General features: G+C 39.4%; 1 long non-coding RNA gene and 4 pseudogenes across 1 annotated transcript in view; all 5 read right to left on the bottom strand.

The window, feature by feature from the left end:
• Nucleotides 1–13,029: 13,029 nt before the first annotated feature.
• LOC109024077 (putative zinc finger protein 66) lies at nt 13,030–33,644 on the bottom strand (annotated as a pseudogene).
• A 1,333-nt stretch (nt 33,645–34,977) lies between these two features.
• LOC129528944 (endogenous retrovirus group K member 19 Rec protein-like) lies at nt 34,978–37,338 on the bottom strand (annotated as a pseudogene).
• LOC134757720 (endogenous retrovirus group K member 5 Env polyprotein-like) lies at nt 35,917–36,987 on the bottom strand (annotated as a pseudogene).
• Nucleotides 37,339–60,097: 22,759 nt separating the features above from the next.
• On the bottom strand, nt 60,098–62,143 carry LOC101135299 (actin-related protein 2-like; annotated as a pseudogene).
• Nucleotides 62,144–69,560: 7,417 nt separating this feature from the next.
• The window catches only part of LOC129528946 (uncharacterized), a 2,923-nt gene continuing 861 nt past the window's right edge, over nt 69,561–71,622 (bottom strand). Inside the window, exons 2-3 of the long non-coding RNA XR_008674279.1 lie at nt 71,320–71,483; nt 69,561–69,633 (exon numbers count right to left, since the gene is read on the bottom strand). This is a non-coding gene — a long non-coding RNA (uncharacterized lncRNA). The remainder of the gene's footprint in view (nt 69,634–71,319; nt 71,484–71,622) is intronic.

Here is a 71,622-nt window from a genome sequence, read left to right as displayed (position 1 = left end):
TTAAAATGATTACTTAAGGAAATGATGTTATTACCAGTTATATTAATATTGTTTTGTGTGTTTCTAGTAGTTATATTTTCTCTTTTCCTTATTTACTTTCTTAACTTTCATTTAATTTTGTACTGTCATGATTTGATTATTTTTTATTTTCTTTTGCATACTTTCTATAAATATTATCTTTGTAATCATCTTGACAACTGGAAATTACATACATCTTAAAGTTAAAACAATATTTTTAAATTTCATAACAACTTCAATTGAATACAAAAACTATGCCTCTATTTTCCAGTTTGTTATTGATATTAAAATTATTTTATGTGGTGTATCTCTCAGGTGTATGTGAATTTACATATTTTTTATGTTCTATAAAAGAACTTTAAAGGTTTTTCATATCATCATTTTGGGGTTTTTTTGTTTGCTCTTTTGAGATTGAATCTTGCTCTATTGCTTATGTTGGAGTGTAGTTGTTCAATCTCGGCTCACTGTAACCTCCGCCTCCTGGGTTCAAGCAATTCTCCTGCCTCAGACTCCCAAGTAGCTGGAAATATAGATACCTGCCACCAAGCCTGGCTAATTTTTTTTTTAGAAGAGATGGCTTTTCACCATGTTGGCCATGCTGGTCTTGAACTCCTGACCTCAGGCGATCTACACGTCTCAGCCTCTCAAAGTGCTGGGCTTACAGGTGTGAGCCCCAGTGCCCAGCCAGAAGTTACTTTTTATCTTACTATTCATAGCAATGCATATCGATACAAAGATTGACACATCTAGATATAAATGTACATAGGAAGACAAACACTCACATAGAGAATTAAATAAATATTTCTATATAAATATTTATACAAAACAAATTTCCCAAAAAACATTTTTAATCTTTTAGCATGTACTAAAGATGCTGATGTAGAATTACTTCTTTTTTCTTTTGCTAAATAACATGTCAGAATGGAACATATTCATACAATGTTGTTTATGTAAATATCAACAAAGCTTTATCTTCAAGGGCAAGACCACAGAAGCTGAAAATAAAGCCATGTACAACACATCTGTCAATGTTAGTATTTCAGCGCCCTGCATTTCTCCTCAATGTGTGCATGTTCTGTACACATCCACCATTTGGGTCCTGCCTTGACAAAGCCAGTCATCATTTAGATAATTGGATGATTGTATCCACCTGGGCTGAGCTACTTCGCTAGTTGGAATCATCTGAGCTGTGCAAATTGACTGATTGCAATCACCCGACTTCTGCTAATTTGCTTATTTAATTTACCTCAGCTTCAGGGTAGCTTACCGAGATGTCATCTGACTTTATTCCTGAGGCTTTTTTTTTTAGGGTCGTATGCAGAAATAAACATTACGTAGACATACACGTGTGACTCATTTCGTGTGTATATGTTTATCTAGCCACCTATTTTATATCTACATGTACAGAAAGAAGCCTATAAAATAAACTTGGTCAGAGGTTTTTCCAATTCCTTTACCTACAGGTTAGGCAAATTCAATCAGCTACTGAGCTGAGTGAAGATTTATTCAAACCAAGCCACACACCATGCCACTTTTTTTAATGCAAATTTAACAACGTCTTTAATAACCTGGAACCCAGGTGTTTTTAAATCTGGTCTCATTAATCCAGCCCAGTGAAATATTGTTCATCTATCTAGAAATTGCCAGAAATGCTTGACAACAGTGGGCTGAGCCTTCCTCACAAGAAGATTTGACCTGGGAAATAAAAGCCACCTGTGGCACTTCGGCGAATATTCAATATCACCCATTTGAAATGTGGCCAAGTACCATGTACCATTATATTTGCTTCCATCACCATCTGTCTTCTAAAAAGAGACCTAGACTTCTTTTTCATTACCATAAATACCCAACTTCTGCCACAAAGACCAAAAGACAACAGTGTGATTTTACATCACACACTTTTGGAAATAAATACAGTTCTTGTTCGATGGAAGTTCTAAAGAGAAAGAATAAGTATTCTCATATTTAGGTTAGACCTTTGGACAGGGGCTGGTTCATCTCTGACCCTATGTACAACAATAAAAGAAAAGTCAACCCTGACATGGCAGTAAATAACTCCAATGGTCTTAGTAAGTTTTCATCTTCCAGAAGTGCACAACAGAGCCCAGTGCTCCCTTTGAATATATTAACTGCAGCAGGATGTATATTAGAGCATTCCTCTATTTCTGTACTATTCTAGATATAGTAGTCTATAGAGAAAATATTTTTATACAGGTATGGAAGGTTCTGTATTACTGTTTGTAGCAATAGCTATCAATACTTCCACATTCAACATCTTTATTTTGTATGAATATAAATACGAAAATAGTTACAGCTTCATATATATATTTATATACACTTAGATATGTGTATGAATATATGTACACATATGGTAGCTACATAAACACTCACAAACTTATATGAATGTATCTATGTAAATATTAATGTATACATACAATATTTTCCTACTTTTTAAAATATAGAGCATATACTAAGGATGCAGATGCAGAATTAATTGCCTTCTGTTTTGCTCAATAGCATGTCAGAATGAAACATAGCCATACAATGTTGTTTATATAAATGTAAAGCTTCAGCTTCAGGTTTCAGGCCTTGTAAATAAGGTGACAGTAAAGCTGTGTTATACATACAGTCCAGGTTAGCATATAGGGCCCTGCATTTCTTCTTGGTGTTCATGGGCTATTTACATTTACAATTTTGGGCATACCTTAATGAATCTGTAGCCGCTAGATAATTAGGTGATTGGGATCACCTAGACTGAGCTAATTGGCTAATTGAATTCACCTGGGTTGATAAAGTGGCTGATTGAAATCACCTGGGCTGAGCTAATTCGCTGATTGAAATCACCTGAGCTGAGTTAATCGGTGGTTTAAAATCACCTGTGCTAAACTAATCGGGTTATAAGATTCACATCAGCTGACCTAACTGGCTGATTGGTGTCACCTAGAAAAAGCTAGTTGGCTGTTAGAAGTCATCTGGGCTAGTGCTGTGATGCAGGCTTTCTCCCTCGTCATCCTCCCTCATCGTTCTGTGTGCATTTTTCTCTATGTCCTGATCTTTCTTCTTGCACCTAGAAGTGGTGTCTGGGTGCAAATGTAAGCAGTGGTGGATCCAGAAATAGGAGCTTTGTGTAATAAGGTTCTTAAAACAGTCCTTTCTTACACGTGCCCGGTGCCAGACCCTTGGTCTTGGCCTTGTTCAGGAGCTGGGATATCTGCGCCTGGTGAAAATGAAATGAATTCCTGACCTAGGAATTCAGTATTTCCTCCTCACTCCAGCTAAGCACTCACTTTTTTTTTTTTTTTTTTTTTTTTTGGTACGGAGTCTTGCTCTGTCACCCAGGCTGGAGTGCAGCGGTGCGATCTCGGCTCACTGCAACCTCCACCTCCCGGGTTCAAGCGATTCTTCCGCCTCGGCCTCCTGAGTAATTGGGATTACAGGCATGCGCCACCATGCCCAGCTAATTTTTTTTTTTTTTTTTTTTGAGACAGAGTCTCACTCTGTCGTCCAGGCTAGAGTGCAATGGAGCAATCTCGGCTTACTGCAAGCTCCGCCTCCTGGGCTCACGCCATTCTCCTGCCTCAGCCTCCCAAGTAGCCGGGACCACAGGCGCCCATGGCCACACATAGCTAATTTTTTTTGTATTTTTATTAGAGACGGTGTTTCACCGTGTTAGCCAGAATGGTCTCGATCTCCTGACCTCGTGATCCGCTCACCTAGGCCTCCCAAAGTGCTGGGATTACGGGCAAGTTTTTATTAGAGACGGGGTTTCATCATGTTGGTCAGGCTGGTCTTGAACTCCTGACCTCAGGCGAGCCACCCGCCTCAGCTTCCCAAAGTACTGGCATTACAGGCGTGAGCCACCGTGCCCAGCCTAAACTCTCAGTTCTAACGTAGGGATTCAGGAATTGGGCATATGGCTTTCAGACTCCTTTTGCAATGTCACAATCCAGACATTTTTTTAATGAAGGACACCCCGCAGTGGCTCGCAGTGGGTCCCGGTGTTGGCAGGAGCTTGCTGGCGAGCCGGCTCTGTCTTTATGCATCCTTCAGGGGTCCTAGGGCTGACTCCACCGGACAGCCCGTCCTGGGCCGTGTTAAGCACCTTTTGCAGAAATCGTATTTTTTTTTTATTAAAACATAAAATCTGTGTTCCTGTAAAAAAAAAAAGAAAAAGAAAAAAAGAAAAGAAACGAAATTACCTGGGCTAATCAGCTGGGCTAAGCTAATTTGTTGATTGGATTCTCCTGGGGAGTGCTAATGGGCTGCTTGGAATCCCCTGAGGTAAGCTAACTGGCTGATTTAAATTTTCTGAGCTGAGATAATTGATGCAGAAAAGTTGAACACTTGGCCGGGCAGTGGCTCACGCCTGTAATCCCAGCACTTTGGGGAGGCTGAGGCAAGCAGATCACTTGATTTCAGGAGTTCGAGACCACTGTGGCCAACATAGTGAAACCCCATCTCTACTGAAAATACAAAAATTAACCAGGCATGGTGAGTGCCTGTAATCCCAGGTATTGAGGCTGAGGCAAAAGAATCACTTGAACCCGGGAGGTGGAGGTTGCAGTGAGCAGAGATTCTGCCATTGCACTTCAGCCTGGGTAGGAGTGAAACTCTGTCTCAAAAAAACAAAAACAAAAACAAAAAATATACATGCATATATGTATATATATATGTATATATGTGTGTGTGTATATATATACACACATATATATACATACATATATACACATATATATATACATATATATACACACATATATACACATATATATATATACTCTCAGAGGATAACTTGAAGTATTTTAGAGATGTTCTCTAAGAATCTAAAATTATTTTTACTTTTAGTTTCTATAAATATGTTTCTTAAGCATTTTTAATTTCCAAAAAACTTTTTTTTTTTTTTTTTTTTGAGATGGAGTCTCGCTCTGTAACCCGGGCTGGAGTGTAGTGGCACAAGCTCACTGCAAGCTCCGCCTCCCGAGTTTGAGCCATTCTCCTGCCTCAGCCTCCCGAGTACCTGGCACTACAGGCGCCCACCACCACTCCCGTCTAATTTTTTGTATTTTCAGTAGAGACGGGGTTTCACTGTGTTAGCCAGGGTGGTCTCAATCTCCTGACCTCGAGATCCGCCCACCTTGGCCTCCCAAAGTGCTGGGATTACAGGCATGAGCCACCGCACCCAGCCCTCAAAAAACTTTTAAATATATGTTGTCAGTTTAATTTTTCTGCAGAATTTAAATAGAGTCAAATTATACATATCAAAAAATCTACTTTTCTGGTAATAGATAAGCTTAATTTTCAGAACAAATGTGTTAAACTTCACAAAATTTTATGCTGACCAATTTGATCAGTAGCCTCTTTCATACGACTGGGAGAGATGACACCAAGATGTAGCATTCATGTTGGGTGAGAGACTAAATCACTACCAGTAGCTAGATAATTTCTGTTTTACTAACAAATGTTGGTTTTCCTTTCTATATTTTCTCGTTATGTTAATAATGAAATAATAACTTTATCCAGGAAATTTCAAAAAACTTATTTTTAATCAGCCATAATAGTAAGCAAAGACAGAGAAATGAAGGTTTTTAACAGTCATAATTTATATTTTAAAAGTAAAATACTTCTAGAAATAAAGAAGGAAAGGGAGAAAGAAATATACAAACAAATGAAAGGCAGCCTGGTCAACATAAAGAAAGCCTGCCTCTATTAAAAATACAAAAATTAGCCTGGTGTGGTGGCACACACCTGTAATCTCAGCTACTCGGGAAGCTTAGGCATGAGAGTCACTTGAACCTGGGAGGCAGAGTTTACAGTGAGCAGACATCATGCCACTACACTCCAGCTTGGATGACAGAAAGAGACGCCGTCTCACACAAAACGAAACAAAAACAAAAGAGAAGGAAGGAAGTGGATTACTCGCAATAGCTAAGGTATTAAATCAATTAAGTGTCCATCAAGAAGTGAATGAAGAGAGAAAATATGGTGTATGTAAACAATGAAACGCTATTCAGCCCCTAAAATAAGACAATCTTGTTATTTGCAACATTCATGAACCTGAAAGATATTATGCTAAGTAAAGTAAGTCAGCACAGAAAAAAAAAAAAAAAATCCTTTTTTTTTTTTTTTGAGATGGAGTTTTTGTTCTTGTCATCCAGGCTGGAGTGCAGTGGCACCATCTCCATGCACTGTAACCTCCACCTCCCAGGTTTAGGCGATTCTCCTGCCTCAGCCTCCTCAATACCCGCGATTACAGGCATGTGCCACAACGCCCAACAAGTTTTTATATTTTTAGTAGAGATGGGATTTCCACCCACCTCAGCCTCCCAAAGTGGTGAGATTACAGGTGTGAGCCACCACATTTGGCCTGGTTTTCTATTTTTTTTTTCTAAATTTACCAGTAATATAAAATTATTTGCTAAGAAGACATCTTATTCAAATGTTTTATGGGATTTCATTGACATTTAACTGTCTGAATTATTTGGAATATTGAAATTTTCCATGAACTCAAATTGAGTACTATAGATAATGTTTTAGTAAAAGTTTTTCTGAGGCAGAGTAAGATTTATAACATTTTATTATCATATGGAAGAAGTGTATTAGCCATGTTTTCGGTAATCACTCTGAACACAGCATTCTCAGTTCCCAGTATAAAAAGTAAAGTAGAGGTTCCTCTTCAAAGACTTTCCTCCCTGTCTAATTAGGAATAAATAGTAACTTCTCATAGAAGCAAAGTTTATTCAAAGACCTGTGCTAACATTCTTAAATATCTGCTAGCCATAATAAAAAAAAATGGACTTTATGTTCTTAGCTCCCATAATTTAGCCTAAATATTTGCCTTGGCATGCTTATACTGGTCCAAGCAAGCATTAGGTCACAGCCTGTTACTCTTCCTTATTTGAAGGTGTTTTTACCTTTCTCAGCATTCCACAAGTTACTTCCTCCTTCCTTTGTTCTCCTCTGCCTTTGCCTCCTTTAAAAAGTTCTAAGTTGCTAAACAATCGGGAAAAATACAGAATGTGAAGTCTCTTTTCAGCCAATAAAAACCAAACATAAAAGTAGGGTGGACACATCAGATTATAAATGACCCTGTCTCTTTTGTTCAGTGTACTCTGGTAGCAAAACTGCTGGTGAGTGTGCCCTTTTTGCAAAAAGAATGGCCTTGCTAAGAAAATTAAATTTATTTTCAAGTACTACTTCTTTATGGCACCAGAGAACAAGCATTTCTAACACCAGTATGGACCCTGAGTAACTCAGGGGGAATTGGTATCTCTGTGAAGAGGCAGAAGAAAATGCTGAGTCTGGGTGCACCACACTGCACAGCAATGCTTTCCACATGCACCCATTAGGGTGTTAATTTAATTAGGCTGTTATTTGCATAGCTAGATACTTACTAAATTTAGTCATACTATTTTTTTTAGCAGCTAATGACATCTGATACCCATTAATTTTATACATTTGCTTTTTTGAAAAATAAATATTTTGTTAATTTACTCTAAATTGAGACTACATTTACAATCTTCAATTTTTCAGCGTTGAAGCAAATCAGAGTAGAGCAATGAGTGTATATAATCTGCATTTTTCTGCCTATCAAAATTCTTCCGGCTGGGCATGGTGGCTCACGCCTGTAATCCTAGCACTCTGGGAGACCAAGGTGGGTGAATGACCTGAGGTCAGGAGTTCAAGACAAGCCTGGCTAACATGGTGAAACCCCATGTCTACTAAAAATACAAAAATTATCTGGGCATAATGGTGGATGCCTGTTATCCCAGCTACTTGGGAGGCTGAGGTGGAAGATTTGCTTGAATCAGGGAGGTGGAGGTTGCAGTGAGATGAGAATGCACCATTGCATTGCAGCCGGGGTGACAGAGAGAGAATCCCTCCTTCATTTACTTGGAAACCCTGGGAAGCCACCTACAAAATATTCCCTTTGAATACTTTAGCCAGGATTTTAGATTTCAAAAGGTCAAAAACAATCATTGAGCAAAGCCAAAATCTTTTTGTTTCTTGTTAGTCATCTGGCCATTTCCATAAATATGGCAATTATGCCAAGCCTTTGAAAAGATGTGGTTTTGGTTAATTTTTGTCTCATTTCAAACGTTTTCTCTAATTGTTACTTTGGTCATGTGACTCTAAAAGAAACTATCTACATAACTAATCATGCTTTCAAAAAATATTCATATTAAGGTGTTTAGAGTTTAATCATGTAACAGTACAGTAGAATCTTCTGTAATTAGAAGTTAATTATAAGTTCATTGTTTTAAAAGTTTTTCAAACGTAAAAACAAACAATTAGGTATGCTTTTTGAAGTAAGTTCAATTCTAGGACATTATCCACTGATCTTCATGGTATTTCTTCAATGAATAGTGTAAACCTGGGTCACCAGAATGGTGCAGACATGCTGATTGAATTAGAATGAGTTCAGCCTTGTTGGTAGACTATTGGTATCCCAGAGGCTGATCATTCACTACAGATTACTAAATACTGTTCCATAATGCCAGAGAGCATTTTTACCCAGGTTACCTTTTTCCTTTCATTAATGTCATCCTGTTGTGGTCTCCTGTTTCTCTTAAGCTATCCCAGGTGAGAGGTGATTATTTCTTGCATGAATGAGAGTCCCTTTTTTCCCCTCTGCCATAAGATCCTCTTATTCTCCTTACTGGAATCAACATACAGGAGGCAGGAATGATGACAATAAACAAACATGTTTCCTGCCATGTGGCCACCATAAGCGGCTTACATGTTCCAGGAAGAAGTCACTTACTTTCAGACCAGGAGGGGTGTTTTTCTGTGATGTGTCTCTTTCTCTTAAAAGCACCTCTGATTAAGTTTAGCACAATCAGGATAATCTCCATTTTGATAAACACAAAGGCAACACATGAGTAACCTAATATCATGAATGAATTCCCACCACAGTCACACATGTTTTTAAACTCAAGAGGAGAGTATTACAGAGCAGGTGTGCAACAGACTGAGAATCCAGGGTATTATCTTAGAATGTTGTCTATCCACCTAAATAAACTTTTAAAATAGTCTTTTGCCGGTCACGGTGGTTCATGCCTGTAATACCAGCACTGTGGGAGGCTGATGCGGGCATATCAAGAGGTCACGAGTTTGAGACCAGCCTGGCCAACATGATGAAACCCTGTCTCTACTGAAACTACAAAAATTAGTCAGGAATGATGGCACAGGCCTGTAATCCCAGCTACTGAAAAGGCTGAGGCATGAGAATTGCTTGAACCCAAGAGGTGGAGGTTGCAGTGAGCCGAGATCGTGCCACTGCACTCCAGCCTGGGTGACCGAGCAAGACTTCATCTGGGAAAAAAAAAAAAAGCCTTTCTGCTGCTTTTGTTATCTACATAAACAAAGATATCATCTGGATTTAATAATTAACTACTTTCCAGTTTTATTCACTATGAATATTAACTAACATCTTTCTTCTGGCTTATTTTTCCTGTATGCACCATTTTATACATTCACACACACACAGAACAATAAAAATATATCCAATTATTTAATTTTGTTGAATGTTTATAAAGGTAATTGTTAAACATTATTTTTTTTTTCTGTTTGAAGAGGGGTTTTATTGTTGTACTCAAGAGTGTTGTTTCTGGAGACAAAGTTTCCTGTGCTTTAATAGGCAGATTCCGGGGAGAATCTGAATCATAAGCCTTAACAGTTTACATTAATAAATTGAATACAAAGCAGAAAGTATAGATTTGCTTTCAGCATTTTCAAGGTGTTTAGTCACCTAATTAAAATAATTTCCTTTGTTGCAATAATTGCTCTTTGCTTCTGAAAATGTGTACAAACTCATACTCAGACAAAAACACTCACTTTATATTTTTCTTACACGTAAGGTTTATCTTCAGAGTAATATGAGCATATTTAATGCTATGTAAATTAAAACTAAAAGTCTATATGTTTGCAGGCAGAGAGACCACATGTTCAAAGAAAACTATATGACAAATATTTATTAATAATTTTTCAGGACTCAGAAATGTATGGACTTTATTTGTATTTCTTCTTTTTTTTTTTTTTTTTTTGAGATGGAGTCTCACTCTGTCACCCATGCTGGAGTGCAGTGGCATGATCTCGGCTCACTGCAACCTCCATCTCCCGGGTTCAAACGATTCTTCTGCCTCAGCCTCCAGGCATGCGCCACCATGCCCGGCTAATTTTTTATTTTTAGTAGAGGTGGGGTTTTGCCATGTTGGCCAGCCTGGTCTTGAACTCCTAACCTCAAGTACTCCACCTGCCTCGTTCTCCCAAAGTGTTGGAATTACAGGCATGAGCCACTGCACCTGGCTGTATTTTATTTATATTTTTGTATAATTATTATGACCATTAAAAAATCCTGTAGTCAATAACAATTTAATTGTACATTTTAAGATAAATAAAAGCATATAATTATACTGTTGGTAATACAAAGGATAAATGCTAGAGGTGATGGATACCTTATTTACCCTAATGTAATTACTACATATTGTAGGCCTGAATCAAAATATGCCATATAAGGCATAAACACATACACATACTATATACCCACAAATGCAAATAACAAATTTTGATAAGAAAAAAGAGTAAAAATTTAATCTATGGGAACAATATTCTTTAACTCATTTGCAGTTTAATGCCACTGGCAAAGTGATAACTAGAGATGTTATTCCACTATGTACCAAATAGTATGTCGCTACCATCTTGTAGCTACACCCTTGAGTAAGGTGGGATAGTTTAAAGTTAGTGGCATAATAATGCTTCATTAAATGCACAATAGTATTAACATGGTAAAAAATAATAATAAAATTGAGTTCACACATAATCTAACTTTTTTTTTTTTTTGAGACAGAGTTTTGTTCTTGTTGCCCAGGCTAGTGTGCAATGGCATGATCTCGGCTCACCACAACCTCTGCCTCCCTGGTTCAAGCGATTCTCCTGCCTCGACCTCTTGATTAGCTGGGACTACAGACATGCACCACCATGGCTGGCTAATTTTTTTGTATTTGTACTAGAGACGGGATTTCTCCACATTGGTCAGGCTGGTCTCGAACACCCGACCTCAGGTGATCTGCCCACCTTGGCCTCCCATATTGGTGGGATTACAGGTTTGAGCCATTGAGCCCAGCCCTAACAATTGTTAGATGTACTGCATTGTGTTACATAAAACTACAATTAGTAAAATAATACACTAATTTGTTTTAATATACTTTTAACTATAATTATGTCACTATAATGTAGAAAAGTATTGCTCTGAACATTTACCTTATACATTACTTAATAGACGTTTACTACAAAAAGCCTCTCCGCTTATATTTTCATTATGCATCTTACATTTTAATGTCCTTACTCTTTTATAGAAAAAGTCATAATGTCCAAATAATTTTCAAAAATCTCTAATATCTCTGATGCAGAAGCAATTTCTCACATCCTTTCACATGTGAATAAAATAAGAGTAAAATAACAGCGTAAAGTAATTTAAAAGCTGTATTACATCATTATGCAGTTTTCAAAAAATTTTATTCAAGGAAACAAGTATACTTTCAATGTAATTACAATGCTTCCAAAAATCTACTCCTTTTACAGTTACATGCAAATCATTTATCTAAAAACTGTAGTTGTGGATTAGTTTTTATACTCAACACTCTGATTTAGTGTAATGTCTGAAGTGTCAGTGCCTTAATTATTCTACTGTAAATTCTCTGATATTTAAATACATTCTATTTTGAATTAGTTTTTTATATTTACCACATTTGCAAAATTATATTTTGGTATAAACTGTCTGGTGTTTTCTAAGCTGTAGTTTCTGAAAAAAAAAAATAAGTGTTTCTAAGCTTATTACATTTGCAGGACTCATCTCCAATATAAATTCCCTGTTGTTGAACAAAGCTTGAGCAACTGCTTCAAGGTTTTCCTCTAGTGCAAAATGTGTGCAATAGGATCTGTGATACAAGTAAATGTACTATAACCCCCTTTATATTTGTAATAGTTGTCTTCACAATACTCTTCTTCACATTAAATGCCTATACTTTCTGAAAGATTTCTTGACTGTAATTGCACTTTTAATGCTTTTATTAAAAGGAACCTTTTTTATGTTGAGTAAGATGTGAGTAGGAATTAATGGGTTTTCCATATTCCTTATAGTTGTACAATTTTTCTCAAGGATACTAGCTTTCCTGTGAAATAAGGTATAAGAACAGATGAAAAGTTTTGCCACATTTTTCACACTTGTAGGAGTTTTGCCCGTATGAATTATCTTAACTACAATCGAGTGTGGCAACCATATAAAGGCTTTGTCACATTTTATATATCTCTAGGTTTTCACACTAGTATAATTATTGTTATGTGTAGAGAAGTTGGAGATGTTGGTAAAAACGCTGTCAGTCACATTTCTTAGGTTTGTAGAGTTCTTCTTCAGCATGAATTATCACCAAGTCTCTTAAGAATTGAGAACTTGTGGCTGGGCATCGTGGCTCACGCCTATAATCCCAGCACTATAGGAAGCCAAAGCAGGTGGATCACCAGAGGTCAAGAGTTCAAGGCCAGCCTGGCAAACATGGTGAACTCATGTCTCTACTAAATATATATAAATTAGCTGGGCATGGTGGTAGGCAGTTGTAATCTCAGCTACTAGGGAAGCTGAGGGAGGAGAATGGCTTGAACCCAGGAGGCAGAGGTTGCAGTGAGCCAAGATCGTGGCATTGTACTCCAGCTGGGGTGACAAGAGTGAAACTTCATCTCAAAAAAAAAACCAAAAAGAACTGAAAACCTGTTATAGGTTTTGCCACATTCTTCACATTTGTAGGATTTCTGTCCAGTATGAATTGTATATAATAAGAGTTGAGAACTTCCTAAAAGTTTTGTCACATTCTTTATATTTGTAGGGTTTATGTTCCATATAAATTCTCATATTTAGCAAAAGTTGATAGCTGGTTAAAGGCTTTCCCACATTTATCAAACTCATAGGGTTTCTCTCCAGTACGAATTATCTTATGTCTGGTAAGTGTAGAGGAGTGCTTAAAGGCTTTGCACATTTTCACATTTGTACAGTTTCTCTCCCATATGAATCATCTCATGTCTACTGAGGTTTGAGGATGAAATAAAGGCTTTGCCACATTTATCACACTTGCATGGTTTCCCTCCAATATGAATTTTCTTAAGCGAAAAAAAGTTGCGAAATGGTTAAAAGCTTTGCCACATCCTTCACACTCGTACGGTTTCTCTCCAGTATGAATCATTTTATGTGTAATAAGAATAGAGGACCGACTGAAGGTTTTGCCACATTCTTCACGTTTGTACGGTTTTTCTCCAGTATGAATTTTCTTATGTGTAGTAAGGTTTGAGGACTGGTTGAAAGCTTTGCCACATTCTATACATTTGAAAAGTTTTTTCCAGTATGTCTTATCTTATGTCTGTTTGAATTTGAAAATTGATGAAAGACTTTCCCATATTTATCACATTGAAATATTTTGCTCTGGGTATTTGTGAAACATAGGTTAAGCCCATTATAACCTCTTTTGTGCACCTTACACTCATCTACACTTTCACAGCCTTCTTTTAACTGTAAATTCTCATGTCCACATTTTTCATATCTTCTCAGTATCAGTTTTTGGAAATAATCTTTTATGCTCTGCTCTGGCCAAAGATTTTGGGTAAAATGAGAACACAAAACTGAAAGAAACAATAAAAACCCATGACTTCAATTGCTAGACTCAGATAAATATACTTTACAAATCTAACCTATAAAATTATACAAACTACATAAGCAAGATGACATAGCAAAATACCACAAGCTGTAATTTCTTCCTGGACATATAAATATAACAAAAACATACTGCCCAAAATATATTTGTAAAAAATTTATAAATGAGTTAACTGGATGAAGGGCCCCAGGTGAGCACAATGCAAAGAGCCACATAGAAGAAAAAGAAAAGTCTGTTACTTATACCCAACAGAGCTCTTCCTGCTCTCCAATATAATATTGTGCCTTTAAAAGTAAATTGCTGGTTGGGCACAATGGCTCACACCAGTAATCCCAGCACTTTGGGAGGCTGACATGGGTTGATCATGAGGCCAGAAGTTCAAAAGCAGCCTGGCCAAAATGGTGAAACTCCATCTCCACTAAAAATACAAAAAATTAGACATGTGAGGTGGCAGGCACCTGTAATCTCAGTTACTCAGGAGGCTGAGGCAGAGAATTTCTTGAACCCAGGAGGCAGAGGTTGCAGTGAGCCAAGATCATGCCACTGCACTCCAGCCTGGGTGACAGAGCGAGACTCTGTAATGGCAGAGATTGTAGTGACCAAGATCATGCCTCTGAACTCCAGCCTACGTAACAGGGTGAGACTCTGTCTCACACACACACACACACACACACACACACACACACACACACAAATGCAAATTGCCAAATCCTGATTTCTTTTTTAAAAAAACAAGAAAAATATTGGCACATAGATTTTTATTTTTGGCTTTTAGGGGCTTTTTTATACACTGGTAAATGTCTCCCATGACATAAAATGCTGAAAGAAATGGTGATATAAGTTGGAATAACAGTTTGAGGCTGCTAAGTCTAAAGGTAAATGTCACAGAAGCAGAGATGCTGCCCTACCCCAAACAGGGAATAAGGGTAGCAAGTGATTACTGATTATTAAGAAGAAATAGGAATAAGCCAATTTAACTAAACAATAAACACAAAATTTTAGACGAGACACATCCTAAAAACATGTTTGAGAAATTCCCAGAATCTCTAGCTGTGACAACTGATTTCAGACTATGCCAGGATAAAGTTATATTTTAAACATTGTAACAGGTAGCTTTTTGTTAATGTCCAAATCTCAATCAATGATTACAATGAATACAAAATATTAGAGCAACATGGCCACATCAGTGAGTGAAGATTGTACCACTGCACTCCAGCCTGGGCAACAGAGGAAGACTGTCTCAAAAATAAAATAAAATAGGGCGAGTGTGGTGGTTCACATCTGTAATCCCAGCACTTTGGGAGGCCGAGGTGGGTGGATCATTCAAGGTCAGGATTTGAAGATCAGCCTGGCCAAAATGGTGAAATCTTATCTCTACTAAAAATACAAAAAATTAGCCAGGTGTGGTTGTGAGCACATATAATCCCAGCTACTTGGGAGGCTGAGGCAGGAGAATTGCTTGAACCTGGGAGATGGAGTTTGCAGTGAGTCAACATTGTGCCACTGCACTGTAGCTGAGGTGACAGAGAGAGTCTCTGTCTCAGAAAATAATAAATAAATAAATAAATAAATAAAATTGAATAATATTCAGTAAGTTAAATAGGAACACAGACAACTACCAAGGATCAGAAGAAATGAGGATAAAAACAAGAAACATTTAAATAGCATAAAACAAAAATTGTGGGTATAAAAATTACAAAAATATAACTGGAAAATTTCTTTAAAAATGATGTAAACATGAAGAAGCTGAACAAACAAACTAGGATACACACAAAGATATTTATAACCCACACACATATGAGCAAAATTTCAAAAATCACTGAAAAGAGAATTTTGGGAGTGGTAAGATAAAAATGATGTGTAATTTATAAGCATAATCTCACAGATAACAAGTGAATTTATCAAAAAAATTTTTGCAGGTCAGAAGAAAACTGTGATATTCTTAAAGTTATAATAATAAAAAAAAGCTGTCAAGTGAGAATAATACAATCACCACAATTGTACTACCAAATAAAAAGAAGTGCTTCCAAAATAACCAAATCCTGAGAACCTATATTGGCACTGCACATGCCCTATATATCAAAGATGCTGAAAGGAGTTTCGTCCACTGAAAAGAACATAATGCAAGAAAAGAAAACATAATCATATGAAAATACATAATTTTCTGGGCAAGATATGCACATACACAAAAATGGAATTTCTTACTTAACATTATCATAATGGTGCAGAAAACATTTTTAATTATTCTTTAAAATTTTAAATATGAAAACAATAAAAATTATTATAAACATCTGTTAATGAATATAAAAAATAATATACTTAGCAAAATCAATAACAAAGTTGAAGGCAGATGTAATGATGAAAAATTTTTGTATGAAACTGAAGTTGATTTTTTTACTACATTTAAATATATTGTTGGATCTTTTAGAGGTTTTATGTAATCTCCAAAAGTAACACTTAAAATATATCTGCATAGATACACAAAAGAAAATAAGAAAGAAACTGAAAGCATGTCAATACAAAAATTAAAAAACCAGCTGGGCACATTGGCTAATGCCTGTAATCCTAGCACTTTGGGAGGCCAAAGTGGGCAGATCACTTGAGGTCAGGAGTTCAAAACCAGCTTGGCCATCATGGTGAAACCCCATCTCTACTAAAAATACAAAAAATTTGCTGGGCATGGTGGTGGGTGCCTGTAATCCCAGCTACTTTGGAGGCTGAGGCAGGATAATCACTTGAACCCGGGAGGTGGAGGTTGCAGTGAGCCAAGAGCGTGCCACACTGCACTCCAGCCTGGGCTACAGAGTAAGACTCCATCTCAAAAATATGAAATAAATAAATAAAATAAAACGAAATAATCAAAAACCAAAAATAAAGACAGAGAAAATGAGAGACAAACATGCAAGAATCAAAACAATTAATAAAATGATGTTTTTCTTTTTCAGAAAACTATTTTATATATATAATTATCTTTCCGATCAAGAGACATACTTTCAACAAAAAGGTTTATTAAATAATTTTGAAAGTCAAGATTCAACTTGCCTTTCTGAGTCAGTTGAGATCTAAAGACAATAAAAGACTGAAAGAGGCAAGACAAAAGTAGAAATTTCATGTAAATATTAACCAAATTAGAGCAGAAGAGCTCAAAATAATATTACACAAGCTACATCTTAAGTAAAAAACTGTCATATTTTATAAAATGTACTTTAAATCAAAACTTCAAGAAGACAAAGAAGGATATTAAACAACAAATGAATTCATTCATTAGGAATCTATGACAAATTTGTTTATACATGTGTGCATTTGCATGTGTGTGTCTCAGATTACGGTTTCAAATATATAAAGCAAAGACAAAATTAAATACACACCTAGAGAGCAATATAATTATAGTAGGATATTTCATTTCTTCATTTTCTGTAATAATAATAAAACAAGACAGAGTATTAGTAAGGGAACAGAGGACTAGACGGCAGTAAAAAACAATAATTTCTAATGAAGGTATAGAGAACACTCCTCAACAATATCAGGATACACAGCCTTCTCAATAGCTCATACAGCATTCTCCTATATAGACCACATTTTAAGCCAAAAATGAAGGCTTAACATATTTTTTAAAACGGAAATTTTATAGATTACTTTCTTTGACAAAAATGGAATTAGAGTATAAAACAATAATATAAATAATTGATAAATTTACAAATATATAGAAATGATACAACACACTCTTGAGCATGCACTTGTTCAAAAAACTGGCTGTGTGCAGTGGGTCACACTTGGAATCCCAGCAGTTTGGGAGGCTGAGGTGGGTGATTTTAACTCCACCTCAAAAACAAACACTCGAAAAAGAAATAATTAATATTGTGAAGATGTCTGTACTGCTCAATTTAATCTACAGATTTAATGCAATGTTTTTCAAATGTCTCATTGCATTTTTGAAGAAATAAATACAGCAACTTCAAAAGTATACGGAATCTAAAGAGACAATAAAGTACCCAACAATCTACAAAAAAGGAACAATGATGGAGGCATTATGATTTCTGATTTCAAAACACATCAAAAAGCTACAGAATTAAAATAATTTGTTATGAGTATAAAGGTGAAAAAGTAGACGAATAAAACAGTATGCAACACATATATTATATTAACTTTCACATAATTACTGCAGCATTGTTACTGAAAGCCGATAGGTAAAAAGCAATGCAAATTTCTGTCACCAAATCATTCAGTAGATACAAAAATACAGGACTCTCATTAAACTGCTTAATGAAATGAAATGTAATCTTAGGACTTTGGACAGCCAAGGTGGACTGATTACTTGATCCCAAAAGTTCAAGATCAGCCTGGGCAACATGGCAAAACTGTCTCTATGAAAAATACAAAAAAGCTAGCTGGGTGTGAGGGCACATTCATGTAACACATGAATTTTTTTTGAACCCGGGAGGCAGTGATCTTGCAGTGAGCCAAGATCGTGCCACACTGCACTCCAGCCTCCAGTATGGGAGGTTTGAGCAGCCGTGAGCCATGCAAATCAGCCTGGTTGACAGAGTGAAACCCTATCTCAAAAATAAATGAGGCCGGGCGCTGTGGCTCACACCTGTAATCCCAACACTTTGGGAGGCTGAGGCGGGCAGATTACCTGAGGTCAGAAGTTCAAGATGAGCCTGGCCATCATGGTAAACCGCATCTCTACTAAAAATACAAAAACTTAGCCAGGTGTGGTGGCATGAATCTGTAATCCCAGCTACTTGGGAGGCTGAGGCAGGAAAATTGCTTGAACCCGGGAAATAAAGGTTGCAGTGAGCTGAGATCGCACCATTGCATTCCAGCCTGGGTAACAAGATCAAAACTCCATCTCAAAAAATAAAATTAAATAAAATGAATAAATAAATGAACATATAAATAAATAAAATTATATAAAGAAAAAGATGCTCTCCCTCTCCCTCTCCCTTTCCCTCTCCCTCTCCCCACGGTCTCCCTCTCCCTCTCCCTCTCCCTCTCTTTCCACGGTCTCCCTCAGATGCCGAGCCGAAGCTGGACAGTACTGCTGCCATCTCAGCTCACTGCAACCTCCCTGCCTGATTCTCCTGCCTCAGCCTGCCGAGTGCCTGCGATTGCAGGCGCACGCCACCACGCCTGACTGGTTTTCGTATTTTTTTGGTGGAGACGGGGTTTCGATGTGTCGGCGGGGCTGGTCTCCAGCTCCTAACCGCGAGTGATCTGCCAGCCTCGGCCTCCCGAGGTGCCGGGATTGCAGACAGAGACTCGTTCACTCAGTGCTCAATGGCGCCCAGGCTGGAGTGCAGTGGCGTGATCTCGGCTCGCTACAACCACCTCCCAGCTGCCTGCCTTGGCCTCCCAAAGTGCCGAGATTGCAGCCTCTGCCCGGCCGCCACCCCGTCTGGGAAGTGAGAAGCGTCTCCGCCTGGCCGCCCATCGTCTGGGATGTGAGGAGCCCCTCTGCCTGGCTGCCCAGTCTGGAAAGTGAGGAGCATCTCTGCCCAGCTGCCATCCCATCTAGGAAGTGAGGAGCGCCTCTTCCCGGCCGCCATCACATCTGGGAAGTGAGGAGCGTCTCTGCCCGGCCGCCCATCGCCTGAGATGTGGGGAGCACCTCTGCCCTGCCGCCCCGTCCGGGATGTGAGGAGCGTCTCTGCCCGGCCGCCCCGTCTGAGAAGTGAGGAGACCCTCTGCCCGGCAGCCACCCCATCTGAGAAGTGAGGAGCCCCTCTGCCCAGCAGCCACCCCGTCTGGGAAGTGAGGAGCGTCTCCGCCCGGCAGCCACCTCGTCCGGGAGGGAGGTGGGGGGGGGGGTCAGCCCCCCGCCCGGCCAGCCGCCCCATCCGGGAGGGAGGTGGGGGGATCAGCCCCCCGCCCGGCCAGCCGCCCTGTCCGGGAGGTGAGGGGCGCCTCTGCCCAGCCGCCCCTACTGGGAAGTGAGGAGCCCCTCTGCCCGGCCAGCCGCCCCGTCCAGGAGGGAGGTGGGGGGGTCAGCCCCCCGCCCGGCCAGCCGCCCCGTCTGGGAGGGAGGTGGGGGGGTCAGCCCCCCGCTCGGCCAGCTGCCCCATCCGGGAGGTGAGGGGCGCCTCTGCCCGGCCACCCCTACTGGGAAGTGAGGAGCCCCTCTGCCTGGCCAGCCGCCCCATCCGGGAGGGAGGTGGGGGGGTCAGCCCCCTGCCTGGCCAGCCACCCCGTCCGGGAGGTGAGGGGCGCCTCTGCCCGGCCGCCCCTACTGGGAAGTGAGGCGCCCCTCTGCCCGGCCAGCCGCCCCGTCCAGGAGGGAGGTGGGGGGGGTCAGCCCCCCGCCCAGCCAGCTGCCCCGTCTGGGAGGTGAGGGGCGCCTCTGCCCGGCCGCCCCTACTGAGAAGTGAGGAGCCCCTCTGCCCAGCCACCACCCCGTCTGGGAGGTGTACCCAACAGCTCATTGAGAACGGGCCATGATGACAATGGCAGTTTTGTGAAATAGAAAGGGGGGAAAGGTGGGGAAAAGATTGAGAAATCGGATGGTTGCCGTGTCTGTGTAGAAAGAAGTAGACATGGGAGACTTTTCATTTTGTTCTGTACTAAGAAAAATTCTTCTGCCTTGGAAAAAAAAAGAAAAAAGAAAAAGATATAGAATGCCTGAGTGGTTTTTCAAAAAGTATACACTATGCTGCCTATGAGAGATCATTTTAACATTGAGTCAAATAGGCTGAAATTAACAGAATGAAAAAAAGTTATATTCCATGAAAATAGTAACCACAATTGAGTGAGGTGGTCATAATTATATTAGACAGAATATGCTTTAAGTCAAGTACTACCATGAGAAAAGATTGATATTATATTATGGCAAAAGTGAGTTGATTTAGCAGGAATCTATACTACTTATCTATCTCTAGGTATATGTGTATATAACATCAGGGCTTCAAAATATATAAAGCAAATATTGACAAAAGTGAAGCAAGACATACATAGCAACATAATCATTGTAGACATCAAGACCCCATTTGCAATAATAAATAGAAAACTCAGATAAAAAATAAGAAAAAGAAAGCTGAGATAACATTATAGACCATATTAATTATTTTACATATAGAAGAATAGTTGAGAGTGCATAATTTATAAAGAAAAAATGTTTATTTGACTCACAGCTCAGCAGACTGTACGAGAAGTGTGTGCCAGCATCTGCTTCTGGTGAGGATTTCAGGAAGCTTAAAATCATGGTGGAAGGTAAAGTGTAACTGGATATATCATATGGTAAGAGACAGAGCAAGTGTGAGGTGAAGGAGCCAAGTTCTCTTAATGAACCAGCTCTTATTTGAATGGATAGAGTGTAAACTTTTTGGTTATCAAGAGGATGTACCAAGCCATTCATGAGAAATTCACCCTCATGACCCAAACAAGTCCCACCAGGTCCCACATCCAACATTGAAGATTTATATCCCAGCATGAGGTTTGGACAACATGGACATCCAAACCATATTATAGACCAACTAGGGTTCAAAGACACATACAAAACTCTCCAGTCAAAACCAAGATAATACACAATATTCTTATTTGCTTCTGGTGTATTCTGTTAGGACATATACCACGTTTTATTAAATTTAAAAATATCTACTGGGTGCCATGGCTCTTGCCTATAATCCTAACACTTTGAGAGACTGAGGTAAGAGTATCCATTGGGGCCAAAAGTTTGAGAACAGCCTGGGCAACATAGTGAGATCCTAACACTGCAAACAAGCAAACAATTAGCCAGACATGGTAGTGCATGTCCACAGTCCTATCTACTCAAAAAACTGAGGTGAAAGAATCACTTGAGCCCAGGAGGCTGAGGCTACAGTGAGCCACAATTATGCCACTGTGACAGTAAGATCTTTTCTCAAAACAACAACCAATCACTTTAGAAACACTAAAATTGTGTTTGTATAACACGCTAAAAACTGTGTGTTTTCTAACAAAAGCTGAATGAAACTAGGAATTAAAAGCAAAAGTCAAACTGGCAAATTCAAAAATATGTGAATATGAAACACACTGTTCAATATATTCTTGCTCAGGGGGCAAAATATTTTATTTTTCAAAGATGTCAATACAACCTACAGTTAAAACCTACAGTAACATAAACAATGTGATACTGACACAGAGACAAACAGATGAAAGAACAGAAGAGAGAGCTTACAAATAAACCGTTCTGTATATGATCACATAATCTTCCACAGAGTTGCCATGCATACAAAATAGAAATAATCTCTTCAAAAAATGATGTTGAAAACTGAATGTCAACACTGATAAAATAAAGTTGGATTATTTCCTTGAATGATACAAATATATTTTAAACTAAATACTAAGACATAAAAATGCACAAAAGGGAAAAAACATTTGAAAGAACACACAAAATTACTAATTTGTAGAGAAATAAAAAAAAGCACAATGCCAACAAAATCACCTCACACCCATTAGGTGCAATAAAAATAAAACCAATGTTGATTGCTGGTGGAAAACAAAGACGCAGCCATTATTTTAAAATGTTATAAATGTTCCTCATTTGTAAATCTATATCTAAACTATGTAACACATGCCAGGTGCAGTGGCTTAAGCCTGTAATTCTAGCACTTTGGGAGGCTGATGTGGGCAGATAACCTGAGGTCAGAGGTTTGAGACCAGCCTGGCCAAAATAGTGAAAAACCATTTCACTAAAAATATAAAAATTAGCTTGGTGATGTGACATGCACCTGTAATCCCAGCTACTTGGGAGGCTGAGGTAGGAGAATCACTTGAGCCCAGAAGGCAGAGGTTGCAGTGAGCCAAGATCACACCACTGCACTTTTGCCTGGACAACAGAGTGAGCCTCCAGCTCAAAAAAAAAAAGAAAAGAAAACAACAACAAAAAAACAAAATATGCAACACAGGACCTGGAAGACATAATTGAAAATCCATGTGTATTGTACCAGTATTCACAGAAATGAAAAAATCCAGCTGGGCACATGGGCTCATGGCTGTAATCCCACACTTTGGGAGGCTGAGGTGGGCGGATCATCTGACGTCAGGAGTTTGAGACAAGCCTTGCCAACATGTCGAAACCCCATCTCTACCAAAAAAAATACCAAAAATTAGCTGGGTGTTGTGGCGAGCACCTCTAATCCCAGCTACTCAGGAGGCTGAGGCAGGAGAGCCACTTGAACACAAGAGGTGAAGTTTGCAGTGAGCCAAAATCACACCATTGCACTTTAGCCTGGGCAAAAAGAGTGAAAGCCTCTCTCAAAAGAAAATAAATAAATAAATAAATAAATAAATAAATAAATAATAACAAATCCTATAATTCCTTTTTGCCTACAGCAAACTTAAATGTGTAAGTAACTAGTTTAGTAAATATGGGTCCCTACAAATTATCTAATTTACTTCAGGCATACCATGAACATTCTAGCATATTGTCCTAAATATCTGAATCTAAAATTACAGATTTCTTCAGATGAAGAAAAATAAGTCAAAAGTTGCTGTTTGTAGATCATAGAATCCTATATTTAAAAAACCATAAACAGTACATTAAAACCTGTCTAAACTAATAAATAAACTCTGTAAATTAGCAAATTATAAAATTAAACACACAAGTATATGTATGGTTTCATACACTTAAACTATCTGATGAGGAAGAAAAAATCTTATTTAATGTAGCATTAAATAACAAATTTCTGAGAAAAAAATTAACCAAGGAGGTAAAAAATGTTTACAATAAAAAAATAAAAAAATTAGAAGATCAAAATTAGTTTTGAAATATTTTATGTCTATGGATTTAAAGAACAGATATCATTAAAGTTTCATATTATCCAAAGTGATCTATAGATTCAATAAACTTCCCATCAAAATTGCAGTTGTTTTTTTTACAGTAATGGAAAAGACAATTATAAAATTTACATGAAACTAAAACAAACTTTGAATAGCCAAAGCAATCTTGAGGAAAAAGAACAAAGCAGAAGGATATCATACTTAAAATTTCAAACTATATTTCAAGACTGTGTCATAAAAATAGAATGGACTGTGAACAAAAATGAACAAAAAATGCAACAGAAACTGCTACTCTCACATATTTCAGACCTGATGCAAAAAGAGAACTAAAAAAAGTTTTAGTTTCTCAAAATCATGCAGATATTTGTGTGTCCCCAAAACAATGAAAAAGCAGCCAGATTGTGCAGTCTTTTATATGCCATGAAGAGGACTTTGGCTCTCACTGTGAACTTGAAGGAAGCTCACCAAAAGAAAAGTAGAATTTTTAGGGAATTTAAAAGCATAAGACAGAAGATACCCCTTTGTGACAGCAAAATTAAATAAATAAATAAATAAATAAATAAAACAGCTGCCCAGGAACTATTTCGTTTGGAACACAGCTTCCTGAATCACACTTTAAGGACTGGCTTTCTCTTTGACGTTGGGACCTCTTACCTGTGTCATCTGTTGTATTCATTTTCACTCACACCTACCTGAGGGGTTGGCTACCATCTCATGTCTCTTCATAGTCGAAGGTTTTTTTCCTTGCTCCAGATGAGTGATGAGGTCTGGCTTTAAGACAACAATACCTGTTTTATTAAAAATAAATAACATGCATCTTGCTCATATTGTCCAATTACAAGCTAGTAATGTGCTCAGCAAAGATGATGTGACAAAATATTCTAGTAAATTAATACCAAAATACAAATTTATAACAGCAATTTCTAAATATTTAGAAAATACTTAAAATTTGCCTGGTGCAGTGGCTCACGCCTGTAATCCCAGCACTCTGGGAGGCCAAGACTGGTAGATCACAAGGTCAGGAGTTTGAAACCAGCCTGGCCAGCATGGTGAAACCCCATCTCTACTAAAAATACAAAAATTAGCCCAGCATGGTGATGTGCACCTGTACTCCCAGATACTCAGGAGGCTGAGGCAGGAGAATTGCCTGCACCTGGGAAGTGGGTGTTGCAGTAACCCGAGATCACACCACTGCACTCCAGCCTGGGCAACAGAGTGAGACTCCATCTCACAAAAAAAAAAAAAAAGAAAGAAAGAAAGAAAGAAAGAAAGAAAGAAAGAAAGAAAGAAAGAAAGAAAGAAAGAAAGAAAGAAAGAAAGAAAGAAAATACTTTCAAAAAAAAACAAACAAAAAAAGAAAATACTTTCAATTTGTAGGTTTCTTAATTTTACTGCCTGGTACTACTGAATCAAAAATTGGTGGTGGCAATGAGATTTTCAGGTGGAAGCTGAAATATTTTATGTCAATAAATTTCTGGAATTACCACTAATTTAGAGTGAAAAATACAACTCAACTCAGAAATGTGGAAAGTTTATATTTAGATGAAACATGTTGAAGAAACTTTTTTTTCCTTTTTTTTTTCCTTGAGATGGAAACTTGCTCTGTCCCCCAGGCTGGAGTGTAATGGCATGATCTCAACTCACTGCAACCTCTGCCTCCTGGGTTCAAGTGATTCTCCTGACTCACCCTCCTAAGTAGCTGGGGTTACAGGTGTATGCCACAGCCCCCCAGCTAATTTTTTATACTTTCATTAGTTGGCTAGGCTGGTCTCGAGCTCCCAGCCTCAGGTAATCCCCCACCTCAGCCTCCCAAAGTGCTGGGATTACAGGCATGAGGCACTGAAGTAATTCTTTTCTAAATGCACAAATTCTGAAGATTTTCTTGAAAAGCTGGATCTGAAACTCATTTATAAAAAGAACAAATTACTAAAACACATTCTACAAAAAAGAGAAATAAACATTTTGTGTATATTATGAATTATGTATTAAAGTTTTCCTCACCAAGGAAGACCAGGTTTCTGTAGTTCTCTAACATCACATTCCTATATAAATTCTTCTGAGCAGTGTCCAGGCAATGCCACTCCTCCAGAGAGAATTCTATGGCCACATCTCTGAATTGTAATGCCCTCTGAAAAATACACACACACATATATTTTCACCAAGTGGCCATGAATGAAATTTTTAATTTGACTTAAGGTGAAATGAGAGAGTAAAGACACCTGGTTCTGACTTATAGTACTGATGAAAATTATCCAATAAAATAATTTTCAACACAGAAATACTCTCCAAAATATTCTATAACTCTGAGAAAAAAGAGAAGCATAAGATCCACAACATCAGTTCATATATTTTTCTAGATAATAAAGTATAAATTTAAGGGCATGAACATGAACAGGTACATTTTTGAGTGCTATATTTACATCATATGGGATGAGTTGTGAATATCTTTCAGATGAAAATGACATGTTGTGTTAGAAGGCACTTCTTAAATTTTAATATGTGCGATAAGCTGAATACCTTGTTATACAGGGTGTTTTTTCCAGAACACCTGGAATAAAGTCTGATGTTTTGAATTTCTAACAAGCTCATCAATAATGTCAATGTTTTTGGCCAAAGAAGGAGGATATTTTGTCAAACAGCCAGTAAGTGGAAGAGCCTGTGTTTTTCCCAGTTTTTCTGACCTGTAAACAAAAATAAGAACCTTCATTTTCCAAAGAAAAATATATAGATAAAAATAAGAAAAAAAGACAGCTGCCAGATTAAACGTGATGGTTTATGCACATCAGCTGCATAAAGATACTTAATAATGAAGAGAAAAATAACTAGCTACATAGTGAAAAAATCTGCCAGAGAGCTGTTTAAGCAAGTGAATCATTAACTGCATTAGGACTAATTTTTATGATGTGCTAATGCACACAGAACACAGCATCACTGTTGAAATATTCCTCTTTTAAAAAAGTAAGTAAAATCTGAATTTAATCATAAAGAATCATCGGTTTTGTGGAAACCACAAAATACAGATAACTCCTATGTTCTGTAATTTTTAGTAGTAATTTTAAGTTGGCTTCATTTAGCACCCTAGAGAGCAGGTATCTCCTAATAATTTTTTTCAGAAATTTCTGAGTAATAAATGCCATCAGATTTAAATGATCAATTTTTTTTTTTTTTTTTTGAGATGAAGTCCCACTCTTGTCCCCCAGGCTGGAGTGCAATGGTGCAATCTTGGCTGACTGCAACTTCCACCTCCTGGGTTCAGGTGGTTCTCCTGCCTCAGCCTCGTGAGTAGCTTGGATTACAGGCACCTGTCACCAAGCCTGGCTAATTTTTGTATTTTTAGTAGAGACAGGGTTCCACCATGGTGGCCAGGCTGGTCTCAAACTCCTGATCTCAGGTGGTCCTCCCACCTCGACCTCCCAAAGTGCTGGGATTACAGGCATGAGTGACCATGCCCGACATATATAAGCAATTTCTTAATCCTGTTCTGCATACAGCTAATGGAACACAGGAATAGAGCCTCAACATTACATGTTCTCCATCTTTACTAAGGACCACAGTTTTCCCCAATAGAAATCTTAAGTATCCACATCTTTCCATGTTCAACAGCCACAAAGGGAACATTTTTAATATTGCAGATCATAAATTCTTGCTGAGAATTCTGCATGGCATATAAGAAGTTATTGTGTAGAGAAAGAAGAGAAGGCTCTGGGATACAGGAAAGAAATATTTTTCAGAGACCCTTGACTATCATAAGAATTTTAAGAAGTACTTAAACCAAACTACTTAGGAAGGAAAAACACAAGTAGAGAAATAAAGGTTTGCAAGTACTAAATGCATGGCATTCCAGGAGGCAGAGTGGACACAGCATTTCAGCTGAGGCATGTTTACCTGAAGAAAAGCCTTTTTTGTTCTTTCTATTTCCTACTTCTCTGGAATTCCTTCTCAGATGAGATTCTCTTAAAAAATTACCCCTGCATCTTGAGAATATGCCTTTAAAGGTGTCAGTGCCACATGTTTGCCTGCTAGCATAATATCAACCAGCAGAAAAAGACAGAAAAATCCACCCATTTCTGTCCTTTAAAACAGAAGAGATTCAGGAACAATTAGCTGCTCCATGAAGATGAAAATATAAGTTCCTACTTTCCTGTCCTGAGGTGCCCTCCCCTGCCACAGACACTAGCAATTTCTGCTACAGTAATGGAAATATGCACCACACTGACCTGTCCCTACCAAACCCAAAGAGAACAGGCCCTGTGACCACCCTTTAGTCCAAAGGTGGAACTTAACTCTCATGAATGTATTTTGAAATCCTCATACCAGATTCTGGTCTCACCTCAGATTCACACGAGGCCCTTCATTAAAACAACATGGATGCTTCCACCCAGAACAATAAACAGAAGCTGTGGGGAGGGCACAAGAGATTTCTGCAAATTGGCCATGTGATCCTAATGAGAAGCCTGGGCTGATAACCACTTAGCTAAGCATTGCCTCTCAAGCTTCAACGAGCTTATAAATCACTTGGTAATTTTGGCCCCACTTTATGTAATGTGATTCTGCAGGTTTGAAAAGCATCCATGAATGGGTGTTTTAAACAATCCCCTGTCAATGCTGGTGTTGCTCCCCATTGGTTCATTATTACCATTAGTTACAGAAGCAGGCACAGCACAGGGTCCCTTACACTCAGCACTCTTGTTGCAACCAAATACTTCTGGTACAAACAAGAACAATCCATCTCCATGTTAAAGTTTTATATTCTTTGCTGGCTCTTTAAAGTTTACAGAGGAAACAGAATGCAGCAATGTCTGAATAAGTCTGGATTTAAAAAACAACATGTACACATGTACTAATGCAATGTTTATTAAGCAGGTACTATGTGCTCAAGAGTGTGATACAGAGCACTGTGCTGGGCATAACACATTATGTGATTTAATTCTCATAACACCCTGGGAGCTGGTACTAAGGGTTTAATAATTTCCAGGATTTAGATAAAGGGCCCAGCATTTTTATTTCTTCTTGTGTTTCTCTGTCGTCAAATTTTTTAAAAAATTATAAAGAATAAAAGCTAAATATAGGCAGACGAAAGAGATATAAAAAGAGGTTAATGTAGTTTAGGCATGATTTTATTCTGTTTATATTTACTTTTTTGTGACTTATGGAGCAAGTACTGTATCTGCAGAAATAGAAAACAAGTGTCTAAATACAATGTCTCTGCAAGCACTGGTTTTAATAGAACATTTAAATAGTAGCACCCTAAAATATATACCTTATTTATCCCATTTATCAGCTTTTGGCTTTCAGGAAATTGTAAGCACCAGCTCTAGAAGGGCAACAGGATTCACCAGCCAAAACTCTGATCTCTCCTAATCAGTTATCTGAGGCAGGACTCCAAGGTAGGATCAGAACTAAATAAGTCCTCCAAAAAGTGTGAATCTGAACAGATCTGCGGCAAGGTGGCAACCCTACATAGAATTCTGGTGTCTATGCCACTGCAGTACTACTAGTTTTGTTTTTTCTAAGCTTACCAAAAAAAAAAAAAACTTAAATCCCAGAGTTTCTGTAATTTTAATATTTTCTAGCCACTGCCCTGTCAAATTTATACTACATACTAATACACAGTTTAAACAAATCCTTTAAGCTTTGCTAGGGTTTTTTATGGCTTTTTATTTTATTTTGAGATGGAGTCTCACTCTGTTGCACAGGCTGGAGTGCAGTGGTGCCATCTCGGCTCACTACAACCTCTGCCTCCAGGGTTCAAGTGATTCTTCTGCCTCAGCCTCCCAAGTAGCTGGAACTACAGGTGCGCACCAACACACACGGCAAATTTTTGTATTATTAGTAGAGACAGCATTTCACTGTATTGGCCAGGCTGGTCTCGAACTCCTGACCTTGTGATCCACCTGCCTCAGTCCCACAAAGTGCGAGGATTACAGGCATGAGCAACAATGCCCAGCCTTTCTTGGGTAATTTTATTAGAAAATAAATATGTACACTTAGTAAAGTAAAAGTAGAAATTATACGGCCAGATGTGGTGGCTCACACTTGTAATCCTAGCACTTTGGAAGAATAACATTGGTAGATCATGACATCAGGAGTTTGAGACCAGCCTGACCAAGATGGTAGGGCTTTATATTATGCCACTACACTCCAGCCTGGGCAACAGAGTGAGACTCTGTCTGAAAAAAAGAAAATACTGTTTTATTTGTATGAATGCAGGTTGTCTACAAACACTACACATAATGATGCTAATTGTTCTGAAGTAATAAATTGAAAGCAAGGTACAACTACAGACTCCACTGTTCAGTTTATGCACTGAACTGTTCTTGTTTTTCCAGTATAAGTACTTCAGTCGGCAAATATTGGATAATTTCCTTGGATAATCAGGTTTCTGTCAAAAAAATTTAGTATCTTTTAGTGTTTATCATTCTGTATTGCTAAATTTAATTTTATCTTTGTGCTAAGCTTCTGTGTGCTCTTAAATTAGCTTTTATCTAAACAAATCTGTGTCTACTTTAAAGGACTAAAAATGAAAAAAATAAACTTTTCAGAAGCTAAAACAAAGCAATAAATCTGAAGTACCAGAAAAAGAAAATCTGGAGTCATAAAAAATAACAAAAGATTTATTTAGCTGTTAATACCGCTTACACATATTTCAAAAAAGCAGACAAAAATATCTGCATATAATCTGAATCCCTTAAAAGCAGAGAGAATAGCAAAATTTGTTTTCAAACTTTTTAAAGAGTTTTTGAACTCTTGGGCATCTGAATTTTGAACACTGTATGCACTTCAAAGAATGTTTATGGAGAAAGAGGAGAAGAGGCCGGGCGCGGTGGCTCACGCCTGTAATCCCAGCACTTTGGGAGGCCGAGGTGGGTGGATCAAGAGGTCAGGAGATCGAGACTATCTTGACTGACACGGTGAAACCCCGCCTCTACTAAAAATACAAAAAATTAGCCAGGCGCTGTGGCAGGCACCTGTAGTCCCAGCTACTCGGGAGGCTGAGGCAGGAGAATGGCATGAACCCGGGAAGCGGAGCTTGCAGTGAGCCGAGATCGCGCCACTGCACTCTGTCTGCCTAGGTGACAGAGGGAAACCCTGTCTCAAAAAAAAAAAAAAAAAAGGAGAAGAGACAAAGATGTTATAAAAAATCCATGAGCGCACAAGACCAATGCAACAGAATAGAGAGCCCAGAAATAATGCCACCTTCCTACAACCATCAGATTTTTGACAAAGCTGACAAGAGGAATGTAGCAAGAATTCTCTATTTAATAAATGGTGCTGGAATAACTACCTAGCACTATGTAGAAGACTGAAACTAGATTCCTTCATTACACCATACACAAAAATCAACTTAAGATAACTTAAACACTTAAATGTAAACTTAAAATTATAAGAAACCCTGCATGATAACCTAAGAAACACTATTCTAGACACAGAAACCGGCAAAGACTTCATGATGAAGCTACTAAAAGCAATTGCAACAAAAGCAAAGATTGACAAATGGGACCTATTTAAACTAAAGCGCTTCTTCACAGCAAAGGAAACTATCAACAGAGGAAAAAGACAACCTACAGAATAAAAGAAAATATTTGCAAGTTTTGCCTCTGACAAAGGTCTAATATCCAGAATTTATTAGAAATTTAAATAAGTTTAAAAGAAAAAACCTAAACAACCTCATTAAAAAGTAGGCAAAATACATGAACAGATGCTTTTCAAAAGAAGATACACATGTGGCTAACAAGCATATGGAAAAAAATGCTCATTGCTAATCATTAGAGAAAATTTTTTTTAAAAACCACAATGAGACACCACCTCACACCAGTCAGAATGGCTATTTTTAAAAAGTCAAGAAATAACAGATGCTGGCAAGGTTGCAGAGAAAAGGGAATGCTTATACTCCGCTGGTGGGAGTGTAAATTAGTTCAACAACTGTAAAAAGCAGTGTGGTGACTCCTCACAGAACTAAAAACAGAATTATCATTTGACCCAGGAATCTTATAATTGGGTATATAACCAAAGAAATATAAATTATTATATTATAAAGACACATCCACATGCATGTTCACTGCAGCACTATTCACAATAGCAAAGATAAGGACAGGCCCTAAATGCCTATCAGTGGTAGATTGGATAAGGAAAATATGGTATGGTCAGATCTGGTGGCTCATGCCTGTAATCCCAGCACTTTGGGAGGCCAAGGCAGGTGGATTGCCAGAGCTTAGAAGTTTGAGACCAGCCTGGGCAACACGGCAAAATCCCGTGTCCACGGAAAATACAAAAAGAAAAATTGATCAGGCGCAGTGGCTCATGCCTGTCATCCCAGCACTTTGGGAGGCCAAGGCAGGCGGATCACGAGGTCAGGAGATCAAGACCATCCTCGCTAACACGGTGAAACCCCGTTTCTACTAAAAATACAAAAAATTAGCCAGGCGTGGTGGCGGGAATCTGTAGTCCCAGCTACTCTGGAGGCTGAAGCAGGAGAATGGCATGAACCCGGGAGGCGGGGCTTGCAGTGAGCCGAGATCGCATCACTGCACTCCAACGGAGTGCAACAGAGTGAAACTCCATCTCAAAAAAAAAAAGAAAAATTGGCCAGACGTGGTAATGCACACGTGAACTCACAGCTACTTGTGAGGATGAGGTAGGAGAGAATTGCTTGACCCTGAAGTAAGCCAATAACATGCCACGACACTGTAGCCTGGGCAATAAGCGAGACCCTACCTCAAAAAAGTAAAATAAAATAAAAGATTAAGTAAAAACAAAATATGGTACATAAACATCATGGAAAACTCTGTGTCTATTAAAAAAAAACAATCATGTCCTTTCCAATAACATCAGTGAAGCTAGAGACCATTATTCTCAGAAAACTAATGCAGAGGCTGGGAGCGGTGGCTCATGCCTGTAATCCCAGCACTTTGGGAGGCCGAGGTGGGGTAATCACCTGAGGTTGGGAGTTTAAGACCAGCCTGACTAACATGGAAAAACCCTGTCTTTACTAAAAATACAAAATTAGCCAGGCGTAGTGGCATGCACCTGTAATCCCAGCAACTTAAGAGGCTGAGGCAGGAGAATTGCTTGAACCTGGGAGGCTAAGGTTGCAGTAAGTCAAGATCACACTATCGCACTCTAGCCTGGGTAACAAGAGCAAAACTCTGTCTCAAAAATCAAAACAAAACAAAAACATAAAAGAAAACTAATGCAGAAAGTGAAAACCAAGTGCATGTTATTATTTATAAGTAAGAGTTAAGTAATAAGAACACAAAAACACAAAAAGGAGAACAACAGACACTGAGGCCTAGTTGAGGGTGGAGGGTGTGAGGACTAAGAGGATCAGAAAACATACCTGTTTGGTACTATGGGTTGTAACTCAGTGACAAAATAATCTGCACACCAAACCTCCATGACATAATTTTAGCTGTATATCCCACATGTGTACACAGAACCAAAAATAAAAGCTAAGAGAAAAAAACAAAATCCCTGCATGGGATAGAGTACAATGTAGGTGAATGGACTGATTTTCGCTGCAGATAGTGGCCCAGGTGGGGCTGTACTCTGATTTATTTCTGTGTGAATGCAGGCAGATGAGATTATAAACAGGAGGTCCAGAACCTTAGGTTGGTGGAGAAAACAGGTTGCTGCTCAAGGCTCAATGTCTGGGAGTGGGGATATGACAGGAGACTTGTAGACACTTGTGAGTTCTTGGCAAGAAACATTTGGATCAAAAATGCCATGGTGAAGTTCCTGAGGGTGGTGCCTAGTCCTGGGAGGAGTGCAGACACGTCAATGTCTAGTATGTATGTTTGTGAGTGAGTGGGAATCCTGTGGATGCAGTTGAAAGAAAAGGGGTCTGTCATCAGAGCTCCTTTCCTGTAAGTTTCAGTCCTCTGTCACCCTGGGAGAAGAGCTGGAATCACAGGACAATGGGCAGTGTGACAGCCTGGGTGCAGGAGAGCAGAGCCTCCCATTCCCAGACACCCAGAGTTTTGTTCCAGGCCAGGCCTCCATGATATGTTTTTTCTGGCGCAAAATCTGTAGTTTGCTGAACATCAAACAATTCTTCAACACCAGCTCATTGTCTTACATTTGAATTCTGACACCACCCAGAGTCAGCACAGACCCTGATTCAGGGCTCAGTCCCACAACCTTGTCCTCACTGCAGATGCCAGTCACAAACCCCATGGGCCCATTTATACTTCTGAGATACTGTTTGAAAACTGGAGACTCCCAAAACCTCCCGGAAGTTCAGTAATTTGGTAGAGCTACTCACAGAACTCAGAAAAACACTGTAGTTATGTTTACTGGTTTAATATATAGGATGCACCCCAGGAAAAGCCAAATGGAAGAAATGCATAGAACAAAGAAAATACATGGGGAAATATAAAATGGATAGATAATCCAGGAAAATATTTGTGATTAGTAAAATTCTCCATCCTTTGTGTACTCTAGGAACAGTTTATGGAAAGAAACACCCTTCCCATTATGAATTAGATGGTGCTGTTTTTACTTATCTATCATACAGCTAAAGGGGTGGCCAGCCCCTCCACACCTGTGGGTGTTTCTCATCAGGTGGGACAAGAGACTGAGAAAAGAAAGAGACACAGAGACAAAGTATAGAGAAAGAAAAGTGGGCCCAGGGGACTGGCGCTCAACATACGGAGGACCTGAGCCAGCACTGGTCTCTGACTTCCCTCAGTATTTATTGATCATTAACTCTATCATCTTGGAGAGGGGATGTGGCAGGACAACAGGGTAATGGTGGGGAGAGGGTCAGCAGGAAAACATGTAAACAAAGGTCTCTGTGTCATAAATAATTTTAAGGAAAGATGCTGTGCCTTGATGTGCATGTATATAAACATCTTGGTGCATTAAAGAGGAGTATTGCCGCTAGCACCTCTCACCTCCAGCCCTAAGGCGGTTTTCTCCTATCTCAGTAAATACAATATACCATTGGGTTTTACACTGAGACACTCCATTGCCCAGGGACAGATGCCTTCCTCTTATCTCAACTGCAAAGAGGCCTTCCTCTTTTACTAATCCTCCTCAGCACAGACCCTTTATGGGTGTCAGGCTGGGGGATGGTCAGGTCTTTCCCTTCCCACGAGGCCATATTTCAGACTATCACATGGGGAGAACCCTTTGACAATACCTGGCTTTCCTAGGCAGAGGTCCCTGCAGCCTTCTGCAGTGTATTGTGTCCCTGGGCACTTGAGATTAGAGAATGGTGATGACTTTCAACAGGCATACTGCCTTCAAGCACTTGTTTAACAAAGTAATCCTGCACAGCCCTGAATCCATTAAACCTTGAATCAACACAGCGCCTGTCTCTGCAAGGACAGGGTTGAGGCTAGGGTTACAGATTAACAGCATCTCAAGGCAGAAGAATTTCTCTTAGTACAGAACAAAATGGAGTCTCTTATGTCTACTTCTTTCTACATAGACATAATAACAGTCTCATCTCTCTTTCTTTTCCCCACACTTCCCCCTTTTATTTTTGACAAAACCGCCATCGTTATCATGGCCCGTTCTCGATGGTCACTGTCTCTTTGGAGCTACTGGGTACACCTGCAGACTAACAACAGACAGAACAGGCACACAAGGATTAATATGAAATTTATAATAGTAGTACTTCTGATGGTCTTAACCCAAGTGACAGGGTTAAGATTTGCAAGGCCATCAGCAACTCCCATGATTGCCTCAGTTCCCGGTACCAAATTTAAATGGGCTTTTGATGCTTCAAAAATTAGTTCTTTTAATTTGGAAATGTCTAAAGTGAGATTATCTTCTTTTCCTTGTAGATGGCGTCTAAACATGTCCCAGTGATGCTCAGACTCATTATAAACTCGGGGTGTAATACAAAAATCTGACGTATTCCATTCACACTGTAACTGGAAATGATGTTCTAAGCTCATAAGCCTAGCTCCCATCCAAATGACAGTTTGTCTAAAATCATTAATTTGATTTGCTAATTTTTGATCAATACCAGATTGTGAATTCCACAACCTTGTAGAATTCTTTTGCCACATTAACAAAGTTTATTGTCTGAACAGAAGAGTGCAATGCAACTCCTGCCACAGCAGCCAGAGCTGTGACTGCAATTAATCCCATAATCACACAATTAAAGTAAAAATGAATCTTTTGGATCTATTTAAAATGTCTTTTAATACTTCAGTCAAAATACAGACGGACGGCGAGGCCTCCCGCGGTCGGTCCATGGACACAGGGATCCACATGCCTTCTCTTGCTCTCACTAGCAGAATACGGTGCTGCCAATTAAAAGTTGAATGAATGCAAGTAAACAATCTGCAATTTTCACAGGTTATAGTTTGGGGGTCTGGTTTAATAGCTATATTTCCTACAACTAGCATATAAGGGGGCTTTACACAACTTTGTAAAGGAGCTGTTAGACTGGAATTTAGGTCGATAGTATAAAATGGCTTACGATCTCTTGTTTCTACAGTTTGATTTCCAGACCAAATTCTAATGTGGCATGAGGCTACAGTAAGCCTCCATAATTCTGGATGTTCAGGACCAGAAACAGGACTTATTATTTTTGGTCTTGGAGTATGAAAGGCAATGGAAGGGCACCGTGGATCAATAAGGCTGAGAGGCGAGACAAAGAGGGCAAAAATCTTCTTTATTGAGCTCTCCGGCAAGGTTCACTTGTCCGCAGGGGGAGGGCCAGGGAAGTCGCGCTGTGCCAAAGGTGCACCGCGCTTTTATGGATGCTGGGTGAGGAGTGGTCGGGGTAGGGGTGGGGTCGGTTGAGTTTCACGCTTCTGAGTGTGACACACCCTAGTGGGCATGTGCGTTAGTGGGGGGGGCGGGAACAGGAAAGGTGAACCCGGAAATGCTGAGTCAGGGTATCCGAGGTGGCGATCGCCATCTTGGAGTCTTCGCTGGAGTCCAATCAGAGTAGAGATTCCTTTTTCTCCCCATTCCCAAGTGTAGAAAGACTGTAATTTTTTATGCTTATGTTCGTCTAAACTTCCTGTTAAGTCACTATGAACAGCTGGACTCACTTGTGCACTGGGACACGATTGAGTTTGTCCTGTGCAATTGTATTAGAATCGACCTTGAGGTGCCCAATCTATAATAGTTCCGAACTCATCATTTTGTAATATCACTGCACTATTGGCCACACATTCTTCCCAAACTAAAACTTCTATGTCTTTTGATCCTTTGGGAATTTCCTTGGGGCAAGGTTTCCCTTTAGGCCTAAATTTTAATGATCTTTGATAAGAAAAGTCCTGTAAATAATTTACCCGTGGCCTGAGTGACATTCCCTTACCATGTGATAAGTGAATCTACTGATGGTACTGACAGTAGGTACTTGTACCAACCAATTTTGGATTGCAGGCATTAAACACCCTGGCGCTCTCCCTAGGCAAATAGGAGGATAATGATATCCAGTGGAGATATTTATCATCATTCCTTCTTCCTTGGGTTTGGCAGGGCAATGATCATCTGTAGGGCCATGTACCCATACACCATTATTAACATATACTTCAATAGGATTATCCATCCAAACTGCCCGAATTAAGGGCGGGAAAGGCACATAGGCCCAGAAAGGCACATAGCCACAGCTGCTCCTGCAGGAATGGGGAGACTTACCACCATTGATACAATCATCAAAGCTGCAAGCAGCATACCCTCTGGAGTTTGAGTCACCTTTGTGTTCTCTAGGCTTTTTTTTAGCTAACGGTGTCACCTTCTTTAATTGTGCCCAAGTAGGCAGCTCTGGCTTCTTGGTGTATGGCAACTTCATCTGTTCTTCTGACATGACCTTTTTCTTCATCTTATGAGTCGATGGTGTTCAATTGCGGTGTTTCCGTCTCCATGGAGGTGCTTTCCTTTGCATCTCTGATAGGTTCATTGTAGAATTTCAAATGTCTAGTGGGTATCCAAACAGGAAGCTGATTTTCTCCTGGTGAAACACAAGCAAAACCTCTCCCCCACGTTACCACCTTCCCTATTTCCCATGTCTTATTTTTGTTGTCTTTCCATCAAATCAGTTTTCCTTCATGTGGGCTATTCTTTTTACCAGTAAGATGTTGTTCTGAAGAGGTAGTAGTCTGATTTCTATAAAAGTTTTAAAAATTTGAAGTATAGAGTGCTAGATTAAGTTGCATCTGAGGAGTGGTACACTCCTTACTGTCTCCCCCTTCTTTTTGTTTAACCAATTGAGTTTTGAGTGTTCTATTTTTTCTTTCAACTATGGCCTGTCCTTAGGAATTATAGGGAATTCCTGTTGTATGTGTAATTTTCCACTGATTTAAGAATTTTTGGAAAGCTTAAAAACAGTATTCTGGCCCACTGTCAGTTTTAATTTTTTTTTTTTTTTTTTGGAACTCCCATTACAGCAAAACAAGATAATAGTTTTTTATTTTTATTTTTTTTGAGACACAGTTTCACTCTTGTTGCCCAGGCTGGAGTGCAATGGCATGATCTCGGCTCACCGCAACCTCTGCCTCCCAGGTTCAAGCAATTCTCCTGCCTCAGCCTCCCGAGTAGCTGGGATTACAGGCATGCACCACCACACCTGCCTAATTTTGTATTTTTAGTAGGGACAGAGTTTCTCCATGTTGAGGCTGTTCTCGAACTCCTGACCTCAGGTGATTCACCTGCCTCGGCCTCCCAAAGTACTGGGATTACAGGCATGAGCCACCGCACCTGGAAATAAATGTTTTTTAACATGGGAAGTACTGTTTCCTGTCTGGCAGGTTGCCCTTATGAAATGTGAATAAGTATCAACTGTTACATGAACACATGATAATCTTCCAAATGAAGGTACATGCGTGACATCCATTTGCCATAACACATTAGGATACAGACCTCTGGGATTAACTCCTGCCTCTTGAGTGGGCAGGTGTAGGACTTGACACTGGGTGCAAGGTTGTACAATATTTTTTGCCTGTTTTCATGTGACATCAAATTTGTTTTTTAATCCTGCTGTATCTACATGAGTCAAAGCACAAAGTTCTTGTGCTTTTATGAATGCAGATGATACTAGGAAGTCAGCTTGTTCATTTGCTTTAGTTAAAGGCCCTGGTAAATTAGTGTGTGCTCAAATATGAGTAATATAAATGGGAAATTTCTTTTTCTTACAGTTTGTTGTAATAAATTGAACAGCTGGTTTAACTGATCATCCATGCTATATTTAATTAGAGCTGTCTCAACACCCCTTGTAGCCTGTACTGCATATGCAGAATCTGATACAATATTAATAGGTTGATTAAAATCTTGTAACACTATAATGACTACAACCAACTCAGCTCTTTGAGCCGATTGATACTGAGTTTTGATTACTCACTCTTTTGGCCCTGTGTAAGCTGCCTTTCCATTGCTGGAACCATCAGCAAACACTATTAGAGCATTTTCTAAAGGTTTATGTCTGGTAATTTTAGGTAAAATCCAAGTAGTCAGTTTTAAAAACTGGAAGATTTTTGTTTTTGTGTAATGATTATCAATAATTCCCACAAAATCAGCAAGACCAATCTGCCATGCACCAGAATTGATAAAGGCTTGTCTAACTTGTTCCTTGTTTAAAGGGACAACTATTTTGTCTGGGTATTTCCACACAATTTTATTATTTGTAATCTTGCCTGACAAATTAATGTAGCTATTTGATCCAAGTACAATGTAAAAGTCTTAATTGTACTGTGGGGAGGGAATGACCCCTCCACAAGATCAGTATTTTGAACAATGATGCCTGTTGGAGAATGTGCAGTAGCAAAAATCAAAAGCTGGAGTGGGGCTAAGTGATCTATTCTATTTATTTGTGCAACTGAATTTTTTCTTTCACTAATTTAATTTCTTTTGTTGCCTCTGGGGTTAATATTCTTTTACTGTTTAAGTCTGGGTCTCCTCTTAAGATAGAAAACAAATTTGACATGGCATAAGTAGGAATGCCTAGATTTGGCCAAATCTAATTAATATCTCCTAGCAATTTTTGAAAGTCATTTAATGTTTTTAATGTGTCTTTTCTTATTTCTATTTCTTGTGGCTTAATTTTTCTATTTTCTATCTGCATCCCTAAATAATGAAAAGGAGTAGAGGTTTGAATCTTATCAGATGCTATTGTCAGTCCTGTGTTGGCAACCTCTGCTTGCAGAAATGTATAACAGTAAATTAATCTGTCTCTCGTTTCTACAGCACATAAAATATCATCAACATAATGAATGATATAACAGTCTGAAAACTTGCCTCTAACTGGTTGAAGAGTTTGACCTATGAAATTCTGACAAATAGTTGGACTATTAAGCATTCCCTGAGGTAACAATTTCCACTGCAACCTGGTGGCTGGTTCTTTACTATTTATGGCTGGTATAGTAAAGGCAAATTTTTCACAATCCTGCTCTGCCAGAGGAATGGTAAAAAAGCAATCCATCAGATCAATTATAATTAAAGGCCAGTCTTTTGGGATCATGGCTGGAGAGGGCAATGCAGGTTGGAGAGGCCCCATGGGTTGAATTATGGCATTTATGGCTCTTAAGTCAGTTAACATATGCCATCTGCCAGATTTTTTCTGAATTACAAACACAGGAGAATTCCAAGGAGAGAATGAAGGCTCAGTATGTCCCTTTTCTAATTGCTCCTTTGCTAATAAATGCAAAGCCTCCAGTTTTTGTTTTGGTAGTGGCCACTGATTTACTCATACCAGTTTTTCTGTTTTCCAAGTTAATGGAATGGGTTTAGGAGGTTCTACAGTGGCCACCCCTAAGAAGGATACCCTATTCCTTTTCTTTCTTGATTTCCCTCAGTCTCAATTGGGACTTTCATGCCATTTTCATTTTTTCCTAGTCCCTCTCCTGGTACATATCCCATCTTAGTCATGATTTTTTTATTCATGGGGCTGTATAATGGAGTGGGCATAGTGATTTCTGCATCCCAGTGTTGTAATAAATCTCAGCCCCACAGATTAACAGGAACTGAAGTAATCATTGGCTGAACAGTATGTTCTTGATTATCTGACCCTAAACAATGTAAAATCATAGTACTTTGACACACTTCTGAGGCTGTGCCTACACCGATGAGTCCTGGAACAGTCTTTTGTTTAGGCCAATTTTTTGGCCACTGATTTAAAGCAATGACAGAGACACCTGCTCCAGTGTCTACTAACCCTTCAAACTGTTTTCTTTGAATAATGGCCTTACACACCGGTCAGCTCTCTGAGACCTGACTTGCCCAATATGCAGCCTTTCCTGTTGGATCTGCTTCCCAACCCTCTTGTTCTTTTTATCTCACTGTTTCCAACCTTAATATAAGGCAGGAGTAATAATTGAGCAATTCTGTCTCCTGGACTGGCACTCCAAGGAATTGAAGGGCTAATAACCAATTGAATTTCACCTTGGTAGTCTGAATCAACCACACCAGTATGAATTTGAACTCCCTTTAGATTTAGACTTGATCTTCCCAAGATTAGTCCTACAGTCCCCTCAGGCAGTGGGCCATATAGCCCTGTGGGGATTTTTTTGTGGGGGCTCCCCTGGAAGCAGAGAGACCGCTTGTATAGTACATAAATCTACTGCTTCACTGCCACTTGTGGTGGGTGACAATTGTTGTATTGTGGTAACTGGCTCATTCCCTGAGGCACTTGTGACGTGGGCATTGTTGACCCTGAAAACCCTGAGGAACAAAGGGCTGAACTGGGAACACCCCAGTTTTTTGCGGGGCCTGAGGCTGGCCCCTCTTCTCATTTCCCAACAATGGTTGCCCATTTTTATCAAATTTAGAATGACATTGATTAGCCCAATGTTTTCCTTTTTTACATCTTGGACATAGGCCAGATGGCTCTTTATCTGTTGTTGTAGTAGTTTGAGTTGTTATATTTTGTTTATTTGAGACTGGGCAATTCTTTCTTACATGACCAATTTGACCACAATTATAACATTTTCCCCCAAGTGTTCTAATTTGTCCTCCTAAAGCAACTCCCATTACTGCTTGAGCCATAAGTATAGCTTTATGCATTGCTCCTCCAATTCCATCACAGGATTTTACATACTCTGAGATTACATCTGATCCTGCTGGGACTTTTCCTTTTAATGGCTTAATGGCTGATTGACACTCAGGATTGGTGTTTTCATATGCCATCAACTCCACTATGACCTTACGGGCATTTTCACCAATAATTGACTTTTGAGCAGCATCTTGGAGCCTTGCCACAAAATCAGGGTAGGGCTCTTTAGAGCCTTGTCTTATAGTACTGAATGAGGGGCAAGTGGTTCCTGGGTCTTGGATTTTTTTCCCAGGCCCTAAGGCAGATAGCTCTAACTTGCTCAATGGCCTCATTTTGCATTATTGCTTGTTGATTAGTAGTGCTCCAATTTTGACCTCTTCCTAATAGTTGATATCTGCATTTATGTTAACTGAAGGATTGGCAGCCTTATTTTTTCAGACTTGTTCTTGTGCCCCATCAATCCACAAAGTCTTAAATTGTAAAAGATAGAGGGTGAGAGTGATGATTTGGCCAAAATCTCCCAATCATAAGGAATGAGTAATGGAATTTAATAATGTCCTCAAATAAGGGGAGTTGAGTCCATACTTTTTACTCCCTCTTTCACATTTTTTAGCATTTTTATAGAAAAGGACTCATATCTGGCCTCAGCTAGGTGAGACGCTCCCTGTTGGGCCCCTTCTTCTGGTGGTATCGGCTCTAATATTACTGGGAACTGCCACACCTCAATATCTCCTTGTTTTCTTGCTTTAATAATTTTATGTAATGCACCACGTTGTCCACTAGGTGGTGATGTAGGATTAAGTCTCACAGTGGGAGGCTGCGGATATAGCACCCTGCCCTGTGGTGCTGGAAACATTCTGGCTGTCCATACTGATTTTCTGGGGGCAGCCGATACTGAAGTTCGGCTGGCGGCCAGTATTGATAGGCTACTGGCAGTTGGGTCTTATTTTCTACCAGCTGATATTGTGGATGCTGTATTTGGATTGGCATTGCTGTGACGGAGACTCTGTCTTTCTCTATTTGATATTCTCTTGGGGTTTGTACTTGTCTAACCTGCATTTGAGGTTGTAATGTTACAGGCATCTGAACTGCTGGAAGAGGAGTTGGCCATCGTGGTTTAGAGTCTGATGGCCCCACTAATTCTGGACCTTTTTCTTCTAATTCTAATGTTTCAGGATATATTACCTCCTGTAATTGACTGTAGTCAACATTTTGCATTGACTGAGCCATTACAGACTCTGCTACATATTTACAATGTGAACTTTCCGTTCCTTTCTAGGATTCTATCCCTGCCTCTTCTTCACAATCTATTACACAGCTTTCAGGGGCATCAGAAACTGAAACTATCTTCTCCTGTTTGAAACTGTTCTAAAGCTGCTTTAATAAGGGCCCAATCATTCCATACTGTAAGTGGGATGATTTTACCCTCCCTACTTTCTTGTTTTAATTCTTTGCCAATTTTTTCCCAATCTTTTAGATCTAAAGTTCCCTGTTCTGGAAACCATGGGCAGAATTGTTCTATTGTTTGAAGTAGCGTGATTAGATTTTCTGTGGAGACTTTAACTCCCCCTCTTCTTAAAAGAATTTTAATAAAGCTGAGATAAGAGGCATATTTACTTTCAGTTTATCCCATTGTTACCCTAGGTTCTTCTGAGGGCGCAAGCTTACTGCAAGGCTGACCATAGACGTACTCGGGAATCTCTCATCAACTTGTCCTCAATGACCACACTCTGGCATACCTTCACCCTAAAGAAAAGCACCCACATTGGGCACCAGATGAAGGGGTGGCCTGCCCCTCCAAACCTGTGGGTGTTTCTCATCAAGTGGGATGAGAGACTGAGAAAAGAAATAAGACACAGAGACAAAGTATAGAGAAAGAACAGTGGGCCCAGGGGACCGGCACTCAACATACAGAGGACCCACGCTGGCACTGGTCTCTGAGTTCTCTCAGTATTTATTGATCACTATCTCTACCATCTCAGAGAGGGGGATGTGGCAGGACTATAGGGTAATGTGGGAAGAGGGTCAGCAGGAAAACACGTGAGAAAAGATCTCTGTGTCATAAATAAGGAAAGGCGCTGTGCGTTGATGTGCACGTAGGCCAGATTTATGTTTGACTTTACACAAACATCTCAGTGCATTAAGGAGCAGTACTGCCGCCAGCACATCTCACCTCCAGCCATAGGGCAGTTTTCTCCTATCTCAGTAAATAGAATGTATGATCAGGTTTTACACCAAGACATTCCATTCCCAGGGACAAGCAGGAGACAGATGCCTTCCTCTTATCTCAACTGCAAAGAGGCCTTCCTCTTTTACTAATCCTCCTCAGCACAGACCCTTTATGGGGGTCAGGCTGGGGGATGGTCAGGTCTTTCCCTTCCCATGAAGCAATAACTCAGGCTATTATATGAGGAGAAACCTTGGACAATACCTGACTTTCCTAGGCAGAGATCCCTGCCAACTTCCATAGTGTATTGTGTCCCTGGGTACACGAGATTAGAGAATGGTGATGACTTTTAACAAGCATACTGCCTTTAAGCACTTTTTTAACAAAGCTCATCCTGCATAGCCCTAAATCCATTAAACCTTGAGTCAACACAGCACATGTCTCAGGAAGCATAGTGTTGGGGCTAGGGTTACAGATTAAAAGCATCTCAAGGCTGAAGAATTTCTCTTAGTACAGAACAAAATGGAGTCTCTTATGTCTACTTCTTTCTACATAGACACAGTAGCAGTCTGATCTATATTTTCCCCACACCTCTCCCCTGGGATCTTGGCAGGTTTAAGCAGATTCTAGGAGACAGGCTGTTGAGAACTGCTCACCTCCAGGGTTCAGATCTCAGGCTCCAGTGGCAAGGGTTCACAAGTGGAATCTTCTGAACTGTGGGTTGCACAGTTCCATGGAAAAAGCAGTTTCCCAGGCTGGGTAGCCTGCTCAGTCACAGCCTCCCTTGGCAGGAAAATGGCTGTGGCAGGACCCAGGCCTCCCCATGGTCAGCTCCACAATCTGTTTTCCGAGTTCTCCTTGCCCAGCTCAGCCTCAGTACCCTTCAGCCATAAGATGGCTGCTGTGCTGACAGCTGGCCCCCAGCCTTCCTTTCTCTTCCCTGCTCAGCGACTGTGCCCTGGCCTGGAGCCCTCTCCAGGCGGCTCTGCACCCGCAGTGTGGCATCTTTCCCAGATTGTGCGGGGACTAGGGGAGGCTGAGGGGGGTGGATCACTTGAGGTCAGGAGTTGAAGACCAGCCTGGACAAAATGGGGAAACCCCATCTCTACTAAAAATACAAAAATTAGCTGGGTGTGATGGCAAATGTCTGTAGTCCTAGGTACTCGGGAGGCAGAGAAAAGAGAATGGCTTGAACCCGGGAGGCCGAGGTTGTTGTCAGCTGAGATCATGCCACTGCACTCCAGCCTGGGCGACAGAGCAAGAGTCTGTCTTAAAAAAAAATTTATGGGAGTCACTGTAAAAATATCAACTAATTTTTTTTTTTTTTTGAGACGGAGTGTTGCTCTGTCACCCAGGCTGGAGTGCAGTGGCGCAATCTCGGCTCACTGCAAGCTCCATCTCCTGGGTTCACACCATTCTCCTGCCTCAGCCTCCCGAATAGCTGGGACTACAGGCTCCTGCCACTGCGCCCAGCTAATTTTTTGTATTTTTAGTAGAGAGGCGGTTTCACCGTGTTAGCCAGGATGGTCTCGATCTCCTGACCTCGTGATCTGCCCACCTCAGCCTCCCAAAGGGCTGGGATTACACGCTTGAGCCACCGTGCCCAGCCTCAAAAAGAGAGATTCAAGAATTGTAGACCAGCTAGCTATAGTTGGTAGTTTGTTCTCCATGGGAGGGTCTTGAATAAAAGACATTTATAAGGTGCACGATGAAGAAAACCAAATTCAATAATTGGTTAGATGCAGTTACATAGTTTCTTAATTTGTACAATCAAGGTGGAAATTCCCTGGTTATTTAATCAGAGTTTAAGTGGTAGTTTATAGTTGTTTAAGCTTGAATTTTGTTTCCCTTAATGTAGTAATTTACCGAAAAATGCACTTGAGTTTAGATTTTTTTTTTAGAAGTAGGAATCCAGGGACTAGAGCCTCCTCAGTCTAACTGCCTGCCACTTAATTATTTTCACACCCCACAGGGGACTGATTTTTCCCGGCATTTTTCACATGTGCCCCAAGCAGGGCCTCAAGTGTACCCCATGTTCCTCAATTAATCATTTTATAAAAAGCATGGCATAACAGTATTGAAGAGTTTTTTTTCTGTTTGTAAATATTTTCCCTGAGAAGAAAGCAAAGAATAATCCCCTGACACTGTATTGTAAAAATATCTGTTCCTCTTTTGCTTTTGTTTTTCCAGAGAACTTACCAGAATGTTTTTAGGTTAAGATTACCCTTTGGAAACTTCATAGGGTGATGTGTCCTCAGCTATCCTTCGGTTTTTTTTTCTGGGCGTGGGTTTTAGTACTTTCTGGGGATAAACCAAGATACCCACCATGGCTATGTCTATGTGTCTAGTGACTGTTAGCTCTTGGGTCATTTTCTCCCCTAGGACCACCTGAAGTATGGAGTGTTGCCTCTTAAGGGAGCAGGTGGCAGCCTTGGAGGTGAAAGGCAGATCCTGGTGCATGTTTGTTTTTGTTTCTGTTTTTCTTTTTTTAAAGCTAACCCCTTGAGACATGAAGATTTTCTTCACCCAACCTAGCTTCCATTTTTTGGATACACATTGCTGGTCAGCCAATCAAATGCTGGTATTGAGGGCAAAACAAATAATTTCTGCCCCCTGGATTTTCTTGAGTGGGGGCAGAAAAACAGTGAAATAAAAAGAGTGAAAATTTTGTAATAAAAATAAAAAATTCCAAAAGACAAAAAAACTGACCCCAGTGAGATAGCATAAAAACTTACAAAGTAAAATGCACCTGGGGCACTCACTGGGGCATAGAGCAGTGTCTCCTGGGAGGGTGGTTATTGAGCATGTAAGTGAACAGGATGGGGTGGATGATTGGGTCTGTACATTGAAAAGATTTCTTTACTTATTTTGACCTCAGGTTTTTTTCGTTTTTTCGGTTTTTTGTTTTTGTTTTTGTTTTGTTTTGTTTTTTTGTTTTTTGACGGTTTCACTCTGTTACACAGGCTGGAATGCAGTGGCTTGATCTCGGCTCACTGCAGCGTCCCCCTCCTGGGTTCAAGTGATTCTCATTCCTCGGCCTCCCAAGTAGCTAGGTGCACAACACTTTGCCTGGCTAGTTTTTGTGTTTTTAGTAGAGAGGGACCAGGCTGCTCCAAAACTTCTGGTGTGAAGTGATCTCCCTGCCTTGGACCTCAAAGGGTTGTGATTACAGGCATGAGCCACTGCACTGAGCTGTATCAGTTTTTTACTGTAATTTGCATTTTATTAGTAGGGGCTGAAAAGTAAGAAAATATTTACAAAGGACATAATAGAGATGAGTTTCAAAAATTAGTATTTAATCATATGTTCTATTAGTTCATAATTCTTATTTACCTTTTTCTTTCCCAGAGTAACCTTAGGAATATTTTCAGGTGTTTTTCTGTTTGATTGTTTGTTTGTTTTTGTTTGAGATGGAGTCTAGCTCTGTCAACCAGGCTGAAGTGCAGTGGTGTTGGTAGAAGAGCTGAGGCAGGACTGGCTTGTCTGTCATAATATAAAAGATTCTTGGAAGATGTCCTGGGTCCAGGGTCTAAAATCCCTCATGGCCTTTGGAACATCAAACTCTGTGCCAAATGGTGGAAGGCTGCCCTGACAAAACACAAATCTGAGCCCAGGGCATAAAACCCCTCATGGCTTGGATGGAATGCAGGGCTCAGGGCATAAAACCGCTCGTGGCCTCTAGAATGTGCACAGACTTGTTGGTTGCTCTCCCAGGTTCATAAATATGTCTCCATTATCTCAAGCAGCAGAGCATACTCTTTATGCATCAAAGAAAATGCTAAACCATCACAGCTACACTTGATGCACTGTTACCTTTCTACCCTCATGTCCTTATGTCCTCACCTGTTTACCCCCACATCCACACATCCTCACCACCTGCTTCTTTGTTTGATCACCAATAAATAGTATGGGCTCCCAAAGCTTGGGGCCCTCACAGTTTCCATACTAGCTTTGGCCCTCTGGACCCACCTTATGTACTCTTAACCTGTCTTTTCTCATTCCTTTGACTCCACTGGACTTCATAGCCACAATGGCCTGGTATTGGGTCTGATCACCCCAACAAGTGGCATGATCTCAGCTTTGCCACCCGGGTTCAAGGGAATCTCCTGCCTCAGCCTTTTGAGTAGCTGAAATTACAGGTACCATGTCACCATGCCCGGCTAATTTTTTTAATTTTTAGTAGAGACAGGTTTCACCATGTTGGTCATACTGGTCTCGAACTCCTGACCTCGTGATCTGCCTGCCTCAGCCTCCCAAAGTGCTGAGATTACAGGCATGAGCCCCCATGCCCGGCCAGGTGTTTTCTATGGCTGAGTGATTTCAAACAGAATTCCAAGCCTTAGCTTTAAGAATGCTAGCTATCGGCTGAGCGCAGTGGCTCATGCCTCTAATCCTAGCACTTTGGGAGGACAAGGCGGATGCATCACAGGGTCAAGATTTCAACACCAGCCTGTCCAAGACAGTGAAACCCTGTCTCTACTAAAAATACAAAAATTATCCAGGCATGATGGCAGGCACCTGTAATCTCAGCTACTTGGGAGGCTGAGGCAGAGAATTGCTTGAACCTGGGAGGTGGAGGTTGCCATGAGCCAAGATCACACCACTGCACTCCAGCCTGGGCAACAGAGATAGACTCCATAAAAAAAAAAAAAGAAAGAAAGAAAATCTCCCTTCTGTTTTAACTGTAGACAATAAACATATTTCCACAGGAAAATGTGGTAGATAATTGATGAGTTACATAGACTTGTCAAAACATCAGTTCCTCTTTTTGCAGGGTAAATTTGTGACAGTGAATATCTCAGTTCTATATCATGTTGTCTTGATTTCTGAATTAAATGCTAAATTATATGTGATGAAACATGGTATCTTCTACAAGTTTTCTCATATGACTAATTTTTTACTACATTATTTTTAATACAAATAATAAAATAATACATATATTGTCTGAAAGAAGATATATTTGCTTTTCTTATGGAGGAATAAAATGTAAGCATCTTAGCCAGGTACACTGGCTCATGACTGTAATCCCAACACTTTGGGAAGCCTAGGCAGGTTGATCACTTAAGGTCAGGAGTTTGAGACCAGCCTGCCCAACATGGCGAAACCCTGTCTCTACTAAAATTACAAAAATTAGCCGAGTGTGGTGGCGCATGACTGTAGTCCCAGCTACTTGGAAGACTGAGGCAGGAGAATGGCTTGAACACGGGAGGTGGAGGCTGCAGTGAGCTGAGATTGTGCCATTGCGCTCCAGCCTGGGTGACAGAGAGAGACTCCATCTCAAAAAAAAAACCATTAAAAAAAAGTGAGCACTTTAAATTTCCTTCCCTTATGTAAACACTTTGTTTGAGTAGTTTCACTGGATTTTTCAGTTAGTTTCAACACCAAGTGAATATCTCTGACATGGAAATTAAAGTTTTAACCAAGAGTCTCCAAGCTAAGGCTAATATTAAGCCAGAAAGAGGAAGTTATTAAAGGTCCAGTACGTTTTTCTTTTTTTTTAATTTCTTCTTTTTTTCTTTGACAAAGTCTCACAGTGTCGCCACGGTTGGAGTACACTGGCGTGATCTCGGCTCACTGCAACCTCTGCCTCCCGGGTTCAAGCGACTCTCTTGCCTCAGCCTCGTGAGTAGCTGGGATTACAGGTGCCTGCCACGACACCTGGCTAATTTTTTGTATTTTTAGTAGATACAGGGTTTCATTATGTTGGCCAGGCTGCTCTCAAACGCCTGACCACGTGATCCACCTGCCTCAGCCTCCCAAAGTGCTGCAATTACAGGCGTGAGCCACCGCCTCTGACCATACCACATTTTCCTTATCCAGTCTATCATAGATAGCCATTCAGGACCCGTCCATGCCTTTGCTATTGTGAATAGTGCTGCAATAAACATGCATGTGGGTATGTCTTTATAATAATTTATATTTCTTTGGGTATATACCCAATTATGAGGTTCCTGAGTCAAATGATAATTCTGTTTTTAATTCTTTGAGGAATCACCACACTGCTTTTTACAGTTGTTGAACTAATTTACACTCCCACCAGCAGAGTATAAGCATTCCCTTTTCTCTGCAACCTTTCCAGCATCTGTTATTTTTTGACATTTAAAAAATAGCCATTCTGATGGGTGTGATGCGGTATCTCATTGTGGTTTTTCTTTTAATTTCTCTAATAATTAGCGATGAGTATTTTTTTCACATGCTTGTTAACTGCACATTTGTCTTCTTTTGAAAAGAATATGTTCATGTTTTTTTTCTACTTTTTAATGAGGTTTTTTGTTTTTTTTCTTGTAAACTTGTTTGAGCACTTAATAAATTCTGGATATTAATCCTTTGTCAGAGGCAAAGTTTGCAAATATTTTCTTTTATTCTGTAGGTTGTCTCTTTACTCTGTTTGCTGTGAAGAAGCTCTTTAGTTTAAATAGGTCCCATTTGTCAATTTTTGCTTTTGTGGCAATTGCTTTTGGAAGCTTCATCATGAAGTCTTTGCCAGTTCCTATGTCTATAACAGTATTTTTTAGGTTATATTGCGGGGTTTCTTATAATTTTAAGTTTTACATTTAAGTCTTTAATTTATCTTGAGCTGATTTTTGTATATGGTGTAATGAAGGGGTCCAGTTTCTGTCTTCTACTTAGTGCTAGGTAGTTATTCCAGCATCATTTATTAAAGAGAGAATTCTTCCCACTTTTCTCTTGTCAGGTTTGTCAAAAATCTGATGGTTGTAGGAGGGTGGCATTATTTCTGGTCTCTCTATTCTGTTGCAAAGTTCTTTTGCATGCATGGATTTTTTTATAACATCATTCTCTCTTTTTTTGTTTGTTTGTTTTTTTTGAGACAAAGTCTTGCTCTGTCGCCCAGGCTGGAGTGCAGTGGCACGATCTTGGCTCACTGCAACCTCTGCCTCCTGGGTTGGAGCAATTCTCCTGCCTCAGCCTTCCAAGTAGCTGGGATTACAGGTGTGTACCACCACACCCGGCTAATTTTTGTATTTTTAGTAGAGACGGGGTTTCACCATGTTGACCAGGCTGGTCTTGAACTCCTGACCTCAGGTGATCCACCCACCTCGGCCTCCCAAAGTGCTGGGATTACAGGCATGAGCCACCATGCCCGGTTAACATCATTCTCTCTTGTGTTTTTCTCCCATAAGCATCACCTTAAGTGCATATAGTGTGCAAAATTCAAGTGTCCAAGAGTTCAAAAACTCTTTAAAAAGTATCGAAAAGCTATTTTACTATTCTCTCTTTTCTTAAGGCATTTTGATTATATGTAGATATTTTTCTCTGCTTTTTTGAAATATATGTAAATTATATTAACAGTTAAATAAACCTTTTGTCATTTTTTCAGACTCCAGATTATCTTTATCTAGTACTTCAGATTTTTTGCTTTCTTTTTGCTTCTGAAAAGTTTATCTTTTTCATTTTTAGTCCTTTAAAGTAGACACAGATTGTTTAGATTAATGCTCATTTTAAGAGCACACAGAAGCTTAGCACAAAGATAGGATTAAATTTTGCAATACAGAATGATAAAGACTGAAAGATACTAAGTTTCTTTGAAAGAAACCTGATTATCCAAGGTAATTACCCAATATTTGCAGGCTGAAGGACTTATACTGTGAAAGCAAAAACAGTTCAGTGCATAAAGTGAACAGTAGAGTCTGTAGTTGTATCTTGCTTTCTACTTATTACTTCAGAACAATTAGCATAGTTATGTGTAGGGTTTGTAGACAAATTGCACTCATATACATTAAACAGTATTTTATTTTTTTTGAGACAGAGTCTCACCACGTCGTCCAGGTTGGAGTGCAGTGGCATGATCTTGGATCACTGAAACCACTGCCTCTCAGGTTCAAGCGACTCTCCTGCCTTAGCCTCTCAAGTACCTGGCATTACAGGCATGTGCCACCATGCCTGGCTAAGTTTTTGTATTTTTAGTATAGATGAGGTCTCATGTTGGCCAGCTTGATCTTGAACTCCTGACCTCAGGTGGTCCAACCGCCTCACTCTTCCAAAGTGCCGGGATTACAGGTGTGACCGGTAAACAGTATTTTCTACATAATATGAATATAAAGCCACAATACTTACTTTGAATGAATCACTTAAATTGTTATTTTAATATTGTTATTTATACTTTTGAAATATAAAGTGTTTTAACTGAAGTATAGTTGAATTTTTTTTTTTTTTTTTTTTTTTTTTTAGACAGAGTTTCACTTTTTTGCCCTGGCTGGACCACAGTGCTGCAATCTCATCTCACTGCAACGTCTGCCTCCTGGGTTCAAGCGATTCTTCTGCCTTAGCCTCCTGGGTAGCTGGGACAACAGGCAGGCTCCACCATGCCTGGCTAAAATTTTTGTATTTTTAGTAGAGACAGGGTTTCACCATATAGGCCAAGCTGGTCTCAAACTCCTGACATCATGATCTGCACGCTTCGGCCTCCCAAAGTGCTGGGATTATAGATGTGAGACACTGCGCCTGGTTATAGTTGCAATTTTTAAAAATACTACATACATTATGACTAGTTCATTAAAATTATTCATACTTAGATACTTATACCTAATATCCAAAGAAAATTTACTACCAAATTGTTACAGTAGATATTAGTGTGACATGTTTATTACTTTATTCAATAGGGATAATTATGAATTAACACAACTTTAGTATCTTTTATTGCACTAAATTGGAATGCTGCTATTACAGGAAAAATAAAGACAGGTGATGTGGCCACCCAAAAACAATAATAGCTATTCAGTTAGCTATATTACAAGTTTTTTTTTTTTTTTTTTTTTTTTGAGATGGAGTTTCACTCTGTCACCCAGGCTGGAGTGCAGTGGCATGATCTTGGCTCACTGCAACTTCCACCCTCTGGGTTCAAATGATTCTCCTTCCTCAGCCTCCTGAGTAGCTGGGACTGCAGGTGCCTGCCACAACGCCCGGCTAATTTTTTGTGTTTTTAGTAGAGATGGGGTTTCACCATCTTGGCCAGGCTGGTCTTCAACTCCTGACCTCGTGATCCACCTGCCTCGGCCTCCCAAAGTGCTGGGATTACAGGCATGAGCCACTGCACCCAGCCTACAAGTTCTAATATATTCCACTCTATGAAAACAGTCAGATTCTATTTCTTCATCAAAAAGTGTTGTTGGAAGATCTCAGATGTATTTCAATATACAACTCCATTCACTGGCTAGGAGATGACAGAGCACCAAAGGTGGAAAAAAAACTTTATAAAATTCTTCTGAAAATCTGCCCTCTTTCTTCCTGAAGCTCATGTTTCTCATGCTGAGAGTAGCTGTGCGCTTTGGGTGTTTAGAGAGAAATTGCTTTTAGGGGAATATTTTTTGACTGACTTGATCAATCATATCCAATCTGAGCTTTTTCTTAAGATCTTTTTTTCTATGAAAATAATCTTGCTCAGATCAAGATCTCATTTTTCTCTCCAATGCTTTGGGTGTGTGTTTCAGAAGCCCTATTAGTGTCCCATGGTGTCAGAATAAGGTGGGCTGTCACAATGAGAATTTTTGCAGCTATCACTATCTGGACTCATGCTGAAAATTCAGCTTTATCTTTTCCTTGTCATCTCTATATGTAGAAACTGAGGCTGAAACACTGCTCACATTCTCATTATTGCGAAGGTGTAATTCTACCCATGAGGCCTGCAGGTTCTCCTCCTGCAGCTCAGGCCTCACTCTCTGATGTGACACTACAGTGCTGCTGTGGCAAATAGGATTCACATAAAATGTGAGCTGTGCTGTGGGTTGTGCCTCAGTGGCAGATGGTAGAGTTCAAGAGAGGACACTAGCAACCAGGAGAACACAAGCAGGAGTGCTGTTGCCCAGTGCCAGGGAGCACAGAGCCACTGCTCTAAAATGTAAGTAGCCAAAATGATAGAAACCTATTCAACCATTTTTGTAGCAGAGTGAAAGCCTACCTTCAGCAGGCACCTGGCTTCAAGCTGCTAAACTACATCCTATTATGAAGATGTGAGAAGTTTTTTGTCATTGAATATAAGTAATTAGCATACACAGATGGCCTCTTCAATCTCCAGGTGAATTTAGGATGAACTATGTATGACATGGTGCTGGAAATTCTTCCACTTGTGGACTAATTATAGTGACCATCTTTCCATCTCTGCAGTCTCTTTAGCAGATTGATGAAGATCCATGTCACATTCAAGTTCAATTGTGTAATAAAACATTTTCTTTCTATTCTATTATTGTGGAGTTTCTCTGGGGTGGAGAAAATTTTTCGTTTAATTATTGTTTCCAAACACCGTCTAGAATTACCAGACATGATATAAACACATAAGGTGCCATCCAGAATTTACTCTAGAGGGGACTTTCCCTCTCAGGCTCCCAGTCAGCTCAGAGTTGTGCAGCACAGTGCATGCTGTCCCCTAAATATGCAGGCAGAATTGTGTCTCTGCCTAGTTGGCATTCATAGTCCTCTACAGTCACTTCTAGAGAGGCTAGACCACATTTCTACAAACTTCACAGGGCAGCAATCAATCATTTTACCTCTTTCACTGATTCTTGTATCTTCAGACTGAAACTGATACAGAAACTATTTAGCCCAGAAACCCAATCAGAGTAACATATGTGCATTGAGTAGACATATAGACATGAGAATCTCCACTTTCCCCTTCCTCCTCTTGCCAAAGTGCTCACAAATGTGCAGCTAACACCTGCTGCAACTCCAGCCATTCAGGCCCTAAATGTGCAGCTCCAAATTTTGAATTTAGATCTTGAGATTTGGGAAATAAAAACTTTTATCTAAAAAATGCAAGTCCTTTTGGTTATCAAATTCAGAGAGATGAAAATAAAAGTGCAGTTATCTCTCCCCTCTTTGAACTATGTATTCATGTCTTGAAACTGTTCACTATTGCCACAAGTAGCTATAAATTAAACTAATAATGCCACATTGGACACTATATCCCATACCCTAAACCATAACGATATATGTCTAATCAAAAATCAATGCTATTTCTGAAAATAAATAAATATTTCTGACAAACAACTTTGTATCATCTTTTAATGGTAGGTTGTATTGACATTTTTGAAAAATAAAATTTTTTGACCCCTGAGCAAAAATATATTGAAGTATTTTATACATACATATTTTTGAATTTTCCAGTTTGACTTTTGCTTTTAGTTCCTAGTTTAATTCAGTTTTTGTTAGAAAATACACAGTGTATGGCCGGGCGCGGTGGCTCATGCCTGTAATCCCAGCACTTTGGGAGGCCGAGGCAGGCAGATCACCTGAGGTCAGGAGTTTGAGATCAGCCTCAACATGGAGAAACCCCATCTCTACTAAAAATACAAAATTAGCCTGGCGTGGTGGTGCATGCCTGTAATCCCAGCTACTTGGGAGGCTGAGGCAGAAGAATTGCTTGAACCTGTGAGGCCGAGGTTGCGGTGAGCCGAGATCGTGCCACTGCACTCCAGCCTGGGCAATGAGAGCGAAACTCCATCTCAAATTAAAAAAAAAAAAAAAGGCCAGGCTCGGTGGCTCCGCCTGTAATCCCAGCACTTTGGGAGGCCGAGGTGGGAGGATCATGAGGTCAGGAGATCGAGACCATCCTGGCTAACACGGTGAAACCCTGTTCTCTACTAAAAGTACAAAAAATTAGCCGGGTGAGATGGCAGACGCCTGTAGTCCCAGCTACTTGGGAGGCTGAGGCAGGAGAATGGCCTGAACCCGGGAGGTGGAGCTTGCAGTGAGCCAAGATCACAGCACTGCACTCCAGCCTGGGCAACAGAGTGAGACTCTGTCTCCAAAAAAAAAAAATTTGAGAGGTGTCTTCTAACTCAACATGTCTTTTCCATCTGAAAAATATTCATAATTCCCAGTGGATCCTCTTAGCTTGGTCTCCTAAAGTGTTAAGATTATAGGCAAGAGCCACTGTACCCAGTCAGTATTTTAAAATTTAATAAAACCTGCTCTGTGCCCTAACAAAATACACCAGATGAAAATAAGAATATTGTGCATTATCTTGGTTTTGACTGGAGAGTTTTGCGTGTGTCTGTGAAGCCTAGTTGGTCTATAATATGGTTTGGATGTCCATGTTGTCCAAACCTCATGCTGCAATATCAATCCTCAATGTTGAATGTGGGAGCTGGTGGGACACATTTGGGTCATAGGGGCAAATTTTTCATGAATTGCTTGGTACATCCTCTTGGTAACCAAAAAGTTTACACTCTATTAATTCAAATGAGAGCTGGTTCATTAAAAGAACCTGGATCCTTCACCTCAAACTTGCTCTGTCTCTTACCATATAACATGTCCAGTTACTCTTTACCTTCCACCATGATTTTAAGCTTCCTGAAATCCTCACCAGAAGCAGATGCTGGCACACACTTCTTATACAGTCTGCCAAACTGTGAGCCAAATAAACCTTTCTTCTTTATAAATTATGCACTCTCAAATATTCCTCTATAGGCAAAATAATTAATATAGTCTATAACGGTGTCTAGGTTTTCTGTTTCTCATTTTTTATCTAAATTTTCTATTTATTATGGCAAATGGGTTCTTGCTGTCTACAATTGTGTTGCTATGTATGTCTTGCTTCACTTTTGTCAATATTTGCTTTATATATTTTGGAGCCCTGATGTTATATACACATATATATATAGATAAATAAATATTATAGTTATAGATTCCTGGTAAATCAACTCACTTTAACATAACATCAATCTTTGTCTCATGGTACTACCTGACTTAAAGCATATTATGTCTAATATAATTATGACCACTGCACTCAATTGTGGTTACTATTTTCATGGAATGTACATTTTTTTCATTCTGTTACTTTCAGCCTATTTCACTCAATGCTTAAATGAATCTCTTGTAGGCAGCATAGCGTATGCTTTTTAAAAACCCACACAGGCATTCTATTTCCTTTTTTTATTATTTATTTATTTTTATTTATTTATTTTTGAGAGACGGAGTCTTGCTCTGTTGCCCAGGCTGGTGTGCAGTGGCACAATCTTGGCTCACTGCCACCTCCACCTCCCAGGTTCAAGTGATTCTCCTGCCTCAGCCTCCTGAATATCTGGGACTACAGATGCGTGCCACCATACCCAGCTATCTTTTGTATTTTTAGTAGAGATGGGGTTTCACCATATTGGCCAGGCTGGTCTCGAACTCCTGACCTCATGATCCTCCCACCTCAGCCTCCCAAAGTGCTGGGATTACAGGCGAGAGCCACTGTACCCAGCCTATATATGTATTTATTTATTTTGTGACAGAGTTTTGCTCTTGTTGCCCAGGCTGGAGTGCAATGGTGCAATCTCTGCTCACTGCAAACTCCACCTCCTGGGTTCAAGCAATTCTCCTGGCTTAGCCTCCTGAGTATCTGGGATTACAGGTGTCTGCCACCACACTCTGCTAATTTTTTGTATTTTTAGTAGAGACGGGGTTTCACCATGATGACCAGACTGGTATTTAAGTCCTGACGTCAGGTGATCTGCCTGCCTCAGTCTCCCAAAAGGCTGGGATTATAGGCATGAGCCACCATGCCCAGCCTCATTTATTTTTCAGAATGGAACTTACTGTGTCAACCAGGCTGAATTGCACATTTCACTGCTGCTTGAATCTCTCAAAGTCTGCTGATTATCTCATTTCAGTCTCTCAAATACCTGGATTACAAGTATGTGCCATCACACCAGGCTAGCTTTTTTGTATTTTTTATAGAGGCAGAGTTTTGCCATGTTGCCTAGGCCTGTCTTAAACTCCTTGGATAAAGTGATCAGCCTACCTTGGCCTTCCAAAGTCCTAAAATTACATTTCATTTTATTTTATTAAGTAGTTTAATTAACTTATATTTAAAATAATTGCTTAAAGAAATAAAGTTGTTATCCAGGCGCTGTGGCTCATGCCTGTAATCCCAGCACATTGGGAAACTGAGGTGGGTGTATCATCTGAGGTCAGGAGTTTGAGATCAGCCTGATCAATATGATGAAACCCTCTCTCTACTAAAAATACAAAAATTAGCCATGCGTGGTGACATGTGCCTGTAGTCCAAGCTACTGGGGAGGCTGAGACAAAAGAATTACTTGAACCGAGGAGGCAGAGGTTGCAGTGAGCCAAGATTGTGCCATTGCACTCCAGCATGGGCAACAAGAGGGAAACTCTGTCTAAAACCAAAAAAAAAAAAAAAAAGAAAGTTGTTTGTTAATTATATTGTTATCATTTTATGTGTTTCTAATAGCTATTTTTTTCTCATTTCCTATTTGACTTTCTTAATTTTCATTTAGCTTTGTACTGGCACGCTTTGAAATGTGTCTAAGTACCAAGTACCATTATATTTGCTTCCATCATCACCATCTTTCTTCTAAAAAGAGACCTAGACTTCTTTTTCATTACCATAAATACCCGACTTCTGCCACAAAGACAAAAAAAAAAGAGTGTGATTTTACATCACACACTCTTGGAAAAAAATAGAGTTCTTGTCTTGATGGAAGTTCTAAAGACTAGGTGAGAGATTAAATCACTACCAGGAGCTAGATAATTGCTGTTTTACTAACAAATGTTCATTTTCATTTCTATATTGTCTCAAGTTATGTCAATAATGAAGCAAAAACCTTTATGCAGATAATTTCAAAAAAACTTATTATTGTTTTTTTAATTTTTTAATTTTTTTGACCTTAAAAAAATCTGATTTTATTTTCTGAATCAAAAAGAAGTATTTCATGTTAAATTTAGACTGTTTAGCTTTCCACTGATATCTCAAGATACTTTCCAGATATTAGCAGTACTCAGAACTGTGTAAAAGTTAACCACCAATACCATGTTTTAAAGAAAAAAGTTTAAATGTAAGACTAATGTCTTGGGGACATTACTAAATGTATTTCTAAGAAACCCTTCTCAAAGGTCAAAGTATTGGTAATTCTAATTTAAAAATTTAAAATTTTTAATTATTGGAAATTTAAGTAACAATAGTTTCAAGAGCTAAGAATCAGATTGCTTTTTAAAACAGATTTTTTTTTCCCTGAGGGATTCATACTTGACAACAACTCCAGTTAAACATAATACTCTACCCAAATCCCAAATTTAAATGCATTATGTCACCTTGGAATAGTAAAATTATAAAATGGTATTTCTAAATTATAATATATATACATAATACGCCATTTTAACTGTCACGTTTACCAGCAGAATTATGAAATCAAAAACAAATTCTACATTCAAGGGACAAATGATAAATGCTCTTTCATTGTTTTAAGAGTCCATTCAATTATTTGTTGTTTTTTACTCCCATATTTTAAAATTATGACCAAAGGACAAAAGGCCAAGTCAATCCCATTTCCCTGAACACAATTGCCAGTAGGTACTGGCCCTACATGTGCGTCCTTTAACAAGCTCTGTTCTCAAAAGGCTGGGGATATTTATATAAGAACTTAGTCTAAAGTGACTCAAAGATCCATGTTCCTAAGATCTAGTATGGGCTATTCATGTGTTCTGAGGCATGTCCAGCATGCAGGCAAACTTATCTTTTCAAATTGAGGTAAAACAGACCAAAAACACTTAATATTAACAGAAGTTACATAATTAAAACTAACCTTTTGCTGCTTATTTAAGCTAATTATGTATTCTTACCAAACAGAGACCCTCAAGTCAATAATTTCTTTTGAATTTAGTCACCCCGAATTAAGCCTCTTCTTTCAAAGCCATTATTAGTTTAAAAAAAGTTTTAAAATGAAGAAAAATATTTTTTTCCAGAATTTGTTCTCAGGCCTCTGAGCCCAAGCTAAGCCATTATATCCCGGGTGACCTGCACATACACATCCAGATGGGTGGTTCCTGCCTTAACTGATGACATTCCACCACAAAAGAAGTGAAAATGGCCAGTCCTTGCCTTAAGTGATGACATTGTCTTGTGAAATTCCTTCTCCTGGCTCATCCTGGCTCAAAAACTCCCCCACTGAGCACCTTGTGACTCCCACTCCTGCCCGCCAGAGAACAACTCCCCTTTTTAAATGTTTTTAAATGTTACTTTTCCATTGAAGGATTGTAGGGAGTCTAGTCCCAGCTAACGTGGTTGATTTTAAAAAACAAATAAATCCCTAAGCCACATAGTAATGAAATACTACACTTGCTTTTTTTATTATATGGAAACAGCTCCAGGCAGAGCACAAGTAGAAGAAAACCTGCCAAATCAAAATACTGTAAATAAAGTTCCTCTATGTACTCCAGTGAGAAAAACCTCAAAAATAAAAATCAGAAGACCACCCACTGTTACCCTCCCCAGCAACAAAACCTACCCAAAACACTTTAGTTCTGAACCTAACATTTCACTAAGATGTTCACAGGAGAAGCTTTAAGGTACTTAAATCTGCAGCAGTACAGTTGAAAGCACCACATTACAGAGGAAATGCTCTAAAGGGTTCAGCAGCTGCCTACCCATCCCGAACCACACCCCATCCCAGTAATATGTAAAAGCTCCTGTTAAAGTTTTTTTCTTATGCTAATAAAGGCATACCACCTAGTGACTAGCAGCATTAGAGAAGTAAAGTGAAAATAGGAAGCCTACAGGAATATCTAAATGCCTACTTAGAAGAAACAAAGCAGCAGACAGAATCCTTAGCCCTCTAGTCTATGTAGGGAAGCAGTTGAATTAAATTCAGATTTACCCACATTAACAAAAATTTAACAAAGCTCCCCCAAGACACCAGAATAAAACTTGAACTTTCCAGTCAAAGGGCAGAGAAAGGCTTCTTCCATGTCCTGGAGTTGAATGAGTTCAAAGATTGGCAATAAAGGAAAAAAGAAAGCATTACAGGTGTGATGGGAACAAGCTTTGGAGTTTATCGAACAGTCACACCAAGTTTCTCTAGCACAAGGACACCCTTTTCTTGGTACTCCTGTCGGGTCATCCAAAAATTGTCTTTGTCTTTCATGATATCCGCTAGAACTGCACCACCCAAGAATACCATGTGCTTTCTGCGGGATGGGTCTTCAATGCAGATCTTAAATTTAGGAAGTTTTTCCACATCATCCTTCAAAACTCTTTCTAAGTAAAGCTGTTTAAGTTCTCGTTCCAACCGTGATGACAGGCCAGGATACATAGACCCTCCAGAAAGCACAATGTGTTTGTAGAATTCAGATCTGGTATCAATGTCAGCCGCCTGAATTGTGTTAAAAAGCAATTCAGCAACACCAACTCCTTCAACATTGATCAAGTGAGGCTGAAATAAAGCTTCTGGTGTTTCAAATCTCTCTCCCCCAACTTTGATGATTCGTCCATCTGGGAGTGTATAAGATTCAACTAATACTGTGGTTTCTAAGGCCAGTTTCTGCTCTTGCACAATATTATATCCCACGTAACACAGTTTTTCTTTAATCATGCGAACCGTTTCAAAATCAGCAGAGTGGTTGAAGGTGTATCCTTGCAACAGAAGTAGCTTGATAAGATATCTAGTTATATCCCTCCCAGCAATATCCAGTCTCCTGGTAAGATGAGGGAGAGAAAAGCCTTCATATACTGGGTAAATGTGAGTCACGCCATCTCCAGAGTCTACCACTACACCAGTCAATAAACCTTGAGCGTACAAAGTCAGAACTGCCTGGATGGCTACATATACACCGGAAAACTGGTAAAGTTTCAAACATTACCTCTACCATCTTCTCTCTGTTTTTGGTTGGGTTCATAAGAGGTTCTGTGAGTAAGATTTTACAATTTCTGGTATCTATATTAGGTTTCTCTGGTCCAAATGTGTAGTTCCACAGGTGTTTCGTGTCATCCCAATTTCGTACTATGCCATTTTCCATAGGGTAGTTAACTTCTAACATTGATCGTAATTCACTTGCCTCATCACCAACCATAAGATCCTTGATTTCAATGTTTCCCACTTTGGTGGTTGATCTGATCGTTGTACCCGAGCGAGTTAGGAAAACGCCACACTTTGAGATGAATTAAGAGTCCTTTATTAGCCAGCGACCGAGAGACGGCTAACGTGCAAAGTTCTCTCGGCCCAGAGGAAGGGGCTTGATTAACTTTTATACCTTGGTTTAGGAAGGGGAGGGGGGTCTAGTTAGAACAATTTTACAGAAGTTAAGTAGTCAAAAAGTTAAAAGGATAAATGGTTACAGGAAAGTAAACAGTTCCAGGTGCAGGAGCTTTAAGACTATTACAAGGTGACAGACGCGGGGCTTTGGGCGTTATCAATCAGATGAATTCTTGGGGAGTGCGGATATAGCTTGCCACAGTATCTCATCAGTTAATTGCATTCTTGGATGTGCTGGGAATCACCTTGCACAAGTCCTTGAGGAAGGTGCTGCCAGTGAAAGAGCCAAGATGGAGTTTGTCTGGTTCTCTTAGCTAAGGGAGAAACAAGGCTAGGTGAATAAAGGAAAAAACAAGGTTGGGCATTACATGATAATAGATCTTCCAACCAAAGCTGGGAAGATGTGTTCTGGAAAGTTGGAGACTGCATATCCACACTTCACAAACCCAGTGCCATTGTCGCACACCACCACCTTCCTGCCCTGGCTGTCCATCGTCCGCCCAGGGAAGAGCCGCTGCCGCCGCACAACCTACAGCCGCCGCCGCCCTGCCGTTTTCTCTTCTTCCAAAACCTATTTTTAAATCAGCCATAATAGTAATCAAAGACAGAGAAAAGAAGGTTTTTAATATTCATAATTTATATTTTAAAACGAACATGCTTCTAGAAATAAAGAAGGAAAGGAAGAAAGAAATATACAAACAAATAAAAGGTAGCCTGGTGAACATGGTGAAAGCCTGCCTTTACTAAAAATACAAAAATTAGCTAAGTGTGGTGGTGCACACCTGTAATCTCAGCTACTCAGGAGGCTGAGGCACTAGAATCACTGGAACCTGGGAGGCGGAGGTTGGGCGCGGTGGCAGGAGCCTGTAGTCCCAGCTACTCGGGAGGCTGAGGCAGGAGAATGGCGTGAACCCGTGAGGCGGAGCTTGCAGTGAGCCGAGATAGTGCCACTGCAGTCTGGCCTGGGAGAAAGAGCTAGACTCCGTCTCAAAAAATAAATAAATAAATAAATAATATAATTAGCAAAATCAATAACAAAGTTGAACGCAGATGTAATCACGAAGAATTTTTGCATTCAACTGAAGTTAATTTTTTACCTCATTTAAACATATTGTTGGATCTTTTAGAGGTTTTGTGTAATCCCCAAGACACTACTAAGAAAATATCTGTATAGATACACAAAAGAAAATAAGAAGAAAATTGAAAGCATATCAATACAAAAATTTAAAAAAAAAACACACACACACAAAGGCAGAAAAAAATGAGAGACAAAGATACAAAAATCAAATAAAACAATTAATAAAGTAACATTGGTCAGGTGCGGCGGCTTATGCCTGTAGTCCCAGCACTTTAGGAAGCCAAGGAAGTTGGATCACTTAAGGTCAGGAATTCAAGCCCAGCCTGGCCAATATGGCATAAATCCATCTGTACTAAAAATACCAAAAATTAGCCAGGCATGGTGGCAGGTGCCTGTGATCCCAGCTACTCAGGTGGCTGAGACAGAAGAATCCCTTGGACCTAGGAGGCAGAGGTTGCAGTGATCTGAGATTGCACCATTGCACTCTAACCTGGGTGAAAGAGTGAGATTCTGTCACACACACACACACACACACACAAATTATTAAGTTTTTCTCTTTCAGAAAACTATTTAAATATATATAATTATCTTTCCAATCAAGAGACATACTTTCAATAAAAAGCTTTATTAAAAAATTTTACCAGCCTGACCAACATGGAAAAACCCTGTCTCTACAAAAAATACAAAAGTTAGTCAACTGTGGTGGTGCCTGCCTGTAATCCCAGCTACTCAGGAGGCTGAGGCAGGAGAATCACTTGAACCCAGAAGGCGGAGGTTGCAGTAAGCCGAGGTCGCACCACCTGCACTCCAGCCTGGGTGACAGAGTGAGACTCCATCTCAAAAAAAAAAAAATTTGAAAATCAAGATCCAACTTGCCTTTCTACAAAAGTCACCTCAGATCTAATGACAAAGACTGAAAGTGGTGAGATGGAAGTAGAAATTTCATGTAAATATTAATGAAATGAGAGCAGAAGAGGCCAAAATAATATTACAAAGCTACATCTTAAGTCAAAAACTGTCATATTTTATAAAATGTACTTTAAGTCAAAACTTCAAAAAGACACAGAAGGGCATTAAACAATATATAGATTCATTCACTGGGAACTTATCACAAATTTGTGTGTATTTGTGTGTGTGTGTGTTTCAAATTAGGGTTTCAAATATATAAAGCAAATACTAACAAAACTGAATAAGCACATAGAGAGAAATATAATTATACTAGGCTATTTCAATACCCCACTTGCTATAATAATAATGACATATTTGAAAATCCATGTTTATTGTGCGAGTATTCACAAAAGACAAAAGGCTGAAGCAACCCAGATGTCTCTTGATTTATAAACATATCAAAAAATGTAACATATACATATGATGAAATATTATCCCACTTTAAAAAAAAATCGTGTCACATTTTAAGATGAACCTTGAGAATATTATGTCACCTGAATTAATCTAGTAACAAAATAATGGATACTGTATGATTCCATTTATATGAGGTATCTTAAGAAGTCAAAATCATAAAAAGAGAAAGTGGAAGGTTTGTCCAGTCTAGGGCTGGAGAGAGAGTAAAATTAGCAGTTGTTATTTAATGGGTATTGAGTTTAAGTTTTACAAGATGTAAAGTTTCTAGAAGTCTTTGCATAACAATGCGAATATACTTAACATTCCTGAAATGAACAGCTTTTTTTTGAGACAGGATCTCTCTGTCACCCAAGATGGAATGTAGAGGCACAATTTTGACTCCCCCTCAATCTCCAAAGTAGATGGGACCACAGGTGCACACCATCATGCCTGGCAATTATTAATTTTTTTTTCAATAGAGAAAGGTCTCCATATGTTGCCCAGGCTGGTCTCAAGCTTTCAGGCTCCAGGGATCCTTCTGTCTTGGCCTCCCAAAATCCTGGGATTACAGATGAGAGCCACAAACATGCCTGGCCATGAAATATACACTTCAATAGATTTAAGATGGTACATTTTATGTGTTTTTAAAATATTTCTTTTGGTCGGGCGTGGTGGCTCACGCCTGTAATCCCAGCACTTTGGGAGGCTGAGGCGGGCAGATCACGAGGTCAGGAGATCGAGACCATCCGGGCTAACACGGTGAAACCCCGTCTCTACTAAAAATACAAAAAATTAGCTGGGCTTGGTGGTGGGCGCCTGTGGTCCCAGCTACTCGGGAGGCTGAGGCAGGAGAATGGCGTTAACCTGGGAGGTGGAGCTTGCAGTGAGCCAAGATCACGCCACTGTACTCCAGCCTGGGTGACAGAGCAAGACTCCGTCTCAAAAAAAAATTCTTTTAAAAAAAACTGAAAAAAATACAGAATTATAAATCTTTTTGAAAATTACCTTCAAATCACTAAAGTGTTTCTCTCACAAAATGAAATATATATTCATCATTAAACACATGGTAAAAGTAAGACTATCTCCATGACAACTCACTTAGACAAGATAAAACTGCCATTGAAAATCGGCTAAGAAAGAATATAGGATAAGCCATAACTAAAATTGGGGTCACATTTATAAATAAACACACAGACATATGTAATCTGATTGTGATAAACATGCATAATTTATCTCTTAATTAAACCTCAAATTGACTTAAAATGTACAAACAGAATTGCAAATTGTCTAAAATTGTAATACGAAAGTAAAGCCAACAGACACAAAAAACTGATGTTAAGAAACCTACACCGAGGACAGGCACAGTGGCTTATGCCTGTAATCTTAGCTCCTTGGAAAGCTGAGACACAAGAATTGCTTGAACCCGGGAGGTGGAAGTTGCAGTAAGCCAAGCCCGCACCACTGTACTCCAGCCTGGGTGACAGAGCGTGACTCCGACTCACAAAAACAAAAAAAATTGTCTAGGTAACTGGAATATTTAACTATTACTGTATACTCATCAAATACGAGTATTTTGAATCATTGGCATGCACTGTGTGGCAGTAAAATTTCAGAGAATAAGGAGTATAATTATAAATAGAAGATTCTAATGAGAAACTTCTAATAAATAGCATTTAAAAGAAACTAGAGTTATATTTGTTTTAAATATATGCTATTCTTACACAAAATGAAACTGCTGTAATCCAACTTTGAAGCAAAGAATAGCCTTACATTGTTAAATATAGAAAATATATATATCTACTTTGCAGAATAGGGTTAGACCCTCCGATATGTAAAACAATTAGAAAATAAACTATGTTATTATTCAGATATAGGCTGAAGAAAGTAGAGGAAAATTCTGTAATTCCTTTTTGCCAGCAGCAAAATTAAATTTATAAGTAAATATTTTAGTAAATATGGAGTGCCCACTAATTATCTAATTTACTGCAGGCATAATATGCAAATTTTAGCAAATTGTTTTAAATATCTGAATCTAAAATTACAGACAAACTTTAAGTAGAAAATAGAAAGTAAAAATGTATAAGGAGAGTGACATCAGTAAGATAAAAAGACTAGCTGGGTGCAGTGGCTCATGCCTGTAATCCCAGCACTTTGGAAGGCCAAGGCGTGCGGATCATGAGGTCAAGAGATTGAGACCATCCTGGCCAACATGGTGAAACCCCATCTCCACTAAAAATAACAAAAAATTAGTCAGGCATGGTGGCAGGCACCTGTAATCCTAGCTACTTGGGAGGCTGAGGCAGGAGAATTACTTGAACCTGGGAGGCAGAGGTTGCAGTGAGCCAAGATCGTGCCATTGCACTACAGTCTGGGCAAAAAGAGCAAAACTCCACATCAAAAAAAAAAAAAAAGAAAATGAAAAGACTAAAAGTGCCCTATTTTCATATCCCCTTATAATAAAAATATGTATGTGTATGTATATATATATGTATGTATATATATATGTATGTATATATATGTATGTATATATATATGTATGTATATATATATACATACACATACATATATATCAGCCATACCTGACAAAAATGCCTTTATGAGAGAATCAGGCATTGTGGCTCACATATGTAATGACAGCTACACGGTACATTAAGGTTATGTCACTGCTTCAGGCCAGGATTTCGAGACCAGCCTGGGTTATGTAGCAAGACACCATCTCCAAAATAAGTACCTCTAAGAGAGATTTGAGATCCAGGGAGGGAGTTGTGAAACACTGTCAAAGCTTAAGATTGAGAAGAGTTTTATTCAGAAGGCAGGCCCTCATTCAGGTGGGAAACTACAGGACCCCTGTTCTTGGCTACAGACCAGGATAAGATTCATCCAACTTGGTCCTACTGAAAATTCAGAACTTACTCTGTAACCATACCAAACTTTTCCAGCCACCGTCTGGCAGAGGTCCTGCCATTCCCTGACCTGAAGGAAGGCACACACTTACAGCCATGTAGGCAGGCCTGCAGACTTTGGCCTTTACTGTGGTCCCTGAAGCAGTTCAGTGACTCAGTTTCAGTTACCTGAGCCACAGTTTATGGTCAGTTCTGCCTATATAGAAACCCACACAGTTACCTGAGGAAATGCTCTTTGGTACTCACTGAAAGCCACACTCATCCACATCCTGCTACAAGGCCCAGCATATGCAGACCTGACTGCAAAAACCTGCCCTAGTGTCTGCCCTATGGAGCAAAGTCTTGAAGGATATTCAGTCTGTCTAAAAATAAAATGGAAATTACAACTACCAAAGCCCCTGTAACAAGCCAACTAAAGGTGGACCCTAGTGCAGACCCAGCAGCCTTGTGAACAAGCTACAACCCCTCTTCACTACAAATTTAGAGGGCATCTCATCACCCTAAGGGCCAACAAAAGATCTTTACCTTCTAAAATCAGTTTGTGAAAACTTGAAGAGGTATTTGATGCATTGAATTCAGACACCAATATAAAACTATATTGTGAGCATTGTCAATGCTTCTATTTTGTGTGTGTGTGTGTAGGTGTGAGATGCAGTTTTGCTCTTGTTGCCCAGGCTGAAGTGCATTGGTGTGATCTCGGCTCACTGCAACCTCTGCCTCCTGCCTCAAGCGATTCTCCTGTCTCAGCCTCTGGAGTTGCTGGGATTACAGACTCATGTCAACACACCCAGCTAATTTTTGTATTTTTAGTAGAGATGGGGTTTCGTCATATTGGTCAGGCTGGTCTCAAACTACTGACCTCAGGTGATCCACCCGCTTCGGCCTCCCAAAGTGCTGGGATTACAGCTGTGAGCCACAGAGCCTGGCCAGTGCTTCTATTTTAATGTAGCACTGGAAGTATGTGGCAGAAGAATTAGTCAAAGAAACAAAAAACTATTGAAATAAAAAAAGTAAAAGGTTGCTGTTTGTAGATCATACAATTGTGTATATAAAAAACCATAAACACTACATTAAAATCTGTCTAAACTAATAAGTACACTAAGTAAATTAGCAAAATACAAAATTAACATACAAGTATATATAGGGTTTCATACACTTTTTTTTTTTTTTTTGAGGAGTCTTGCTCTTTTGACCAACCTGGAGTGCAATGGTGTGATCTTGACTAACTGCAACTTCCACCTCCCAGGTTCAAGTGATTCTCCTGCCTCAGCCTCCCAAGTAGCTGGGATTACTGACATGCACCACCACACCCAGCTAATTTTTGTATTTTTAGTAGAGACAGGGTTTCTCCACGTTGGTCAGGCTGGTCTCGAACTCCCTACCTCAGTTGATACACCCACCTCAGTCTCCCAAAGCACTGGAATTACAGGCGTTGGCCACCATGCCTGGCTACAGTTTCATACACTTAAAACAAAATAGAGGGAAAAAAATCTTATTTGCTATAGCATTAAGTAATAAATTTCTGAGAAAAAAATTGACCAAGGAGGTAAAAATCTTTACAATAAAAAATTAAAAAATTAAAGGAGATCCAAATAAATTTTAAAATATTTTGTCTATGGATTGAAAGAATAAATATTAAAGCACCATGTTATCCAAAGTGATCTATAGATTGAAGAAACTTCTTATCTAAATTGCAGTTGTATTTTTTCACAGTAATGGAATATACAATTCTAAAATTTACATGAAACTAAAATAAACTTTGAATAGCCAAAGCAATCTTGAGGAAAAGGAATAAAGCAGAAAAATATCATACTTATAATTTCAAACTATATTTCAAGACTTTATAGTAATAAAAACAGAATAGACTGTGCTGAAAAAAATAAACAAAAAAATGCAACAGAAACTATTACTCTCACACATATCAGACCTGATGCACAAAGATAACATGAAAAATAGTTTTAGTTTCTCTAAATAATGCAAATAGATATTTGCATATCTGCAAAACAATGGAAAAGCAGCCAGATTGTGCAGTCTCTTTTTCGTTTGTTTGTCTTGTTTTGTTTTTTTGTGACGGAGTCTCACTCTGTTGCCCAGGCTGGGGTGCAATGGCACGATCTTGGCTCACGGCATGCTCCGTCTTCTGGGTTCAAGTGATTCTTTGGCCTCAGCCTCCCAAGTAGCTGTGATTATAGGTGCCCAACAACCCCCCTGGCTAATTTTTGTATTTTTAGTAAAGACGAGGTTTCACCATGTTGGTCAGGCTAATCTCGAATTTCTGACCTCAGGTGATCCACTGCCTTAGCCTCCCAAAGTTCTGAGATTACAGGCATGAGCCAATGTGCCCAGCCTGTGCAGTCTCTTATATGCCATGAAGAGGACTTTGGCTCTCACTGTGAACTTGAAGGAAGCTCACCAAAAGAAAAGTGGAATCCTTAGAGAATTTAAAATCATAAGACAGAAGATGCCCCTTTGTAGGAGCAAAATTAAATAAATAAATAAACAAATAACACAGCTGCCCAGGAACTATTTCCTTTGGAACACATCTTCCTGAATCACATTTTAAAAACTGGCTTTCTCATTGACCTTGGGACCTCTTATCTGTGTCGTCTCTTGTATTCATTTTCACTCACACCTACCTGGGGTTTTGGCAATCATCTCATGTCTCTTCATAGTCAAGAAGGTTTTTTTCCTTGCTCCAGACAGGTGATCAGGTCTGGCTTAGGACAACAATACCTGTTTTATTAAAAATAAATAACATGAATCTTGCTCATATTCTCCAATTACAAGCACATTACTAAATGTGCTCAGCAGAGCAGATATAATAAAATATTCTGGTAAATTAATGCCAAAATACTAATTCATAACAGAAATTTCTAAATATTTAGAAAATACTTTCAGCCAGGTGCAGTGGCTCACACCTGTAATCCTAGCACGTTGGGAGGCTGAGGTGGTGGATAACCTGAGGTCAGGAGTTCAAGACCAGCCTGACCATCATAGAGAAACCCCATCTCTACTAAAAATACAAAAAGTTAGCCAGGCATGGTGGCACAGGCCTGTAATCCCAGCTACTCAGGAGGCTGAGGCAAGAGAATTGCTTGAGCCCAGGAAGTGGATGTTGTGGTGAGCGAAGATCATACCATTGCACTCCCGCCCCCTGGGCAACAAGAGTGAAACTCTTCAAAAAAAAAGAAAAAAAAAAAAAGAAGGAAAGAAGAAAGAAAAAGAAAGAAAGAAAGAGAGAAAGAAAGAAGAAAGAAAGAAAGAAAGAAAGAAAGAAAGAAAGAAAGAAAGAAAGAAAAGAAAGAGAAAGAAAAAAAGGAAGGAAGAATACTTTCAATATGCAGGTTTCTTCATTTTACTATCTGGTACTACTGAATCAAAAATTGGTGGTGGCAATTAGATTTTCAGGTGGGGCAACAATATTTTATGCCACTAAGTTTCTGGAATTACCACTAATTTAGAGTGAAGAATACAGCTCAACTCAGGAATGTGGAAAGTCTGGATTAAGATGAAACATCTTGAAGAAATTCTTTTCTAAATGAACAAATTCTGAAGATTTTCTGGAAAAAGTGGATCTGAAACTCTTTTATGAAAAGAATAAATTACTAAAAAAATTCTGCAAAAAAAGAGAAATAAAATCTTTAGGGTATATTATGAATTATGTATTCAGGTTATCCTCACCAAGGAAGACTAGGTTTCTGTGGTTCTCTAATATCACATCCCTATATAAATTCCACTGTGCAGTGTCCAGGCAATGCCACTCCTCCAGAAAGAATTCTGTGGCCACATCCCTAAATTGCATTGGTCCCTGAAACACACACACACACCCCTTTACTTAAATGGCCATGAGCAGAATTTTAAATTTGACTTAAGGTGAAATGCAAGAGTAAAGAGAACTGGTTCTAACTTACAGGATGACTAAAATTATCCAATAAAATAATTTTCAACACAGAAATACTCTCTAATGTATTCTCTAACTCTGAGAAAAAAAGAGCAACATAAGATCCGCCACATCGGTTCATATATATTTTTCTAGATAATAAAGTATAAAATTGAGGGCATGAACAAGAACACATACAGTTTTGAGTGCTATATTTACATCATACAGAATGAGTTGTGAATATTTTTCTGTGGGGAAAAGAAAGAGAGATCAGATTGTTAATGTGTCTGTATAGAAAGTAGACATAAGAGACTCCATTTTAATCTGTAACCCTATCCCCAGCCCTGTGCTCCCTGAGACATGTGCTGTGTCAACTCAGGGTTAAATGGATTAAGGGCTGCGCAAGATGTGCTTTGTTAAACAAATGCTTGAAGGCAGCATGCTCCTTAAGAGTCATCACCACTCCCTAATCTCCAGTACCCAGGGACACAAACACTTCTCAGAATCACTTTGCAGGGGTTGTCTGGGCTCGGTCTCACCTCCCAGGTTTCAGAGGCTGCAGGTTTTATTCAGCTGTGGTGGATCCAGGCTGGGATTCCTTCTACCTTTACAGCTGTGGGGGTGGTCAAGATGATGGTCTGGGCTCCTTTCCACCGTGGTCACAAGGGGGATGTGTTCCAATCTTTGATCCACACTCAATCACCTGGGGAGAAAGGGTGAACTGGGGAGAATAAGCTGATGGGGCGCCTCTCATTTACACAGGCTGAAATTGTTTGAGTAAATTTCCTAAGGCCTGTAGCTGTAACTGTCACTGTAACTCAATTTCACCTAACTCTTGTGGA

The sequence above is a fragment of the Gorilla gorilla genome, chromosome 20 (genome assembly GCF_029281585.2).
Source record: "Gorilla gorilla gorilla isolate KB3781 chromosome 20, NHGRI_mGorGor1-v2.1_pri, whole genome shotgun sequence".
Lineage (NCBI taxonomy): Eukaryota > Metazoa > Chordata > Mammalia > Primates > Hominidae > Gorilla > Gorilla gorilla.
Note: the sequence above shows the minus strand (reverse complement) of the source record. Positions and strands in the feature narration are given on the sequence as shown.